Source organism: Zingiber officinale, chromosome 1B, assembly GCF_018446385.1.
Source record: "Zingiber officinale cultivar Zhangliang chromosome 1B, Zo_v1.1, whole genome shotgun sequence".
Taxonomy (NCBI): Eukaryota; Viridiplantae; Streptophyta; class Magnoliopsida; order Zingiberales; family Zingiberaceae; genus Zingiber; species Zingiber officinale.
In genome coordinates this window covers 62,534,780-62,606,868 of record NC_055986.1, presented here as the reverse complement: position 1 = coordinate 62,606,868, position 72,089 = coordinate 62,534,780, and the positions used below count along the sequence as shown (strand labels likewise).

Here is a 72,089-nt window from a genome sequence, read left to right as displayed (position 1 = left end):
ATTATCAGAGGAGGCACCTATCGCTCCTAAGGCTACATTGTCCCTTCTCCCAGCTCTACCTTCCTCTTCCACTAGGCCCCATGCTAAGAGAATTCCTTGTAGGAGATCAACTACTTTTAGATCTACTACAACACCCATTGAGCAGGATCCTCCATTAGCTAGCATCCCATCTCCTAACCCTTCTTCACCAGCTTTTGTACCTCGCCCCTCTTCTTCCTCACCATTTACAAGTTCTCCTCGTCCTTCTATTTTGTTTCAACAAGGTCATAGTTTACCATCTCTACTAGGTCAAGCTCCTGTCTCTGCCCCGTGTGGCTTATTACAACTAAAAGGGGCATTAGCTGTGTCTTGGTTGCCATCTCAGTAGCTCCTGAGAAGAAGTACCTACATTGAGCGCGCCGATGACCATAATCGTCAAGCCATTGCAGTAAGTTTTAAAATTTAACTTCCTTGTTTGATACTTACAAAATGTAATCTTACTACCATTTCCCCAAGCTATATGCTTTGAGTCTACACTTGGGCAAGGTGGTTGTGGATCTGGAGAGAACTAATCAAGTCTCAAAGGACAAGGTAGAAGAATTACAAGTTGCATCCAACCTCCTCAATAATGAACTTCTCGAGCTACGAGATAGGGTGAAATTACAAGCTGAGTTCACTGCAAATTTAGAGAAGACTTTACAAGACACCCGCCAGATGTTACAATCTAAAGAGGAGGAAAGAAGAAACTTGGAACTACAGCTAGAGGGGCTTAATTCGACACTTAGTATGGAAAGGGATTTAAAAGATAAAGCCTTCTCAGAGGTTACTCACAAAACCTCTTTACTGGACTAGTTGGAACAGTCATATGGTTCGGGCTCTTATGATTTAGCTCCAGAGTTGGCTTCCAAGGACTTTGCCTTGCTCCAGCAACAAGAAAAATTACGAGCACAAGATCTACAAATGAGCTCGCTCCTGAAAGAACTAGAGGATGTTAAGGTGGAGAAGACTACTCTATAAGAGGAAAGAGATAACCTGCAATCTAAATTGCAAGCATTCAAAGTAGGTGAGGAAGAGCGATGGCACACCAGGCACAAGGCTTATTTAAAGTCCCCTAAATTTGGTGAGGAGTATGCTAGAAAAATTGTAGGAACTCTCAATCACTCAGTTAACGGGGTGATACAACAGTTGAGAGAAGGGAATTGCCTATCTAAAGTTCCTCATCCCTCATTCATAGATTGTCGGAGACTCACCGAGAACTCCTCGAAGACCTTTTGAAAGAGTTCGAGTAAACTTGGGGATTTGTGTTAGCATTCAATAACAATTTATAACTAATGTGTGTCATTTACTATTTTGAAAATGTTACTGAGAGTTCATACTTACTTGTCCTTCCTTGCATGATTTATTTTTCCTCAGAACCAACCAAGCGTTTATGTGAACGACCTTTTCCCATATGTTGACCATGTGAAAGAATTATAATCAAAGGAAGTAAATCCTCCATTCATCTTCTGAACAAGTCGTAATGATAAATAAACTTGTTTCCTGATGCTCTTCAGCTTCATATGATAGAATAAGCATCTCACCCAAGCATGAGCTATTCCTGGCATCGATCAGATTGATATGCATGGGCAAAATTAGCTATCTGTGATATCCTTTGGATTTTCCTAGTTGTATAGAAGATTGATTGGGTTTACATGCTCGAGCAAAATTGGATGTACTTTCGGACTTTCCCGACTGTATAGAAAATCGATCGGATAAACTCGCTTGAGCGAAATTGAATATATGCTATATAGACATTCCTTTGGGCTTTCCCGACTACATAGAAAATCGATCAGACTCACTCACCTGAGCAAAATTGAATATGTGCTGTATAGATGTTCCTTCGGGCTTTCCCGATGACATAGAAGATCGGTCAGATTCGCTCACCCGAGTGAAATTGAATATGTGTTGTATAGATGATCCTTCGGGCTTTCCCAACGACATAGAAGACCAGTCAGATTTGCTTACCTGAGCAAGATTAAATATATGCTGTATAGATGTTCCTTTGGGCTTTCTCGACTGTATAGAAAATCTGTCGGACTCTCTCGCCTGAGCAAAATTGAATATGTGCTGTATAGATGTTCCTTCGGGATTTCTCAATGACATAGAAGACCGGTCGGATTTGCTCGCCCGAGCGAAATTGAATATGTGCTGTATAGATGATCCTCCGGGCTTTCCTGATGACATAGAAGACCGGTCAGATTTTCTCACTCGAGTAAGATTAAATATATGTTGTATAGACGTTCCTTCGAGCTTTTCCAACTGTATAGAAAACTAGTCAGACTCGCTTGCCTGAGCGAAATTGAATATATGTTGTATAGATGATCCTTCGGGCTTTCTCGATGACATAGATGTTAGAGTGTATACTAAAAGTCTAGCTTTTTGTATAAATAATCTTTTTGAAATAAGAATCACATTGGTCAAATGTCTACATTTATTTTAAGTGTAGTTGTCCATTTAATTTATATTGTAGATAACATGGTATGAGGAGACACATAGTAGTTCATGTTATCAGTTCCTTATAAATTATAAATAGTTGCTCACAACCAAAATGGAATGAGACAAACCATTGGAGTGGTTGTAGTGTAATTAGGTAATAGTTTATCTTGACTAATAAATTACACTATTACACTATGAGTGTATTGAGCAGGACCATTTTAGGTAGTTTCTTTTTATACTAACTATATTAAAGAAAAAAACCTCTATTATTATGGAAGTGTGTACTCTTAATCATGATATAATAACAAGCACGTATATTTAATATTTATTTCTTTAGTTTATCAAAGGGTGCGATTTAGCTAGTTAAATCAATGGCCCAATAAGTTAGGAAATGATATTATTTATATGGTGGGTTGTTGATTATAGAGTGAAACTGTGTCCTAGTAATCTAGGTTGATGATGCCTCCTTGAGGAGCTCATAAGGATTGTCATGTAAACCCTACAGGTGAACTTAGTCCAACATGACAATAAGGTTGAGTGATACTACTCTTGGAACTATATATTAATTAAGTGAGTTGTTAGTAACTCATTTAATTAGTGGTCATTCAATATCTTAAACACAGGGAGACTAACATACTCATAATAAGAAGGAGCCCATATTGTAATATGGGATTGGTGTGGTAGTGCAATAATAACTCTTTAGTGGAATGAGATATTATTGATGAACTTGAGTTGGGTATTCGGGGCGAACACGGGAAGTTCAAGCTCATCGGGAGACCAAAACCAATTCCTCCTCTCGACCCCTATTGTAGCCTCTTATTTATAAAGTCTTATATCCACCAAAAACCCAACTTCTTACCCACCTCTTGGTGGCCAGCCAAAGCCTATCTTGGAGCCCAAGCTAGGGCCAACCAAACCAAACCAAGATGGGAGCCAAGTTGTGGTCGGCCCTAGCTTGGAGCCCAAGCAAGGGTGGCCGACCACATTAAGGTTAAAAGGAGTTTTAAATTTTGAAATCTTTCCTATTGTGGGAGCCATGGTTTTAAAAGAAAGTTTTAAAATTTTAAATCTTTCTACAAAGGATTAAGAGAAAGATTTGATATCTTTCCTTATTTATAGTTGTTGCTTAGTCCTAGGAAGATCGTACCGGTTCCACTGTACAAAAATTTTGTACAAGTGTCGAACCTTTCCTAAATAACCTATTGTGTTCTTTAGAAGTTAAATTAGGAATCGTAGACGAAACTTAACATCATTGATTCCAAATTTAACTTATCTGTTCTTAATGGTTTGGATTTGAATCGCAAGCGGAACTTAACACTATTGATTCAAATCCACCTACGTTATAAATTCCATTAAATATTAATTTCTAAAATATGCTTCCAAGTTAAACATGGTGAGGCACAAGGCCTTCTTGGATATGGGAGCAACCACCACTTCCTAGACAAAGCCTTTTAAGGAAAGCTAATATTTAATTTCCTTATATAACTCTAGGTTTAACCAAAAGGAACAATGGAATCACAAATTCAAAAAATAAAGAAAAACACAAACACGAATTACTAATTCGAAAAACTAGATCTAATGCCTCTTGTGTTTGGAATTCTAACAAAGAAAAATAACTAGCATGATGTGGAAGAAAATTACTAGTTATACCTTTTCTTTATAAGCTAATGACCTCAAGATCTTCTGCCGTATTCCTCGCCTCACCTTGGACGTCGTGTGGGCGACGATCCTCCAAGATGAACACCACCCAAAAGAGCTTCTCCTCCTTCTAGTATTTAGCCACCACCACCAAGGAACAAAAGAGAGCAAAGGGAGAAGAGAAGGAGAGAGGGTCGGCCACCAAAGAGATCACCAACAAGAGAATAAGAATTGTCTCTCATGAGGCCTCCTCACCCCTTCTTTTATATTACTTGCCCAAGGCAAATAAGGGAAGAATTTTTATAAAAATTAAAATCTTCCTCTAGTTTTTCCTTTTCCCTTTTTATTTTTCCTTTTCTTTCCTCTTGATTGAATCAATCACCAAATCAATGATTGACTTGATTTAATCTTGGTCGGCCCCTTGCTTGGGCACCAAGCAAGGGTGGCCGACCACTTATAGGAAGGAATAATAATTTTTTTTATAAAATTTTACAAGTAGAAATCCTCTTATAAAATTTTACAAGCTCTCTTTCCTAAAGTGGAGGTTAAAAAGGAAAGTTTTAAAATTTAAAACTTCTCTTAAAAAATTTCCTTTTTTAACATGAATGGAAAATTTTAATTTTTAAAACTTCTCTTCCTTTTTTTCTAAAACCATGACGATGGTGAAAAAAGGAAAGTTTTAAAACTTTTAAAACTCTCTATTAAACCATGTGGCCTAATTCAAATAAGGAAAGCTTTTAAAATTAAAATCTCCATTTTAAAACTTATAGTTTTCTACAAAGAGAAGATTTTAAAAATTCAAAACTCCCCTCCTATTTGAATTTATTATGGCTGGCCCCTACTTGCTTACTTGCTTGGTCACCAAGCCAGAGGGCCGACCCTCTTAAGGAGATGGTGGCCGACCATTGCTTGGTCACCAAGCATGCGCCGGCCTCCTTTCTTGGACACCAAGAAAGGATTTTATTTGGATGAACTTGAGACTTTAATGAGACTACGACAGGGACCTAGACAAGAAATTGGTTTTGACCTTCCGATGAGCTTGAGTATCCCGTGTTCGCCCCGAACACACAACTCAAGTTCATCAACAATAACTCATTCCACTAGAGAGTTATTGTTGCACTACCGTACCAATCCCAAATTACATTTATGGACTCCTTCTTATCATGAGTGTGTTAGTCTCCCTGTGTTTAAGATAACGAATGCCCACTAATTAAGTAAGTTACTAACAACTCACTTAATTAATATCTAGCTCCAAGAGTAGTACCACTCAACTTCATTGTCATGTCAAACTAAGTCAACCTACAGGGTTTAACATGGCAATCCTTATGAGCTTCTCTTGGGGACATTCTCAACCCAGATAACTAGGACATAGTTTCCTTCTATAATCAACAACACACACTATAAGTAATATCATTTCCCAACTTATCGTTCCTCTTGATTTATCAAATTAAATCTCACCCTTTGATAAGTTAAAGAAATGGATACTAAATATATATGCTTGTTATTATATTAGGATTAAGAGTACACACTTCCATAATAACTAAGGTCTAGTTCTTTTATTAAGTCAGTATAAAAAGAACTTACCTAAAATGGTCTTACTCAATACACTTAGAGTGTACTAGTTTAATTTATTAGTCAAGATAAACTAATACTTAATTACACTACGACTATACCAATGGTTTGTTCCTTTCCATCTTAGTCGTGAGCAATTGTTTATAATTTATAAAGAGCTGATAACATGATCTTCTGTGTGTGACACCACACACCATGTTATCTACTTTATAAATTAATTGAGCAACTATATTCAACAAATAAATATAGACATTTGACCAATGCGATTCTTTTATTTCAAAATTAAATGTTTACAAAAGCTAGACTTTTAGTATACACTCCAACAATCTCCCACTTATACTAAAAGACTAAGCTGTCATATCTGTTGCCATACATTTGATTCCCATCCCTCCCACATGCCGATCAAAAGCTTTCGCCTGAATGGCCTTAGTGAAAGGATCTGCCAGGTTATCTGCTGATGTAATCTTGGCGATGACAACTTCTCGTTTGACGATGTCTCGTATCAGGTGGTACTTGCGTTATATATGTTTACTTGCCTTATGGGCTCATGGTTCCTTCGAGTTTGTAACTGCACTGCTATTATCACAATAAATTGTGATGATTTTCAACAAACCAGGAATCACATCTAAGTCCATTAGGAAATTCCTGAGCCATACTGCTTCTTTGGCTGCCTCAGAGGCTGTCACATACTCAGCTTCAATGGTTGAGTCTGAAACACATTTCTGCTTAACACTCCTCCATGTAATGGCTCCACCTCCTAAAGTAAACACATAGCCTGATGTAGACTTACTGTTGTCCCTATCTGATTGAAAATCCGAATTCGTGTAACCCAAAGGGAGCAAATCGTCTGCATGGTAAACTAACATATAATCTCTAGTCCTTCTCAGGTACTTCAATATATGCTTTACAACAGTCCAATGTTCTTGTCCAGGGTTACTTTGATATCTGCTAACCATGCCCATGGCAAAACAGATATAGGTCTCATACACAACATTGCATACATTAGGCTTCCCACTGCTGAAGCATAAGGAACTGCCTTCATTTCCTCTATCTCCTTTGATGTCTTCGAAGACATTTCTTTAGATAAGGCTACTCCATGCCTAAAAGGTAAGAAACCTTTCTTGGAGTTCTGCATGCTAAAACGAGCAAGCATTGTATCTATATATGAAGCTTGAGATAGGCACAACATTCTTTTCTTACGATTCCTTATAACTTTGATCCCAAGAATGTGTGCACATTCTCCTAGGTCCTTCATATCAAATTATTTGGACAACCATACCCTTACGTCTGATAATACTTTGACATTGTTGCCAATTAATAAAATATCATCTACGTATAGTACAAGAAATACCACCACGTTTCTGTTACACTTCTTGTATACACAAGACTCATCCGGATATTGAATAAATTCATATGACTGGATTACTTTATTAAACCGGATGTTCCAAGATCTTGAAGCTTGCTTCAGTCCATAAATGGTCCGATTGAGCTTGAGCACTAGATGCTCTTTACCTTTTTCAATGAACCCTTCTGGTTGCTTCATATGGATGTTTTTTCAAAACTTCCGTTAAGGAATGTTGTCTTGATATCCATTTGCCAAATCTCATAATCCATATGGGTAGCAATGCATAAAAGTATCCGGATAGACTTTAGCATTGTAAAATATCGAACCAGATAATAATTAAATAATAAAATTAATGGGTGAATAATCTTTTTGGATTTTTTAGGAATTTTTAGAAATATTTTGGGATTTAATCGGAGCTCGTATGACATATTTAGAGGAGATGCGTTAATTGGGCTGCGAGAAAGTCTCGTTGGAATACCCAAAAGTAGGAGTTGATTAAGGAGAAACTTAGAGTTTGTTTAAGCTAACTCTAATTTTATATTATATATAATTACCCTAATCCTTCTCTTCTTTTATTTCTTCGCCCGAACCTGCCTCTTCTTCGACACCTTCTTCCCCTCTTCGTCCGCCGCACACCTCCGCCCTCCTCTGCGCGCCGTCCCACGACAAAGCCAGTGTCAGTCCTCACTTCTCCGTCGGGCCACATCCGTTGAGCCACGGCCATCGGCTTCTCCTCCTCCCTCGCATGAGCATCGCAGACCCTCCTCTCCCATCTTCCGGTCTCGCCGCAGTGCCACACGCCTCCGCCGCCTGACGCCGTGCCACCGGCCGCCGATCGCGGGAGAGTCGACCATTATCATCTCTACCTCTGATTTCCTTCAACCATGAGCACCCATGCCCTAGCCATTCCTCGTTGGTTGATTTATTTTCTTCCTCCCGTTTCCACCAATCGCCCAACCCTAAGGAGTCGCGGGTTGCACCCTAGCTTCCATGCCGGCGCCACGAACGTTGGCCATCCGCACTTGACCGCCGGCAACACATCAACCAGCTCCGGTGTGGGAGGAGACGTTGTTAGCTTGATGATGTTGCCTCATCTTTCGATTGCACCCCTCCTCCCTTTGTCGATCTGGATTTTCTATAGAGAGGAAGCCACAAATCTGAATTAAGGTAAGACCTATTAGTCTCATTTTGGTAGCAATCTGAATTCTTGTATGGGTAGGTTTTGATTTATTGCAAGTATCCATCTTCACATGTTGATCTAGGCTCCTTGCTAATTGACAACATTGATGAGAAGGTCTGCCGACAGTCCAGGGACCAGAACTAAGACTAGGGCCACCAATCTCAGCGTCAAACTTTTCGATTTCAGGACGTTGATTCGGAACGAATGTATCGACGTAGGATTTTTGATATGATCGACAAGTACAGGCGGGTACTTCTTGCTTTGTTTCTTTTAGTATTTTGACCTTGGTGCATGAACTATTTTGGATAATAAACTGTTTTTACCATGACTCCACTCTTATTTTCCTGTGCTTGATACTTCCACGCAATCTTTGAGAAATTCATTTCCATATCTATACAGACTCTTGTTGTTGTCCATGATTAGTAGCAAATACTAGATACCATGTTGGTATGCTTTGACTGTTGTTTATTTATGTATTATATTGAGCATGCTGGCTTCATGTAGCATACCTAATTTCTACTTATGTTTGTATGATGATTGTTGCATTTGGCGCATCATGTCATGACATGCATGTCAACGACCAATTCTCCCTTACGGTCGAGAGAGTCGTTGACCAGGGCCGCGTCCTCGGCCACTCGAGAGAGTGGTAGCTGGTGTTGATGCTGCTTGTCCTGTCGTGCAGCACTCGGCCACTCATGCGCAGTGGTAGCTGGAGTACGAGCAGCAGGGACCCTAGTCGCAGATGTAGCTAGTTAGCTTCTATGCAACTGCCCCCTCGGCCACTCGTGAGGGTGGTAGCTGGAGTGTTGTACAGTCTGTCACTGACCCAGCCTCTCGACCATACAGGGGTAATGGTGAATAGAGGTGGGCGGGAGTGACCATCCGTGCATACGCTGTTATTATACTTGCTTTGATTACTGCTATTTATATAGGCTGTTATTGCTTACTAATGTTGTTCACTTGTGCTGATATGCTTACTTATGTTAAGATATACTCTCATTGTAGATGTTTAGATATTGGTTTATTCATTGGAAAGTTGTATATACCTTGCTTATTACCTCTGTAGTTATGAATAGTACTGTTGCATATTAGTGCCCTTTCTGACCTTCTATACCTAACCCAGGATATGGTTTTAGGTATGAGCATTTATTATGGTTCTATTTTTAGTATCTTCTATTTCTCTTATGAGACTGTATTCCTTTTGGCGTCCTCTATTGGTTTATTTTGTTCATGCACTATCTTATCTTTACCCATTGATTTCCAATACTCACCACCTCGCAAATTGGTTTTCTTTCGCCAGGTAATAGATAGATGAGTCATGGATGCTTGGAGAGTCTCAGCTGCCGGTCCCACATCACACTCGAGGATAGTTTTCTTTTTGGGTTTTGTTACTGTTTGGGTGGTATATTAATTTTACGTATTTTGCTTTTGAACAAGTCACTGTGGATTTTTTGAGTCTAGTCTGATGGTTGCAGGTATTTTGGTTAGTGCCGTTGTTGGTCTTATGTTTGTATTGTTTTGTATTTTCTACTTTGTTTACGCTATTGTGTGTTTCCTTTCAGCCGTGTAGGCTTATTAAACTGCTTGGTTGTGGTTATTTCATTCCAGCTGAGTGGGCTGATGATGTAAACTGTGTCATTGTGTATATATTCCAGCCGAATGTGGCCGATGTATATTTTGTATGTAGAAATGTTTCAGATTGTCACCGATACAGGGAGATGCTGTCGGATTTTTATCTGGCAGAGACTCCTCTAGGAAGTGATAATTTAGTGGTATCAGAGCCAAATTGCGAAGCCTATTTTTATGTTTCAAATTTTGTGATTTGTTTTTCGTGTTCAAGATTTTCAAGTTAATCTGATACCAATTTAGTGGTATCAGAGCCGGTCTGCGATGTCGATTTTTTTGTGTTCTAGAATTTCAAGTTAATCTGATACCAATTTTTGGTATCAGAGCCACAGGTTTACGAGGCCTGTTATCGGGTGTTGTATTTCATGATTTGGTTTCTCGACGTTACCTTTCCGATTTTGGGGCCAGGCATTGGCAGGATTTCTTCAAACTATAGGATGTAAGTTGTTTACTGCTAAATTATTTTCTTAATGGTACTTATATACTTATGAATCATTAGTATGTGTAAATTTGATGTTCAACACAATAATTATTAGGTTGGAAGTCCATGATTTGACCTTTAGTTTCTTCTTTTTTCATACACGCGTCTCTTCATGCATCTGACAAGGATGCACAAACCTTCATGTTTAGTGACCTTGTAAAATGTTATTGGCAGATGCTTGACAACTCTAGTATTTCTAGTTCCCACAGGGTATGAGAATCATCCATGATCTCCTACATTTGCATGACAGAGATACCTTGCAAATGGCTATGATGTTGGACCCTAGCTTGATGTGTCAGCATCCTTAGTTTCATAATTCGATCAGTCTTCGAACTGTTATATTCCTTGCTGAAATTGAAGTTGCAAAAATAGCTCAGTGTTTGGCGCAATGCTATTAGATTAGGATGCTTATTATTTGGCCTTTATTTTCTCCTTGCCTTCATAGACCACATAGCTGACTTGAAACCTCTTTAACTCAATTGGACCTATTACTGAGCTGCGCTCACTTCGGGCAAGCTAACTCTTACTTTGACAATACTAGAAGACTTAATACTCTTGGCACCAAACTTGCATGTAAGCATGTATACATTGAGTACACAGACTCTATATTTAGAGAGATTGTCATCACCACATATGATTGTCGTGTTTGCCTAAATTAGCATTCGAACAAGATAGTACAGGTTGACTAGTATTGATGAATTAAATGAAAGTAGGAGCAAGCTGTACATTAAATTATTCAAGCGAAAGTGGAGCTCTAATTCAGTATTCTCTGATCAAATGTAGCTAGTTGTAGGTGGCATTTCATGTAGCTTTCACTTTTGACCTTTGAGCTATGGGCGGGTTCACAGTTGGACTTTCTTGAGCTCAGGGCCAAGGAGAAATCTTGGAATTAAGCATGGTTTGATAATTTGAGCGGTGCCAGACATCATGACCAAAATAATCATGATATGCGGGATCCTAGTCAAGATTAATTCCAATGGACGTTCATTGCTCTCTTAACCTTATTATAGTTCTGATGCATTATAAGGTTTTGTTGCATTATAAGGTGATTTATTGTGTTAGAGCTCAAGGATATGTATGGATTGGTATTGTTCACCTATGCTGGTGGTGATAATTGAAACCACTTCCTTGATCCCACCCTTTTCCCATGTGTTTCCACTGTTAAATGTCGATCCTCCCATCTTGATGTGTATCCACTTCTACAGCTATATCAGTTTATTGTTAGGCAATAAACAAATCCATGTAGAAGCTTATTCAGGATGAGTATGTGTGTTTGCTTCTTGAGGAGATTAGATACGAGCAGAAGGATGGCATTGTTATTAGGATCTGTTGATAGCATATGCTATGGATCATGGAGATGGTTGATCTTACCCACAGTCGGTTAGGTAGCAATATGAAAATAGCGGAAGCAGGGTGAGCTCATAACCCATAGAGTCATCCCTTGCTGTTGGAGATTTGTTCTTATATTTAGAGGGTTGGTATATGAGTATGTTGCTTGGTTGTTACCCTTAGATGAGGATCCTTGGGTTGAGTAGTAAATTTGAGGACCAAATTTTTATTAGTAGGGGAGAATGTGAAATATTAAACCAGATAATAATTAAATAATAAAGTTAATGGGCGAATAATCTTATTGGATTTTTAGGAATTTTTAGAAATTTTCTGGGATTTAATCGGAGCTCGTATGACGTATTTAGAGGGGATACATTAATTGGGTTGTAAGAAAGTCTCGTTGGAATACCCAAAAGTAGGAGTTGATTAAGTAGAAACTTAGAGTTTGATTAAGCTAATCCTAAGTTTATATTATATATAATTACCCTAATCCTTCTCTTCTTTTATTTCTTCGCCCAAACCTGCCTCTTCCTCGACACCTTCTTCCCCTCTTCGTCCGCCGCACACCTCCGCCCTCCTCTGCGCGCCGTCGCCCGACCAAGCCAGTGCCGGTCCTCTCTTCTCCGTCGGGCCACATTCGTCGAGCCACGGCCACCGGCTTCTCCTCCTCCCTTGCACGAGCATCGCCGACCCTCCTCTCCCATCTCCCGGTCTCGCCGCAGTGCCACACACCGCCGCCGCCTGACGCCGCGCCACCGGCCGCCGATCGCCGGAGAGTCGGCCATTATCATTTCTACCTCTGATTTCCTTTAACCATAAGCACCCATGCCCTAGCCATTCCCCGTCGGTTGATTTCTTTTCTTCCTCCCGTTTCCACCAATCGCCCAGCCCTAAGGAGTCGCGGGTTGCGCCCTAGCTTCCAAACCGGGGCCACGATCGTCAGCCATCCACACGAGACTGCCGGCAACACAGCAACCAGCTCCGGTGTGGGAGGCGACGTTGTTAGCTTGATGATGTTGACTCATCTTTCGATTGCGCCCCTCCTCCTTGTGTCGATCTGGATTTTCTATAGAGAGGAAGCCACAAATCTGAATTAAGGTAAGACCTATTAGTCTCATTTTGGTAGCAATCTGAATTCTTGTATGGGTAGGTTTTGATTTATTGCATGTAGCCATCTTCACATGTTGATCCAGGCTTCTTGCTAATTGACCACATTGATGAGAAGGTATGCCGATAGTCCAGGGACCGAACTAAGACCAGGGCCACCAATCTCCAGCATCAAACTTTCTGATTTCAGGACGTTGATTCGGAACGAGCATATCGACGTAGGATTTTTGATACGATCGATAAGTAAAGGCGGGTACTTCTTGCTTTGTTTCTTTTAGTATTTTGACCTTGGTGCATGAACTATTTTGGATAATAAACTATTTTTACCTTGACTCCACTCTTATTTTCCTGCGCTTGATACTTCCACGTAATCTTTGAGAAATTCGTTTCCATATCTATACAGTCTCTTGTTATTGTCCATGATCAGTAGCAGATAGTAGATACCATGTTGGTATGCTTTGTCTATTGTTTATTTATGTATTATATTGAGCATGCTGGCTTCATGTAGCATACCTAATTTCTGCTTATGTTTGTATGATGATTGTTGCATTTGGCGCATCATGTCATGACATGCATGTCAACGACCAATTCTCTCTTGCAGTCGAGAGAGTTGTTGACCAGGGTTGCATCCTCGGCCATTCGAGAGAGTGGTAGCTGGAGTTAATGTCGCTTGTCCTGTCGTGCCGCACTCGGCCACTTATGGGTAGTGGTAGCTGGAGTACGAGCAGCAGGGACCCCAGTCGCAAATGTTGTTAGCTAGAGCCCTAGAGCCAATCATTTGATGATTGTATTTTGGACTTGTTGTATCATATTCTATATAAATAAAGGCATTTAGTTTTTGTTTATTATACTTACTTGTATTGGTGCCAAATAAACTAAGTATAATAACGTCCTTGAGTAGAAGGTTCTTACCTATATCAATCGGTTAGCTGAACCGATAGTGAGATGATACAGGGAACACTACTCATAATCATTCTTAGTCGAGTATTAACATTCAGGGACAATGTTAATGCAATAAGACTAGCATGTAGGTCAACTTGATGACTTGATATCACAAGTCATGGATATAGAGATATCAAGTTGACACATGGGTATGCATTAGAGAATGTATACTGAATGACCCGCCATGAGAAAGTATCATGGATTGTTATATGAGGGTCATATACTTTCTCATGTGGCTATTAGTATGACTACTAGTCCTTAGACTTGAAGTCACCATGGATCCCTACATAAGGAGTTATGTACTTTGGTTTCGTCAAACGTCACCCGTAACTGGGTGGACTATAAAGGCGATTACTGGGTATGTAACAAATTATGCGGAGGGATGTGAGTGATGTAGATGGAATCTATCCCTCCTATATGACGGGAGAGACATCGGTATTCTTGATAGAGTGAGATCACGAAGTGCATGGCCATGCCCAAATGAGTTAACATGAGATGTTGAGCTCATTTGATCGAGTGAGTCTACTTGGAGTTCAAGATTTAGATTGATTAGAGGATGACACGGTCTATGCCTCATATTGATCAATCTAGATGTCTAGGATAGAAGGACATTGTCACATATTGTGAGAAGTCATAATTAGTATTCACAAGGTGATGTTGGATCTCAACATTTCTTGTAACTTGGGTAACAATGATATACTGCTAGATGCCGCTCATTGTTTATATTTCTAAAGGAGTTTAGAAACATTGCCAACGTTACAAGAACCTATTGGGTCACACACAAAAAACAAGTGGATGGAGATTAGGTTCATATGATGAACCAATTGGATTAGGTTCATATGATTTACCAAGGATTGGATTCGGATTAATTCAAATTAGACTTATTGAGTTAGACTCAATTAGATTCAATTGTTGAATGAGTCTAATTTAAATTTGATTCATTGAGTCAATTTATATTAATGAATTGAGATTCATTAAATTAAAATTTACTTGAACCAAATGTTGGTTTTAACTCACAAAGGAAGAGAATTGGTCAATTTTGACTTGACCAAATGGAAGTTGAAATATCAAGTTTGACTTGATGTATTGCCACATCATGAAGGTTGACTCATCCTACATGGCATGACTAACCTTGCCACATCATCTCCACATCATCAAGGGAGATCAAGAGGTTACACTCCTCCATTTAATGTGGCTGGCCACATTAAATGAGGAGTTACTCATGTGTGGCCGGCCACATAATGAAAATGAGTTTCATTTTTTGGTGGCATTGATTTGGTGTTGAATGCATCTTCTTCCTTGGGTTCTTCCTTCTCTTTGCTACTGTTACCGTGGGTTTTCAAGCAAGAGGAAGGTGAGTGAGTTGAGTTCCAAGTGAAAAGGGTGAAGTGAAGGTCACAAAGGAGGGTACCTAGAGGAGTATGTGAGATTCCTTTTACTTTCTCTCCTTTTCTCCTTTTTAAATCCTACCTGAGAGCCCTAGAAAGTGCTAGCACACTTGGGGTGCTCTCTTCTGCATCCTTGAGTGTTAGAGAACACATCTTGTTCGTGTGGATATCACTAGAGAGTTGTCTACGTTGACAACTTCGAGATCCGGCGTACCTTGGACTTGCGGGATTGCGATGGGCACGCATCGAAGGTATAAAATGTTTTTCCTTTATAGATCTACTGTAGATCGAAGTTTAAAACTTGTACTCGTATTTCCGAAATTTTTCTTCGCACGGATCCAATGGCTAGGGGGTTTCGGGGTTTCCGCGACGCGGAAAAACGGTTTTCGTGGCCCGAAAAATCCAACAGTGGTATCAGAGCCACGTGCGAAGCGAGTACGAGTTTAGATTCGTATTTTTATGAAAAATATAGATCTGTAAACTTTCTGTAAATTCATGTTTTTATAGTTTTAATGGGTATTTTTCTCGTAGAAGCGAAGCACAAGTGTTTAGACACTTGTAGGCTTCGACTACTGAGAAGAATTCTCCGAAACGGCAATGTTTCGCCCCAAAATTTTTTGGGGCAGCGGGCTTAGGCGCTGTTAGATCGCAAAGGAACCCTCGTGATGGTTAGATCGCGGGTAGGTGCGCTGTTTCTGGCCCCGCAAGGGAATTCGTTCCGCGATTGCGCCCGAAAACACTAAACGGGACCACCGGGAAAAATTTACTCATAAAATTATAAAAATTATGAAAAATTACAGAAAATTATGAATAATATATAATTTAGAATTATATATTAATTTTGTGATAGTCATGACCCAAAAGACCCAATTGGATTGGAATAAATGTGTTGTAATTCATAATACGGCCTGCGTGCCGTTATGTGATGTGTGTGCTGTATTTATTTTTATTTTATTTTATTTTCATGACTTGCGCATCATGCCTTTCTCTTATATTCTGGTTGTAAATTAGATTTACACTCGAATGTAACTCGAGTTTCAAAATTGTAATGTAATTTTGAAGCGGTGGAAGGTCCACACGAGACGGAGTTATGAGTAGGGCGCGAGTAACACGAGGTGGTCAAAGGAAGGAGCTTGAGAAGCTGTTGACCTTAGGTTGACCATCCGATCTTCTCATTGGCTTGAGAAGATCGTAGTAGGGCCATGACACAATCACAAAATAATTTAATTAATTGCTTATATGTATGTGATGCATGTTTAATTAAGTAGTTAATTAGTGCCTAGCGATTAGATTAGATCTAAATCGTGCACATGATGCACCCCACAATTAGATTAGATCTAAATCAAGTATTTGATATGCATCATCATTTAGATTAGATCTATATCATGTCAACTCGTAATGCCTACCATGCCGTGATACCTACCATTACCTCGATCGCATGTTGTTGTTGAATCTTCCAAAGCAGAGCAACACATACTATCTTGGTAGGGTACGGAGGGACAATCTTGGTCCCGCCTATCAACGCATGGGTGAGTACTACTCAATTAGATTGAGTAACTAGTTAACTCAATTGGATCGAGTTTAACTATAGGCATTATCCAAAGGTTGGTAGATAGGTGAAAATCACGTTTATATTAACTCTTGGGCGTATTAGCCAAAGCTAACTCGAGTTTTAATATAAATACGGATTTTTATCCTATAAACAAGAGTTGCATAGAGATGTAATTGGTAATCGTTACCTACCGATCATACTAAGTCTTGGGCGTATTAGCCAAAGCTAACTCAAGGGTTAGTATGATGTGGATCTTGTCCCACATGAATTATAGAATTCAGTGGGAGCATCATTTAGTTAAAGGCCTAATTAAATGATTAAAAATATGATACTTATTTCTGTATTTATTTCTGTTGTAGAATTGCCATGACGTCGAACACGAACATCTTCTCTCTGCGTTCTGTCCTTAAGAAGGACAAGCTCAACGGAGCAAATTTCTTGGACTGGACAGGAATCTGAGAATAGTTCTCACCCAAGAACGTAAATTGTACGTTCTGGAGCAGCCCATTCCGGAGGCTCCTCCTGCCACTGCCACGCGAGCAGACCGAGATGCTTACAAGAAGCATCAAGATGACGCATTAGATGTGTCCTGTCTTATGCTCGCGACCATGAACTCTGAGCTTCAGAAGCAACATGAGTTGATAGACGCTTACGATATGGTTGAACATCTGTCACGCTCCGCAAGTGTACGGAAATGTCGATAGTAATATAAAAGATTATCGTATCCACAGGGACTGGAATAAGCACTAGAAATGTCTCAATGCGAATTAGCTAAACAACTATCCAATCGTTTCAAATGCAAAGTGAAGGTAAACAAATCTAATATTATAGATCTACAAACAAGAGTTTAGTGTTTTGGGTTATGATAAGGGAGATTCTAGGAGTTTCGATTTCTTTGTAAGATTTCTTGAATGTAAATGGTTCACCAATTCTTATCCCTCAATTGCCAAGCACTTGTAGAAAGTTGCCGGTTCTCTCTTGCAATAGACAACCGGCTAAGGACTGAAAAATGTATCTAAATATGATCAATTAGACGTGAACATACGTTGTCCTTACACAGAAGCGCACCTATTACTATGCCTTCCTCGGATATCAACATAGAAGCCCACAACTTATTAATCTATCAAGATACAAGAAACTAATCACAAAATCCATCCTACTCTCTTGAATGTTCCTATTTCCTCTTCAAGATTATCTCTCAAACGTCCTTACACGGGCTTGCACCTGTCACGTGGATCCCTCGGATGATCGAGTGAGAGTTTATCTTTACAAAGTCCACAAGAAATCCAAACAATCAATTAAGAATGAGAATTAAGCACAAACCACCATTAATCATTCAAGATCTAATTGATACAAGCAAGACAATGTCATTGAAACAAGAAAATGGCAAATCCATAAGAGATTACATCAATCCATCATACAAATACTCCTTAATCCTAGAATACAAGATCTACTCCATGAATCGAGGAAGAATATCCGAAGAAATGAAGATTACAAGCATTTCTTAAATCCCCAATCCAAGAAACCAAGAAAAGGGGGAAAGAGAAAACTTATCTACGAAGAAGCCTCGTCTTCGGATCCAATCCTCTCTCCAGAGTCGAAATCGTCAAGAACTCCCTTAGAATCGCCCAGAAATCCTCCCAAGAATGGGAGGAAACCATCAAATCTTGCCTTCTCCCAAAGGGGGAGAGATCTCCTTTCAATTCATGAAGGAGGGTTTAAATAGAGGAGGGAATCGGGCGCCACACGGCCCCGTGACACGGCCGTGTGTGATTCACACGGCCATGTCCAGTTCCTTCTCTACTAAAGCTGCACGGCCGTGTGACTCACACGGCCAGGACCCTTCTGCTCTCTGAAAATGCTACACGGCCGTGTGGTGCACACGGCCACAGCCTGCTTGGTTTCTGGAAACCTCACACGGCCGTGTAGATCCACACGGCCATGTAAGGCTTCTGCTCTGGTTGACTTCAAATCTTGACACGACCGTGTGAGGTTCACACGGCCATGTCATCTTCCTCTTCTGTTGGTGCCAAACTCCACACGGCCCGAGCTCTATACCTGTGCAGGGCCGTGTGAGATACACAGCCTGGTGCTTTCTCCCTTTGTTTCCTCCAAGGCTTGCCCAAAGATGTAGATTCTTCACCAAATCAACTCTTGTGTATAGAAAATGCACAAAAAGTAGATCTCCGAACCAAAAGAGTAAATATGCTAAAAGGAAAGCTGGAAGTATAAAAATACATAGATCAAGCATGCTCAAAGTATGTAAATGTGCGTAAAAACATGCATAAAAGAGTATATAATCTACGCACATCACACCCCCAGAATTAAACCTTTGCTTGTCCTCAAGCAAAATGCCGCAGTCTAAATTCATATGTTCTACAACACATTCATGAAACCTAGTGCACTTTCCTAACTCTATCAAAAAGTTTCATTAACAAGCATGATCATGGAAACAAGTAAAGTATGGTTCAAGCATAAGAATCTTGTGCACAGTGGAAAAGTAACTCAACACCCTTCAAGTTTCAATCCATGTCCTAGTCAAGTCATCATCAAATTTGAATTCCTAGTGTTTCCAGTGAAAGACAAGTAACTAGTGATAGGCACTTACTCACCATTCACTTGGTTCATATTTCTCAACTAACCCAAGGTCTCAAAGGTGTGCTCAATCTCAAGGGAAGCTAAGCAATCATTTCCCCAGTAACCTAACTCGGTCTCAAAGGGGTGACTTGCTAGATTCCACTCATGACAACTGTTTTTTATATCCCTTATTTTTTTTTATTTTTATTTTTAAGTGTTTGCATTGTGCAAAACTTATTCACAAATGTACTTTTAGCACACATGTTGGGATATTTTGATTTTTCCAAATGAGCTTTAATGATTTGAGCCTCATCCAATAACCAAAATGAAAGTTGAGAAATCACCATGGAAACCATGTACTAAGCAAACAAGATGAATCATGACTATTTCAATGACATCAACTATTCAAGCATCAAGCACAAGTGTAGTGAAGATAAAATCCTTAAGGTTGAACCAAAACTAAAACTCATCACCATAAGATTCTCAGCTTATTAATGCTTCCCAAGATAGAAAAAAGAACTACACAAAGTTTACTACTAGCATCATTCGAACACCATGAATCAAGACAATAATCGTGCTAACATTTCAGTTGAATCCAAGAAAGCATATAAGTGAAGATTTGATGTTCTCAAAATTTTTTTTGCCATGATTATTTCAAAAGCAAGAAAAATAAAGCAACAAGAACCAACATGAAAAACTAACAAAAACTAAAAACTGAAAATGAAAACCAAACTAAACAGTACATGACACCCCCCCAGACTTAAACTTTTCATCGTCCCGATGAAATCAATATGGTGGAGGAGGTGGAGGTGGACGAGGGAAAGGAGGTCTACGACGTGGTTGGCCAATAGGAAAACTAGGAAAACCTGGAATCTCACCCAATGATCTATGATACTCATATAAAGCATCTACTTGTTGGCTAGTAAGCATCATGCTTTGCATAAAATCTCTCATCCTAGCCTGATCAGTATCATAATCCTACACAAACTCAACCACTTGACCTTGAAAATTCCTCGTAAACTGAAAATGATTTTGTACGTCCCTAAACTGATCATCAGATAAAGAGAAGCGCCCCTCCAACATTTTTCGTTGGGAATCTTGCTTCTCATGAAGTGATTCTAGAGACGTACGAAAATCTGAAAAATCAAACCTAGAAGATCCCGTGCCATATGAAAAAGAATGCCTAGCGGGCTCCATAAAACTAGAAGGCTGTGGGTGTCCATATGACGAGAGCTCATGATGTGGCTCAGTGTCTCCAGGTATAGAAGGGTTATCCTCAAAATCTAACTCAGAAATTACCCAATTAGTCGGGTTACGAATAGTAGTTCTTTCAGGAAAAGGAAGGGGTAAAGGAGAACCACTCCTCCTAGGAAACGCGAAACCATTCTGATCCCGAACGATCATTTTCATTGAAAGACATGCATCAATGTCAATCATGTCATTACCATGAATTATTTCCAACCCATCAACATCAAGATTTAAATTATAAGCTATTCGGGTAATCAAACCACCAAAAACAATTGATCCCGATGATGCCCTAGCAGATCTTAATAAGGCTTGAACAAAATGAAAACCAGAATCAAATTCAACCTTATAAAGCATAGCCCATAAAGCATAAAGCTCTATCTTTTTAACCACCCCATCACTCTCTCCCCTACCAAAAATAGTTTTACCCATGACTCTATGTAGATACCTAAAGATGAGGTTTTGCATATGGGAGGCCTTAGCTCTTGAAGGCTCATAAGGTTGATCTAACCCAGTTATTGCATTCCAAAAATGATTCCAATTAAACCTTGGATCAAACCTACGAGGGCTACCGGTGGTTAATCCAAAACAAGTATTAAAGTCACTAAATGCCCATAGAAATTCTTGATTCATTAGTCTAAAAGAGATTTTTCCAAAATAATTATCTTCATTAGTAAAATGGACATCCAATGAACTTAAAAATTCCAAAACAAGACGAGGATATGTAGGCAAATGTGTGTACATAATATCACTCTAATCCAAAAGCCCAATCATCAAATCTACATCTTTCCTAATTCCAAGCATATCAAGAACAGTTGGGTCCATATATCTAGTACACACTATCTTTCTATTGACAAGAATTGCAAATCTAGTTACTTGATCATCATTTCTAAACACAATATTGAATTCATTGTCATTACCTTCGTTGCGTGAAGTCCTTTTGCCTTTGCCCTTCACTGGTTGTTTTCCTTTGTCCCTTGACGGCTCCCTCTCTTTGTCTCCACTGGATCCACCACCTCCTTTGTGAAGTTTCTTCAAAATATTGGACATCTTGATGAGTTTAGATAGGGGAAGAATTATCTAGAGTTGGAAAAATGGAACTCAAAGAACAAAGATCTTAGGTTAGGAGAACAAAAAGTCCAAGTCTTAGAAAGGAGGAGAATCGGATCTAAGAGATCTTGAGAGATTAGAGAGGAGTTTTTAAGAGATCGGGAGAGAAAGATATGTTTTGGAGAGTTGGGGGTGTGCGGAACACGGCCAAGATTTGGTCGTGTAAGGTAGAAAGAAGACTTTAATAACTCTCCTACACGGGCCGTGCAGATCCACACGGCCCCCCCCTCTTCCCTCTCTGGATTCTTCGCACGACCGTGTCTGGGACACGGCCTCTCCATCCTTCTTCTCGGGATTCTTTACACGGCCGTGTCTGGGACACGACCTCTCCATCCTTCTTCTCGGGATTCTTTACACGGCCGTGTCTGGGACACGGCCTATACCTTTTTCTCCTCGGGAGATCCCACACGGTCGTGTCTGGATGACACGACCCTAACACTTCCCTTCTCTGCAACCTTTACCTGGCCGTGTATAGTACACGGTCTGGCTCTGTTTTGCACCTAACCTGAAAACAAAATCAAAAGAATGCATCAAACTAAAAGAAATTAAAATACAAATCAAAACTAACTAAAAGAACCCTTGGGTTGCCTCCCAAGAAACGCTTGTTTAAGGTTTTTAGCTCGACCAAACTTGATCATTCACTTCTTTTCCTCGCCCTTGGAGGACAGATATACTTTTCGTTTTTGTTGGGAGATCTTCTCCCAACATCTTCCACCACATTGTCTCCTTCGTTTGGTGGCCTTCCATGAGGATGGAAATTCCATTCCTCAAGTTTATAAATGCTTGTCCTGCTACAAGCATTTAAAAGAGACGAGACATGGTTAGAGATATTAGATAGATCATATTCCAACCTTTCCTTACCAATTACCAAAGAAAGCTTATGATTTTTGACATCAATTATAGCTCCAGCTGTAGCAAGGAAAGGTCTTCCTAATATGATAGGAATCCTGGGGTCCTCTTCTATGTCCAACACGACAAAATCTGTGGGAATAACATTCCCATCCACCTCTACTGGCACATCTTCTAAAATACCAAAAGGATACCTGCAGGAATGATCGACAAGTTGAAGTGCCATAGTAGTAAGTTTAATGTTTTTGAGACCTAATTTATTACAAATTGAATAGGGAATGAGGCTAACACTTGCCCTCAAATCACAAAAAGCTTTTTCAAAAAATTCTTTTCTTATGTTGCAAGGAATATAAAAGCTCCCTGGGTCCTTTAGTTTTGGGGAAGTGTTCTTCTCCAAAATAGCACTACATTCCTCACTAAGCGCAATTGTCTCAACCTCTCCCCTTCTTCTCTTGTTTGACATGAGATCCTTCAGGAATTTGGCAAATCTAGGCATTTGAAGAATAGCATCAATAAGAGGTACCTCTACACAAATTTCCTTAACTTTTTCTAAAAACTTGCCAAATTCTTCATCTTTCTTGAGCATTGTAAGTCTCTGAGGAAAAGGGACAGCTTTGCTCTGATGGTTCAGTGGAAGAGTCTCTTCAACCTCAATGGTACTCTCCTCATTAGCTTGAATCTGATTTGGTATAAGAGGAGAGAGCTCTTCTTCTTTTTGTATCCCTTTTGAAGCGGTCACTTGGGAGTCTCCCAAGATCCGTCCTCTCCTAAGCTCAATTCTATTGCAATGCTCCATAGGATTCACATCAGGTTTTCCTGGAAGTTGTCCTGGTGCTCTGGATGATGAGGAAGCTAGTTGGGCAATTTGACTATCCTGGATCTTTTGATGCTTATCAGAATTATCCATTCTCTGAATGAGCTTTGCTAAATCTTGCTTCATTTCATTCTGACTTGAGATAATTTCTTCAAGCATCTTTTCAATATTTGACTTTGGTAAGCCTTGAGAAGATAGATGTTGAAAATTTTGTTGCCCAGCTTGAAAATTTGGTCTTACCCCCATAGATGGTCCTTGATCTTGATTATTTCTGTAAGAAAAATTGGGATGGCTCTTCCATCCAGGGTTATAAGTATTTGAGTATGGGTTATTCTGCCTTTGATTGTAACTCACGATTGCATCACATTGTTCCAGTTGATTGATTTGTGCAGTGATAGCTCCCAATGGACATGAGTCATTTGAGTGCTCTGAACTCCCACATACTTCACAAGATGTACTAATAGCATTGACCATATTAGCACTAGTCCCCATATTTTCAAATTTCTTTGTAAGAGCGTCCAATTTTGCAGACAAAAGAGTGACTGCATCTACATCAAACTTCCCTGATGCTTTAATTGTTGGGTTTATAGAAGAATAGCCACCACTTCTTTCATTTGCCCATTGATGATGATTTTGTGCTACACTGTCAATAATTTCTTCAGCTTCATCTAAACTTTTATTCATAAGTGCCCCTCCAGCAGCTGAATCGAGGGACACTTTGGTATGATAGTTGATACCATTGTAAAAAGTGTGCAACACTAACCATCTTTCCAACCCATGATGTGGGCATTGTCTGAGCATACTATTATATCTATCCCATGCTTCAAAAAGAGATTCTGAGTCAGTTTGCTTGAAGCTTGCAATTAAATTCCTCATATGAGCTGTTTTGCTTGGTGGATAGAATTTATCAAGAAACTGTTGCTCACACTGCTCCCAAGTGGTGATGCTATTAGTGGCCAAAGAATTCAGCCATTGCTTTGCCCTATCTCTTAAGGAAAACCCAAATAATAACAATCTAACTGCTTCTGAAGGAACTCCATTCATTTTCATGGTACCAAATATTTCATAAAAGACCTCTAAGTGTTGATTGGGGTCTTCATGAGGTCCTCCACCAAATTGGTTCTGCTGCACCATAGATATAATTGTGGCTTTGATCTCAAAGTTATTAGCTTCCACTGGAGGTCTTGAAATACTAGATCGAAAACCTCTTGCATAAGGTGCTGCATAATCCTTGAGTGGTCTATTCGCCATGTTCAAATGTTCCTGTTCTTCAATTTGCCTTTGCAGAATTCTTCTTTTATGGAAAGTTCTGTCAATCTCAGGGTCAAAAGGAAAGAATTCCCCTGCAAAGTTAGATCTTCGCATACACAAGAACAAGATAGCAAATGACAATTCAACAGAAAAAGAAAAATAAAAGAATCAAAAATGCAGAATTGAATTTGTACAAAAAGAATTAACAAGAAGTAAAAGTTATACAAGAAAATAAAAACAGAAATCTAATGATTAGTTACAACTATGCAATATGAAAGGAAAACAAATGTTATGTTTAGTCTAACTCAATTGATAATTCCTAATGTTATAGCGCAGTCCCCGGCAACGGCGCCGCTCCGCAAGTGTACGGAAATGTCGCAAGTAATATAAAAGATTATCGTATCCACAGGGACTGGAATAAGCACTAGAAATGTCTCAATGCGAATTAGCTAAACAACTATCCAATCGTTTCAAATGCAAAGTGAAGGTAAACAAATCTAATATTATAGATCTACAAACAAGAGTTTAGTGTTTTGGGTTATGATAAGGGAGATTCTAGGAGTTTTGATTTCTTTGTAAGATTTCTTGAATGTAAATGGTTCACCAATTCTTATCCCTCAATTGCCAAGCACTTGTAGAAAGTTGCCGGTTCTCTCTTCCAATAGACAACCGGCTAAGGACTGAGAAATGTATCTAAATATGATCAATTAGACGTGAACCTACGTTGTCCTCACACAGAAGCGCACCTATTACTATGCCTTCCTCGGATATCAACATAGAAGCCCACAACTTATTAATCTATCAAGATACAAGAAACTAATCACAAAATCCATCCTACTCTCTTGAATGTTCCTATTTCCTCTTCAAGATTATCTCTCAAACGTCCTTACACGGGCTTGCACCTGTCACGTGGATCCCTCGGATGATCGAGTGAGAGTTTATCTTTACAAAGTCCACAATAAATCCAAACAATCAATCAAGAATGAGAATTAAGCACAAACCACCATTAATCATTCAAGATCTAATTGATACAAGCAAGACAATGTCATTGAAACAAGAAAATGGCAAATCCATAAGAGATTACATCGATCCATCATACAAATACTCCCTTAATCCTAGAATACAAGATCTACTCCATGAATCGAGGAAGAATATCCGAAGAAATGAAGATTACAAGCATTTCTTAAATCCCCAATCCAAGAAACCAAGAAAAGGGGGAAAGAGAAAACTTATCTACGAAGAAGCCTCGTCTTCGGATCCAATCCTCGCTCCGGAGTCGAAATCGTCAAGAACTCCCTTAGAATCGCCCAGAAATCCTCCCAATAATGGGAGGAAACCACCAAATCTTGCCATCTCCCAAAGGGGGAGAGATCCCCTTTCAATTCATGAAGGAGGGTTTAAATAGAGGAAGGAATCGGGCGCCACACGGCCCCATGACACGGCCGTGTGAGATTCACACGGCCATGTCCAGTTCCTTCTCTGCCAAAGCTGCACGGCCGTGAGCCTTCTACTCTCTGGAAATGCTACACGGTCGTGTGGTGCACACGGCCACAGCCTGCTTGGTTTCTGGAAACCTCACGCGGCCGTGTAGATCCACATGGCCATGTAAGGCTTCTGCTCTGGTTGGCTTCAAATCTTGACACGGCCGTGTGAGGTTCACACGGCCATGTCATCTTCCTCTTCTGTTGGTGCCAAACTCCACACGACCCGAGCTCCATACTTGTTCAAGGTCGTGTGAGATACACGGCCTGGTGCTTTCTCCCTTTGTTTCCTCCAAGGCTTGCCCAAAGATGTAGATTCTTCACCAAATCGACTCCTGTGTACAGAAAATGCACAAAAAGTAGATCTCCGAACCAAAAGAGTAAATATGCTAAAAGGAAAGCTGGAAGTATAAAAATGCATAGATCAAGCATGCTCAAAGTATGTAAATGTGCGTAAAAACATGCATAAAAGAGTATATAATCTACACACATCAACATCTTTGTCACCTATATCAAGGATAAGCAAGGAACTGGAAGAGGAACTCCAAAGAATACTTGGAAGATCTTAAGAAGAAGAGAAATAAGATTTCTACTTCAGGTATACGTGTTATAGAAGTCAACCTCTCTATTTCTTCATCATGGGTATTAGATACCGGATGTGCTTCACACATTTGTACTAATGTACAAGCGCTGAGAAATAGCAGGGCATTGACGAAGGGTGAGGTAGACCTACGAGTAGGCAATGGAGCACGGGTTGCTGCTATTGCTGTAGGAACTTACTATCTATCTCTACCCTCTGGGCGTGTACTAGAATTAGATGATTATTTTTATGTGCCTGCCTTGACTAAGAACATAATTTCAGTTTCTTATTTGGAAAAGAAAGGATTTTCGTTTACAATAAAGAATAAATGTTGTTCCATCTATTTAAACGATATGTTCTATTGTAGTGCACCTCTGATAAACGGACTCTATATTCTAGACCTTGAAAGCCCTATCTATAACATAAATACCAAGAGGTTCAAGTCAAACGACCTGAACCAAACCTATCTCTGGCACTGTCGCTTAGGTCATATAAATGACAAGCGCTTATCCCAGCTCCGTAAGGATGGTTTGTTGGACTCATTTGATTTTGAATCATATGAGATATGCGAGTCATGCCTACGAGGCAAGATGACCAAGACTCCCTTTAGTGGACACAGCGAGAGAGCGACTGATTTGTTAGGACTCATACATAGTGATGTATGTGGCCTTTCAATGTCGCTGCTAGAGGCGGTTATAGGTACTTCATCACATTTACTAATGACTTCAGTAGATATGGTTATATGTACTTGATGACACATAAGTCTGAATCCTTTGAAAAGTTCAAAGAATTCAAGAATGAAGTACAGAACCAGCTTGGCAAGAGTATTAAGATACTTCAATCAGATCGAGGTGGAGAATACCTTAGCCATGAGTTCCGTGACAATCTAGCTGAGTGTGGGATCCTATCCCAACTCACTCCTCCTGGAACACCACAGTAGAAAGGTGTATCCAAAAGGAGGAATTGTACCTTATTAGATATGGTACGATCTATGATGAGTCATACAGATCTTCCGACAAACCTTTGGGGCTATGCTCTAGACACGGCAGCTTTTATACTCAACCGAGTTCCATCCAAGCCGTGATAAAGACACCATATAGGATATGGACTGGGAAAGAATCCCAGGTCTCTTTCATGAGGACTTGGGGTTGTGAGGCTTACGTTAGACGTCAAGTCTCAGATAAATTAGGATCCAAATCCGACAAGTGCTATTTCATTGCATATCCCAAGGAAACTAAGGGATATTACTTCTACATTCCCAGTCAGCACAAGGTAGTTGTGGCAAAGACTGGGGTCTTTCTAGAAAGGGACTTTGTTTCTAGAAAGTGACTTTGTTTCTAGAAAGACTAGTGGGAGCGCGTTCGATCTTGAAGAAGTTCAAGATGCGAACAATAGCACTAAAGCCTCGATGGAAATTGAACTGGAACCACAAAGTGTTGTGGATGATGTTGTTCCACAAGGAGTTGAGGAACAACAACCAGTTCAAGTAGACATACCTCTTCGCAGGTCTGATAGGATACGTCGTTAGCCTGAGAGATATTCATTTCTTTTGTCTGACCATGATGACATTGTGCTCATAGATGATGAGCCTACCACCTATCAGGAAGCTGTGATGAGACCAGATTCCGAGAAATGGCTAGAAGCCATGAGATCCGAGATGGAATCCATGTACACCAATCAAGTATGGACTTTGGTTGATCCACTTGAAGGGGTAAATCTCATTGGGTGTAAGTGGGTCTTTAAGCGAAAGACTGACATGGATAGACTTATCTATAAGGGTCGCTTGGTAACTAAAGGTTTCAAGCAGATTCATGGTATTGACTATGATGAAACCTTTTCTCCAGTAGCGATGTTTAAGTCCATACGTATCATGCTTGCTATTGCAGCCTACCATGACTATGAGATATGGAAGATGGATGTCGAAACCATATTTCTGAATGGAAACTTGCTCGAGGATGTGTACATGACACAACCTGAGGATTTTGTAGATCCAAAGTATACTAGCAGAGTATGCAAGCTGCATACGTCCATTTATGGACTAAAGCAAGCTTCTCGGAGCTGGAATCTTTGATTCGATGATGCAATCAAACAGTTTGGTTTCATCAAGAACGAAGATGAGCCTTGTGTCTACAAGAAGGTTGTAGGGGATATAGTTATCTTCCTCATATTGTATGTGGATGACATACTACTTATTGGGAAGGACATCCCTATGCTTCAGTCTGTCAAGACCAGGCTAGGGAGTTGCTTCTCAATGAAGGACTTAGGTGAGGCATCCCGCATTCTAGGGATACAGATATATAGAGATAGAACTAAGAGAATGCTTGGCCTAAGTCAGAGTACATACATTGACAAGGTATTCCTATGGTTTGCCATGCAGAACTCCAAGAAGGGATTTCTGCCGATGTCACATGGCGTGAGTCTTTCGAAGACTCAAGGTCCCTCTTCTAGAGAGGAGAGAGACCACATGGATCAGATCCCTTATGCCTCAGCCATAGGATCGATCATGTACGCCATGCTATGTACTCGACCTGATGTCTCGTATGCTTTGACCATGACGAGCAGATACCAGTCACATCCAGGTGAAAGTCACTGGATAGTGGTCAAGAATATTTTTTAAGTACTTAAGAAGGACTAAAGAATATTTCTTGATATATGGCGGCGATGATGAGCTAGCTGTAAAAGGTTACAGTGATGCTAGCTTCCAGACCGACCAGGATGACTATAGATCGCAGTCGGGGTTCGTATTTTGCATTAATGGTGGTGCTGTCAGCTGGAAGAGTTCGAAGCAGGATACAGTAGCTGATTCTACAACAGAAGCCGAATACATTGCTGCATCAGAGGCAGCAAAGGAGGTAGTTTGGATCCGCAAGTTCATCACTGAACTTGGGGTGGTTCCTAGCATTGCTGACCCCATTGAGCTCTATTGTGACAACAATGGTGCTATAGCACAGGCGAAGGAACCTCGCTCACACCAGCGGACCAAACACATATTACGGTGCTTCCATCTCATTCGAGAGATCATCGAGAGAGGAGATGTGAAGATTTACAGAGTACCTACAGAGGCTAACAACGCAGATCCCTTCACCAAGGCTTTGGCATAGAGGAAGCATGATGGTCACACAAGGTCATTGGGGCTTAGAGCCTACACTAATTGGCACTAGTGCTAGTGGGAGATTGTTAGCTAGAGCCCTAGAGCCAATCATTTGATGATTGTATTTTTGGACTTGTTGTATCATATTCTATATAAATAAAGGCATTTGGTTTTTGGTTATTATACTTACTAGTATTGGTGCCAAATAAACTAAGTATAATAACGTCCTTGAGTAGAAGGTTCTTACCTATATCAATCGGTTAGCTGAACGGATAGTGAGATGATATAGGGAACACTACTCTTAATCATTCCTAGTCGAGTATTAATATTAAGGGACAATGTTAATGCAATAAGACTAGCATGTAGGTCAACTCGTTGACTTGATCTCACAAGTCATGGATATAGAGATATCAAGTTGACACATGGGTATGCATTAGAGAATGTATACTGAATGACCCGCCATGAGAAAGTATCATGGATCGTTATATGAGTGTCATATACTTTCTCATGTGGCTATTAGTATGATTACTAGTCCTTAGACCTGAAGTCACCATGGATCCCTACATAAGGAGTTATGTACTTTGGTTTGGTCAAACGTCACCTGTAACTGGGTGGACTATAAAGGCGATTACTGGGTATGTAACAAATTATGCGGAGGGATATGAGTGATATAGATGGGATCAATCCCTCCTATATGACGGGAGAGACATCGGTATTCTTGATAGAGTGAGATCACGAAGTGCATGGCCATGCCCAAATGAGTCAACCTGAGATGTTGAGCTCATTTGATCGAGTAAGTCTTCTTGGAGTTCAAGATTTAGATTGATTAGAGGATGACACGGTCTATGCCTCACATTGATCAATCTAGATGTCTAGGATAGAAGGACATTGTCACATATTGTGAGAAGTCACAATTAGTAGTCACAAGGTGATGTTGGATCTCAACATTGCTTGTAACTTGGGTAGCAATGATGTATTGCTAGATGCCGCTCATTGTTTATGTTTCTATAGGAGTTTAGAAACATTGCCAACGTTACAAGAACCTATTGGGTCACACACAAAGAACAAGTGGATGGAGATTAGGTTCATATGATGAACCAATTGGATTAGGTTCATATGATGCACCAAGGATTGGATTCGGATTAATTCAAATTAGACTTATTGAGTTAGACTCAATTAGATTCAATTGTTGAATGAGTCTAATTTAAATTTGATTCATTGAGTCAATTTATATTAATGAATTGAGATTCATTAAATTAAAATTGACTTGAACCAAATGTTGGTTTTAACTCACAAAGGAAGAGAATTGGTCAATTTTGACTTGACCAAATGGAAGTTGAAACATCAAGTTTGACTTGATGTATTGCCACATCATGAAGGTTGACTCATCCTACATGGCATGACTAACCTTGCCACATCATCTCCATATCATCAAGGGAGATCAAGAGGTTACACTCCTCCATTTAATGTGGCCGGCCACATTAAATGAGGAGTTACTCATGTGTGGCCGGCCACATAATGAAAATGGGTTTCATTTTTTGGTGGCATTGATTTGGTGTTGAATGCATCTTCTTCCTTGGGTTCTTCCTTCTCTTTGCTACTGTTGCCGTGGGGTTTCAAGCAAGAGGAAGGTGAGTGAGTTGAGTTCCAAGTGAAAAGGGTGAAGTGAAGGTCATAAAGGAGGGTACCTAGAGGAGTATGTGAGATTCCTTTTACTTTCTCTCCTTTTCTCCTTTTTAAATCCAACCCGAGAGCCCTAGAAAGTGCTAGCACACTTGGGGTGCTCTCTTCTCCATCCTTGAGTGTTAGAGAACACATCTTGTTTGTGTGGATATCACTAGAGAGTTGTCTACGTTGACAACTTCGAGATCCGGCATACCTTGGACTTGCGGGATTGCAACGGGCACGCATCGAAGGTATAAAATGTTTTTCCTTTGTAGATCTACTGTAGATCGAAGTTTAAAACTCATACTCGTATTTCCGAAATTTTTCTTCGCACGGATCCAATGGCTAGGGGGTTTCGGGGTTTCCGCGACGCGGAAAAGCGATTTTCGCGACTCGAAAAACCCAACAATAGTATCAGAGCCACGTGCTAAGCGAGTACGAGTTTAGATTCATATTTTTATGAAAAATATAGATCTGTAAACTTTCTATAAATTCATGTTTTTATAGTTTTAATGGGTATTTTTCTCGTAGAAGCGAAGCACAAGTGTTTAGACACTTGTAGGCTTCTACTACCGAGAAGAATTTTCCGAAACGGCAATGTTTCGCCCCAAAATATTTTGGGGGCAGAGGGCTTAGGCGCTGTTAGATCGCAAAGGAACCTTCGCGATGGTTAGATCGCGGGTAGGGGCGCTGCCCCTGGCCCCGCAAGGGGATTCGTTCCGCGATTACGCCCGAAAACGCTAAACGGGACCGCCGGGAAAAAATTACTCATAAAATTGTAAAAATTATGAAAAATTATAGAAAATTATGAAAAATATATAATTTAGAATTATATATTAATTTTGTGATAGTCATGGCCCAAAAGACCCAATTGGATTGGAATAAATGTGTTGTAATTCATAATACGGACTGCGTGCCGTTATGTGATGTGTGTGCTGTATTTATTTTTATTTTATTTTATTTTCACGACCTGCGCGTCGTGCCTTTCTCTTATATTCTGGTTGTAAATTAGATTTAGACTCGAATGTAACTCGAGTTTCAAAATTGTAATGTAATTTTGAAGCGGTGGAAGGTCCACACGAGACGGAGTTACGAGGAGGGTGCGAGCAACACGAGGTGGTCAAAGGAAGGAGCTTGAGAAGCTGTTGACCTTAGGTTGACCATCTGATCTTCTCATTGGCTTGAGAAGATCGTAGTAGGGCCATGACACAATCACAAAATAATTTAATTAATTGCTTATATGTATGTGATGCATGTTTAATTAAGTAGTTAATTAGTGGCTAGCGATTAGATTAGATCTAAATCGTGCACATGATGCACCCCACAATTAGATTAGATCTAAATCAAGTATTTGATACGCATCATCATTTAGATTAGATCTAAATTACGTCAACTCGTAATGCCTACCATGCCGTGATACCTACCATTACCTCGATCGCATGTTGTTGTTGAATCTGCCAAAGCAGAGCAACACATACTATCTTGGTAGGGTACGGAGGGACAATCTTGGTCCCGCCTATCAACGCATGGGTGAGTACTACTCAATTAGATTAAGTAACTAGTTAACTCAATTGGATCGAGTTTAACTATAGACATTATCCAATGGTTGGTAGATAGGTCAAAATCACGTTTATATTAACTCTTGGGCGTATTAGCCAAAGCTATCTCAAGTTTTAATATAAATGCGGATTTTGATCCTATAAACAAGAGTTGTATAGGTAATCGTTACCTACCGATCATACTAAGTCTTGGGTGTATTAGCCAAAGCTAACTCAAGGGTTAGTATGATGTGGATCTTGTCCCACATGAATTATAGAATTCAGTGGGAGCATCATTTAGTTAAAGGCCTAATTAAATGATTAAGAATATGATACTTACTTCTGCATTTATTTCTATTGTAGAATTGTCATGACATTGAACACGAACATCTTCTCTCTACGTTCTGTCCTTAAGAAGGACAAGCTCAACGGAGCAAATTTCCTGGACTGGTATAGGAATCTGAGAATAGTTCTCACCCAAGAACGTAAACTGTACGTTCTGGAGCAGCCCATTCCGGAGGCTCCTCCTGCCACTGCCACGCGAGCAGACCGAGATGCTTACAAGAAGCATCAAGATGACGCATTAGATGTGTCCTGTCTTATGCTCGCGACCATGAACTCTGAGCTTCAGAAGCAACATGAGTTATGGACGCTTACGATATGGTTGAACATCTTTGTCACCTATATCAAGGACAAGCAAGGCACTGGAAGAGGAACTCCAAAGAATACCTGGAAGATCTTAAGAAGAAGAGAAATAAGATTTCTACTTCAGGTTTCGGGGTTTACGAGACGCGGAAAAGCGGTTTTCGCGGCCCGAAAAACCCAACAAATGTAGCTAGTTAGCTACTATTCAACTATTCCCTCGGCCACTCGTGAGGGTGGTAGCTGGAGTGGTGTACAGTCTATCACTGACCTTGCCTCTCGACCATACAAGGGTCATGGTGCAGAGAGGTGGGCGGGAATGACCATCCGTGCATACATTGTTATTATACTTGCTTTGATTACTGCTATTTATATAGGCTATTATTGCTTACTGATGTTGTTCACTTGTGCTGATATGCTTACTTATGTTGAGATATACTCTCATTGTAGATGTTTAGATATTGGTTTAATTATTGGAAAGTTGTATATACCTTACTTATTACCTCTGTAGTTATGAGCAGTACTGTAGCAGATTAGTGCCCTTTCTGACCTTCTATACCTAGCCTAGGATATGGTTTCAGGTATGAGCATTTATTATGGTTATATTTTTAGTATATGCTATTCTCTTATGAGATTGTATTCCTTTTGGCATCCTCTATTGATTTATTTTGTTCATGCACTATATTATGTTTACCCACTGTGTTCCAATACTCACCACCTCGCAAATTGGTTTTCTTTCGCTAGGTAACAGATATATGAGTCATGGATTCTTGGAGAGTCTCGGCTGTCGGTCCCACGTCACACTCGAGGATAGTTTTCTTTTTGGATTTTGTTACTTTTTGGGTGGTATATTAATTTTGCGTATTTTGCTTTTGAACAAGTCACTGTGGATTTTTGGAGTCTAGTCTAGTGGTTGCAGGAATTTTTGTTAGTGCCGCTGTTGGTCTTTTGTTCATATTGTTTTGTGTTTTCCGCTGCGTTTACGCTATTGTGTGTTTCCTTTCAGCCGTGTAGGCTTATTAAACTGCGTGGTTGTGGTTATTTCGTTCCAGCCGAGTGGGCTGATGATGTAAACTGCGTGGTTGTGTATATATTTCAGCCGAATGTGGCTGATGTATATTTTGTATGTTGAAATATTTCAGATTGTCACCGGTACAGGGGAGATGCTGCCGGATTTTTGTGTGGCAGAGACTCCTCTGGGGCGTGACAAGCATAGCTACATGCGAAAAAGTCTCCTCATAATCGATTTTCTCTTTCTAAGTATACCCTTTCGCAACAAGCCTTGCTTTGAAGGTTTCTACCTTCCCATTTGTCCCTCTTTTTCTTTTGTAGATCCATTTACATCCAACGACTTTTACATCATCTAGTGGTTCTACAAGCTCCCAGACCTTATTAGAATACATAGACTCTATTTCAGAATTCATTGCCTTTTCCCAAGATACTGCATCTATATCTTGGAGTGCTTCGTCATATGTACGCGGATCAGGTTCATGTTTACTCGGGATCAAGTCCAAAGACTCTCACAAAAACATGAATCTCTCAGGTTGCTTTACAACCCTCCCACTACGACGAGGCACTGTCTCTGGTTGTGTATCATGTGTGACACGTGTTGTAGTTTCTTGTGGTACTTCATCTTGTACTGTTGTTACTAAACTAGACGTGTCCTCTCTTATTTCTTCTAGAACTATTTCACTCATGGGCTTATGGTTCATTACATAATCTTCTTCTAAAAATAGAGCATTGGTGCTAACAATGATCTTCTGATTTTTAGGATTATAAAACAAACCACCTTTCATTCCCTTAAGATATCCCTCAAACAGATAAACTTCTATACGTGATTCCAACTTGTCAGTATTTCCCTTCAGCACATGTGCTGGACTACCCCATATCCGGATATGATTCAGATTAGGCTTATGCCCATTCCATAATTCCATGGGAGTAGAAGGAACTGTTTTAGAAGGTACCATATTCAGAATGTACACTACTATTTTCGGAGCATATCCCCAAAATGAGTTTGGTAATTATGAATAATTCATCGTCGATCTAACCATTTCCAAAAGAGTCCTATTCCTTCGTTCTGCCACATTATTCTGTTGGGGTGTACCAGGTGCAGACAATTGGGATTGAATCCCGACTTCTGATAAGTAATTCCTAAACTCTCCAAAGAGGTATTTGCCACCACGGTCAGACCGTAGTGTCTTGATACTTTTACCAAGACGTTTCTCCACATCAGCCCTATATTCTTTGAACTTATCAAAGCATTCAGACTTGCTATACATTAAGTAAATGTATCCATATCTTGAATAATCGTCTATAAAGGAGACGAAATATTCATAACCATCTCTTGCCTGGATAGACATAGGACCACACAAATCAGAATGAACCAATTCTAACACTTATTTGGCTCTATATCCCTTGGCCTTAAAAGGTCTCTTGGTCATTTTACCTTCTAAGCAAGATTCACAGGTTGGAAAGTTTTCCAATTCTAATCAACCCAAAGTCCATCGGCTATGAGCCTTTGAATCCTACTTAAGTTAATATGACCAAGCCTTAGATGCCAAAGATACGTTTGGTTCATTTCCGAAGATTCTTTTATCTTTCTAGAGTTAGAAGATGTGTTATTAATTTTCATATTTTATATTATGGAAGAAATTAGATTTAAACTATATAAATTGCCAACCAATGCACCAGAACAGATAATCACTTTATTTCTCTTTATAACCACATTATTACTAAAGAAAACTGAATATCCATCCAAATACAGTTTAGAAACTGAAATTAAATTCTTTCTAAAACTGGGTACATAAAGACAATTTCTTAAAATCAATTTCCTATTCCTATCAAATGATAAGTAGACGTCTCCCACTGCAACATCCACCACCTTAGTAGCATTGCCCATATAGACAGTTATCTCTCCATCAAATAGTCGCCGGGTTTCCTGGAACCCCTGCAAAGAATTGCAGACATGATCAGTGGCTCCCGTATCTACACACCAGGTGTTGGAAGATAACACCGCTAAACATGTTTCAACTACTAGAGTATGAGATATACCTTTATTGTTCTAGTTCCTATGAGGATAGTCTGCTTTCCAATGTCCAGACTGCTTGCAGATAAAGCACTTGCCCTTCGGCTTCTTCATTCCAGCTTTTTGTCCTGTACCCTGAGGTTTATTCACTCTCTTTACTGAAAAGACCTGTTTCTTCTTCTTCTTGCCTTTCGACTTAGAAGTAGAACCATTTTCAGCATAGTGAATCTGAGAACTGTGACGAAATATACCTTCTGCTGCCTATAGTTCTGTTAGAAGTTCCGCCAATGTATACTCTCTTTTGTTCATGTTATAGTTCAGGAGGAACTGCTCAAAACTTCTGGGTAGCATTTGGAGAATTATATCGACCTGGGTTTCCCCATCGATTTCTCCTCCAAAAACTTATATTTCATTCAGATAAGCCATCATTTTGAGGATATGATCCCTTACGGGTATCCCCTCAGACATGGTGGCTGTCATTAACTTTCTCATTGCCTCTTGCCTAGCAGTCCGACTCTGATGCCCAAAGAGTTCTTTGAGATTATTCATTATATCATAAGCAGTTGGTAAATCTTGATGCTGATGTTGCAATACATTTGACATTGAAGCCAAAATGCAACACCGCACTATCTCATATGCTTTTACCCATTTCTTATGATACTCATTCTCCTCTGGGGTAGAATCACCATTAGGTGTATCTGGGCATACCTCTGACAGTACAAACTTATAGCTTTTAGTAGTTAAGACAATATCCAGGTTTCTTTTCCAATCTATATAGTTGGGACCACTAAGTCTATTCTCTTTTAGAATAATGGCCAGTGGATTGAAAGTCATCCTAAGAATCACAAAATAAATTTTGGTCAGGACTCTAAATTTAGAATAATATTGATTCCTCAAACAATACTATTTAAATTTACCAACACCTCAAAACACCGTGAATATTGCATGCCATGTTAGTGTGGACGTATACAAATTCAACATTTGTAAGAGGAGGGTGTAACCCATAAATTTTATTATCTTGTCATCATAACTTTATGACAAATAAAATTAATAGTTGGTTTTTCTTTGGTCACACAAAACAATAGCAGTGACTTCGTTGGGGAGGATACTATTGAATGAGTCTAAGTGTATACCATTACTTGATACTTAATCCATTAAATAAGATTGTGCCCCTTTAGTTGTAGAAGATCACACGCTCCTAAATAATTTTCTATAACCATCCATAAAGGAAGTTTGATCTAGTGATCCGCAACAAACTCATCTGTTGTGGAGGGAGGCACTCAGAGCCAACACGCAAGCTTGTTGTATCACTTACAAACCAGTAATGGAGATCGTGGAATTTATTAAAATCCCTCTCCCACTTAGTTTTTTAAAATTGAGGATTTTAACCTATGCTAGCATACATCACATGCACATAGACATCATAATAAATAAAAGCAATAAATTTGGAAATTAATTTTGCAACTATTATGGCATTTTCCATCACTGTCTTTAGTATGCTCCCACCCTAGCTGCTGCCTACTTTAGCCACCACCATCGGGTCAAGTTGTCGCATCTATTTTGCTTCTTATTCCGCTACGTCTCTGGTCCTCCAAAAGCACCACGCCTCGCTAAGATACGATCCGCGACAAATATAGAATTTTACATATATCGATCCTATATTCCATAAAGGAATGTACATGTATTCTAGATTGAACAAAAATAAAATTCTAAAAATAATACAGCTCCTGCTGTATTTGATACATACAATCATGCACACAAAATAATGACCTTAACATGTCCAAGGGTCCAATAACACATAATATCTATATGCCATAATATTTGGAGTCTGCAACCACAAAGTTAGCACATCCTACTATTATCCTGCCTAAATTATGTATGACATGTGCATAATTAATTTGAAAACCAAATGTAAAATACCAAAATGGGCAGATAATAATAAAGGAATTTTTCGGAATTTTTAGAAATTTTCCGAGAATTTTTCGGAGCTCGTACGAATGGGTTAACGGGGATGAAAACGGGGTCGGGAAAAGCATATTTAGGCTACCCCGTTTTAACGAGGTAATGTTGATTTTCTTTATTTCCTTTTTTCTTTTCTTTTTCTTTTTTATTTTTCTTTTATTTTCTTTCCTCGTCGTTTCCCTCTTCCCCTGTCGAAGCTCTTGCGCGCCGACGAAGCCCTAACTGCCCCGGCGGTTACTTTCCTCCTCCTCCCTCCCTCGCGTATAAGCCTCGGCCAAGTTCTCTTCCTCCTCTCCTTTGCCCGACTCCACTTCATCTTCTTCTCCTTCTCCACATCAGCGACGTCGACACCGCGAGCCTTAGCCATCTTCACGGCTGTCTTCTCCTCTTCATCGCACGACACCACCCTGAATCTGCTGAGTCTAGCTGTCGCTGGAGGGGGGAAATCCTTATCATGTCGATCGCTGCCGTCTCTCGACCCGAACCAGCGCCGCTGTCGCCTGTGCCCTAGCGCCGGCAGCAGCCTTTCACTTTGCCCTAGATCGCCATAATCTGGAAGCTTGAGTAGGTCTTCGGTTAGGAACAACAACCCAAGCCTTGGTGTCCCTTTCCGTGCCCTAATTCCACTGTGGGGTCTTCATTTGGTTCTGGCAGCACTCCAGTGAGCAGCTCCCCTTGTTCCAGCATCAAGAGGGGCTGTGAATTGAGGTAAGGTTCGGGTATCAGAAGTTTTCTTGCTGTAATTCAGTTGTTTGGACTGATTCTAAGAGGAATGTATGTTTTGTTGTTCTTTAGGTAGTTGTCGACAGAAGCTTTAGGGCAGTGAGGTGGATTTCCAGCAGCCACCTTGTTTATAGCTGTGAGTTTGAGGTATGTTGTAGGAATTTGGCAACGTGTTGTAGTGGATAATGGATTGATTTAGGAATGATTTAATTACATGATTATGTGTAGGTTTGAATTGGAGGTTGAAATTAGTTGTCGAATGTTGAGTAGGTTTATGTGTTTTTGAAATTAGGGTTTTGCCCTAATTTAGGGTTAAAGAATTTATTTATCTATTTATAGGAATTTAGCTAAATAATCGTATATCTATTGGATACAGGACTTTGACGCGAGACGAGTATCTCGATGTCGGATTTAGACATTCCTATTGGAGGCGGGTACTTCTGACTTTATGTCGTTTGATATGCATAGTAGTGAATTTAACAAATTGTAATAATTATGTTTCTTATCTATTTCGGTTAGTCACTACCCGATACTTGTTTCATGCTTGGTTGTTACTTGTTTTGCATCTCATGTTATTCCTTACCTGCTTATATATGCTTATAGGGGGTAGTGATATACCATGCTTCACCATGTTCAGGACCTAGGTTTTATACCTTATCTTATCTATGTACCTTTGATTTGATTCATTGACCTAAGGTGCACCTTCTATATATATATGGATTAGCTCAGGATATTTCCATGGTTAGTGTCATGCACCATTCGCATGATTGCATGCTGTGCGATGTTCCGCTCCATTATTGTTGAGCATATCGCCAGTTACATGGATCTGCACACACCACCACTCATGGGTTAGTGGTCGATTCAGGCAGAGTGTGTTGCAGCAGGGACTTTGTTTGGCTTCGTTGGTCCGCTCATGGGTAGTGTGACGCAGCATGGTAGCCGGCAGAGATTCCTCTCCGTCATCGTGTACTGGGAGATGAGAGCATTGCGCTCCCCCATTATGTTTTGGGGTAGGAGGATAGGTGTACTCCGACAGCATCTCGTCCACTCAGTCACTCATCAGGAGCAGTGACGACAGAGTGCACCATTGTCACAGCCCTACCCACTCGGTCTCACCATTGTGTGTGAGATGGTTGACTGGCGTCAGGGGTGACCAGGACGCATCATTGGCATCATACGCATTGATGCATTTATTTCTTGTGATTGTGTTTGCTGCATTTATTTGCTGCATTTTGGTTGGATGGCCATGCCTGACATGCATATAGTATTTCTATACCTCTCGGACTGTTTATCCTTGTACCAGGTCCTGGTTAGTATAATTTTCTCCTGTTTACTACAGTTGCATTTTATCCTTCTTATATCAGGAGACTGTACGCATGATTAGTGCTAGATGTTATTTGTCTACTATGTATATCAGTTGTTACTCGCTGAGGAATTGACTCACTCCGTGGATATTTATTATTTTCAGGTTGATGTTGTCAGGAGTGTTCCAGTCGCTAGTTCCCTGCAGTCTACGAGGACGTCGTGTTGAACTTTTAGTCTTTCTTGTTTTAGACTATGTTTGGATTTGTTTGTGTTGATACAATTGGATCTTGTATGGATTTCTTATTGCCTATGAGTTTTATTGGATTTGTTTTACTACACGTCTGCCTAGACGGCAGAAGAGGTAAGTGGATTTTATCGTCGGATTTGAGCTTTATAAGTGTAGTTGAGTAGGGTTGTTTTTGAGTCATATCATCATTGTTCAGTTTGTTTACAAATAAACTGCGTGGATGTCTGTGTTATTGTTTGTTTATTATTGTTATTATTCCAGCCGCATGTGGCTGAGGTATATGTTGATGTAGAAAGTTTTAGATTGTCCACCGTACAGGTGAGATGCTGCCGAAATTTCTTCGGACAGATACTCCTCCGGGGCGTGACAATTTAGTGGTATCAGAGCCAAGTTTTACGATCTTTGCTTTCGTATTTTGGATATTTGGAATAACCTGATACCAATTTATTTGGTATCAGAGCGCCAGGTTGGCGATACTTGTTTGATTTTCGTGTTACGGATTTTCGAGATTTAGCTGATACCAATTTATTGGTATTTAGCTGCTTTTGGTGTTCTGGATTTTTGGGTTAGCCCGGGTTTGCGAGTCAAACCGGGTATTTATTTCGGATTAGCACGGATTCCCATTATGTGATGCTTCGGTTTATATGGATTTCTAGTGATTTTCTTGTGTAGAATTCCGAGGTCAATTTGGGGACTGGATAGCGACGGAACATCTCCAAATGGCAAATAGGTATAAGGTAATTTTTATAATTATAATACTTGTAGTAATACCTGAGTAATAATTACTATATGAGTATTGGTCTTTTTCTCGGTACTCCAAACCATCCTAATGTTGGTCAAGGTGGGAATGACAGTAAGTTGTTGCTAAGAATCACCCAAGCCTCAACCTCACGTGTTAAGCTGGTAGATAATCTATGAGCCTTTACAATGTTGTACTTGAACCTCTTTTATAGGTCTCTAAATAAATGCTCATACAATGGCAAGGTTTCATATGATTAATGTTCTTTGGACTTTGACGGTTGATTCATCGAGTCTAATGAATTCATAATAACTCTTTAGATCTCAATTTTAAGTGCATCCTGCACTTTACTTTTGAAGTTTCTCAAAATAACAAGTGATTGATCTCCATTGTGATTTCCTTCATACCTGTCCTTTAAGCAGGATCCAATATATCTCATATATAGTTTTATGTTGTATGTCCGACTAATTTACCTTGTTACTGGCTGCTCCTACTCAATGTGAGATCCAGCAGATTTAATCTGGAAGATTGTATATTCCATCAATTCAACAACCTAAGGAATCAACCTTCAATGCCAAAGTGTCATTTTTCAACCGTATTGTTGCTTGTACGGCTTGTTCAGTCTATTCCTTCCTTAAATCCTTCATCCCCTGACTATTACCATGGAGTTGCTTAACTGAAAGAATTATGCTTCGTGGGATTTAGTGGTTGGGACTTTAGATTGTTGTGATTCTTTGGTCCACAACAGCCTCATGCCAGTGGATTAATGACTACTTATCCTTCTCAGCATGCTAAGGTTATGTAAGAGCACTTTAACCAGCTTCTTAGTATGATAATAATTTACACTATTCATCATTAATTTCAACCAATGAACACTTAACTCTTTATAAGCTCTTCCATTCCATTCGAATTGGACATCGATAGATGTTGCAGGCGTCTACCATAGTCTCAATATCCCTTAATCTTACGGTAGATCTTTTAGTATTGGAAATGGTCGATTTTGATATTATACTTGGCATGGACTGTTTGTTAGCATATCATGCCACTGTTGATTGCCAGACGAGGGTGGTCACATTCCGGCCTCCGAACCAACCCTTGTGGGATTTCACTGGCATCAGAGACGACGTCATATCGATCATTTCGGCGATTCAGGCTCAGAAGCTGCTTTCACATGGCTGTCAGAGTTTTCTGTTATCTTTGATTAGTACTGAGGACAGCAGTAGTTCGCAGCTCTCCGACATTCCGGTGGTCCAAGAGTACCCAGATGTATTCCCAGAGGAGCTACTAGGTCTGCCTCCTAGAAGGCAAGTGGAGTTCGCTATTGAGCTGATTCCGGGGACCGTACCGGCATCGAAAGCTCCTTATCGTATGGCACCAAAAGAGTTGAATGAGCTGAAGGTTCAACTCTAGGAGCTTTTAGACAGGGGATTTATTCGTCCTAGTGTTTCTCCATGGGGTTCTCCGGTATTATTTGTCAAGAAAAAAGACCGCACTATGAGGCTATGTATTGACTATAGATAGCTAAATGCAGTGACCGTCAGAAATAAATATCCTTTACCATGGATCGAGGATTTGTTTGATCAGCTCAGAGGTACATCAGTGTATTCTAAGATTGATCTGCGGTCCGGGTATCATCAGCTGAGAGTCAGAGACTCAGATATTCAGAAGACAGCTTTCCGTACCAGATACGGTCATTATGAGTTTTTGGTAATGCCATTTGGGCTTACAAATGCTCCAGCGGTGTTTATGGACTTGATGAACCACATCTTTCTGGAGTATTTGGATCAGTTTGTTATCATTTTCATTGATGACATATTGGTCTACTCGCATTCCTAGGAGGAGCATGCACAACATCTTCGCATAGTCTTGGAGACTCTTAGACGACATCAGCTGTACGTGAAGTTCAGCAAGTGTGAATTCTGGCTATCCTCAGTCGGTTTTCTAGGACATGCTATCTCAAGTAGAGGTATTTCAATAGACCCTCAGAAGATCGAGGCTGTCACCAGCTGGGAGCAGCCGAAGTCAGTACAGGAGATCCGCAGTTTTCTGGGACTAGCCGGTTATTATTGACGTTTTGTCGAGGGTTTCTCGCGTATTGTAATGCTGCTGACACGTCTTACCAGGAAAGGCGTGAAGTTCATGTGGTCCGAGGATTGTAAAACCAGCTTTCAGGAGCTGAAGCGGAGATTAGTGTCGGCTCCAGTTTTAGTTTTACCTTCTGGAGAGGATGGATTTGTACTCTACACCGACGCATCTCTTCAGGGTTTGGGCGCTATTCTGATGCAGCATGGCAGAGTAGTCTCTTATGGTTCTCGATAGTTGAAGGAGCATGAGAAGAACTACCTAGTTCATGATCTGGAGTTAGCTGCCATCATCTTTGCGCTGAAGCTTTGGCGGCATCATCTATACGATATTACATTTGAGATTCTCACTGTTCATAAGAGTCTCAAATATATTTTTACTCAGAAGGAGCTTAATCTCTGACAGAGGAGATGGATGGAGTTCCTGAAGGATTACGATTGTACCATTAGCTACCACCCGGGGAAAGCTAATATGGTTGTCGACGCACTCAGAAGGAAGTCCAGAGAGACTTTGGCTTGCCACCGAGTTTCAGTTACAGACTTGGTTCAGGGTTTCTCCGAGTTAGACCTTGAGGAGCAGGGACATACAGAGCAGGGCATTCTTGTTACCATGGTTGATCAGTCGTCGATCAGGATGAGGATCCGAGAGGCCCAGGCTGGTGATCAGCATTTGCAGTTCATTGGCAGTCAGATAGCTTCCGGGCAGTAGACCGAGTTCAGACGAGACGAGAAGGGTGTTATATATTTCCGAGGCATATTATGCGTACCTGAGTCTCATCAGGTCTTACAGGAGCTACTTCAGGAGGCTCACCGCTCTCGATTTGCGATCCACCCAGGCGGGACCTGTTAGCTAGAGCCCTAGAGCCAATCATTTGATGATTGTATTTTTGGACTTGTTGTATCATATTTTATATAAATAAAGGCTTTTGGCTTTTGGTTATTATACTTGCTTGTATTGGTGCCAAATAAACTAAGTATAATAACGTCCTTGAGTAGAAGGTTCTTACCTATATTAATCGATTGGTTGAATCGATAGTGAGATGATATAGGGAACACTGCTCTTAATCATTCCTAGTCGAGTATTAAAATTCAGGGACAATGTTGATGCAATAAGACTAGCATGTAGGTCAACTCGATGACTTGATCTCACAAGTCATGGATATAGAGATATCAAGTTGACACATGGGTATGCATTGGAGAATGTATACTGAATGACCTGCCATGAGAAAGTATCATGGATCGTTATATGAGTGTCATATACTTTCTCTTGTGGCTATTAGTATGACTACTAGTCCTTAGACCTGAAGTCACCATGGTTCCCTACATAAGGAGTTATGTACTTTGGTTTCGTCAAACGTCACCCGTATCTGGGTGGACTATCAAGGCGATTACTAGGTATGTAACAAATTATGCGGAGGGATGTGAGTGATGTAGATGGGATCTATCCCTCCTATATGACGGGAGAGACATCGATATTCTTGATAGAGTGAGACCACGAAGTGCATGGCCATGCCCAAATGTGTCAATATGAGATATTGAACTCATTTGATTTAGTGAGTCTACTTGGAGTTCAAGATTTAGATTGATCAGAGGATGACATGGTCTATGCCTCATATTGATCAATCTAGATGTCTAGGATAGAAGGACACTTGTCATATTTTGTGAGGAGTCACAATTAGTAGTCACAAGGTGATGTTGGATCTCAACATTCTTGTAACTTGGGTAGTAATGATGTGTTGCTAGATACCGCTCATTACTTATGCTCCTAAATGGATTTAGGGGCATTGCCAACATTACAATAACCTATAGGGTCACACACTAAGGACAATTAGATGGAGATTAGGTTCATATGATGAACCAAGAGGATTAGATTCATTTGATGAATCAAATTAGATTAAGAGTAATCCTAATTGGGCTAATTGAGTTGGACTCAAGTTGATTCATGTGTTCAATGAGTCTAATTTAGATTATGACTCATTGAATCAATTTAATTAAATGAATTAGATTCATTATATTAAATTCGCTTGAATCAAATGGTTGGATTAGATCAACCATGGGAGAGATGTGGTCAAGTTTGATTTGACTTGAGAGGAAGATGGAGAGTCAAGTTTTACTTGACTATTTGCCACATCACAAGTGAGTTGGCAAAATGTGGACCAATGATGATGCTTCACATCATCATGGTTGCCACCTCATGGAAGTTACTAGTGAGTGCCACCTCATGGTGGTTACATTCCTTTCTTTAATGTGGCCGGCCACATTAATGTGTGGAGTTACACAAAGTGGCCGGCCACACTAATGTGATGGAGGTTTTCATTTTGTGTTTTTACTCTCATTCACTTCATCTCCTTCCTCTAGCCATTTTTGCTCTCCCTCTCCTCTCCTTGGCAGAATCCCATAAGGTGCTAGCACACCTTGTTTTGGTCATCTCCACTTAGTCTGTTCGTGTGGATACGTATAGAGAGTTGTCTACGTTGACAACTTCGAGATTCGGCGAATCTTGGACGAGTGGGATACGAAAAGGGCACGCATCGAAGGTATAACCTTTTCTTTTGTAGATCTAAGTGTATATCTAGGTAGAAACTCGTATTCGTATGTTTTTTAAAATTTTTCTTTGCATGGATTCGTTGGCTAGCGGCTTTCGGGGTTTCCGCGATGCGAAAAAGCGATTTTCGCGGCCCGAAAAATCCAACAGTGGTATCAGAGCCACGTACGAAGACGAATACGAGTTTATTTTTTTGTTTTATGAAAACTTTTCAGTTCTGTAATATTCTGTAAATTTATGATTTTTATAGTTTTAAGGGTATTTTTCTCGTAGAAGCGAAGCACAAGTGTTTCGGCACTTGTAGGCTTCGACTACCGAGAAGTTTTTCCCAAAATGGCTAAGTTTCGCGCCAAATTTTTTTGGGACAGCGGGCTAAGGCGCTGTTAGATCGCAAAGGAACCCTCGCAATGGTTAGATCGCGGGTAGGGGCGCTGCCCCTGGCCCCGCAAGGGGATTCTGTTGGTGCGGGAAGCATCCACGATCGAACCTAAGTTTTGATAATGGCAAAGGGTTCAAAGTTAGGTCTTGTTGTTATCTAACATGTTGAATGAGTGTTTCAGGAAAGTCCTAACTGCGGTTTGGCAGGTGAAAACCCTAGGGGGTGGTAACCCTAGGTCCTAGGGGGCGGTAACCCTATGTGGAGAAAAGTCCAAGCTGCGGTTAGGCAAAGGGAAAACCCTAGGGGGTGGTAACCCTAGGTCATAGGGGGTGGTAACCCTATGCGGAAAGTCTTGGCAGGTCGATGGCTTCAGGCAAAAGTCCTAGGGGGTGGTAACCCTAGGTGGAAAGTCCTGGTGTCGCGAACCAGGTGAAAGACTGGACTAGCCGGGAAGCGGATGTCCAATAGAAAGTCCGGAAGCGTCGAGTGCTGAGCAAAAGTCCAGTCGATCTGAAGGATCACACTGGCAACAGGTAAATCTCCTGAGTGGAGTAGGTGAGGACGCGTTCCCCGTAGAGGGAACAGTAGGCGTCGGGTCGACCTAGGATTTCCGGTTGGAAATCCGAAGTCAGACCCGGACAGTCCGGAGACTGTCATTACTTCATATTCATACTATTATTGTGTATTAACTTTGTGGTGCAGGTATTTTTGGATTGACATACTTGCAGGTACCAAAAACACAAAGAAGAACTCGGATGAACAGTGTCGGAGGTGCCTCCATGAGGCTTGGAGGCGCCTCGGGTGCAAAACCTAAGCTGGCGTGAGAAGCAGGCTTAAGGCGCCTTGGACAGCTTGGAGGCGCCTTGAAGGGTTTGAAGGCGCCTTCAGGTCGCGGTAGTCAAAGGGTTATCGCATCGAGCAGATCGGGATAGAATTCAAGCTTCAAGGAGCCTTGGAGCTTGTTTAAGGCGCCTTGAACACTGTTTAAAAGCAGTAGTCGACCAGTAGCTCTAGATAACACCTTCTCAAGCAATCTTCTGCAACGTGCTGTGAATTCGACCATCCCTAAGTGCTGCAAGAACACCCCGACGACCCGAAGCTTCAGATTTAGTCTTTTGTTGTCGGTATATTCTTATTACTGCTTTACATTGTACTTAGTTTGTAATAGTCTTTACGAACTATAGTTGTTGCCCACCGAAAGCGGTCAGTGACCGCGGGCCTTCGAGTAGGAGCCGAGATAGACTCCGAACGAAGTAAATAGTTTGTCTTTCTATGTGTTTGTTTACTTTCCGCTTCGTTACTTCTCCGATAGTTTTTACGATTCCAATAATCGAACGAAATAGCCGAAAGCGCTATTCACGCCCCCCCTCTAGTGCGTCTCGATCCTACAGATTCGTTCCGCGATTGCGCACGAAAACCGCTAAACGGAACCGCCGGGAAATTATACTCGTAAAAATTGTAAAAATTATAGGAAAAATTACAGAAAATTATAGAAATATATAATTTCGAATTATATATTATTTTTGTGATAGTCATGGCCCAAAGACCCAATTCGATTGGATAATTTGTGTTGTAATTCATAATACGGCCTGCGTGTCGTGATGTGATGTGCGTGTTGTATTTTTTATTTTTCGCGACCTGCGCGTCGTGCCTTTCTCTTTTATTCTCGTTATAAATTAGATTAGACTCGAATGTAACTCGAGTTTAAAAATGTAATGTACAAAATTTGAAGCGTTGGAAGGTCCACTCAAGACGAAGTTACGAGGAAGGCGCGAGCAACACAAGGTGGTCAAAAGGAAGGCGTTTGAGAAGCTATTGACCTTAGGTTGACCATCCGATCTTCTCATTGGCTTGAGAAGATCGTAGTAGGGCCATGACATAATCACAAAATTTAGTTAATTACTTGTGTATGTGATGCATGTTTAATTAAGTAATTAATTAGTACCTAACGATTAAGATTAGATCTAAATCGTGCACAAGATGCACCCTTACGATTAGATTAGATCTACATCGTGTACAAGATGCACCCTATTGATTAGATTAGATCTATATCGTGTATAGATACAACATCGACGTTTAGATTAGATCTAAATCACGTCAACTCTAATGCCTATCGTGCCGTGATACCTACCACTACCTCGATCGCATGCTGTTGTTGAATCTGCCAAAGCAGAGCAACACATACTATCTTGGTAGGGTACGGAGGGACAATCTTGGTCTCGCCTATCAACTGATGGGTGAGTACAACTCAATTAGATTGAGTAACTAGTTAACTCAATTGGATCGAGTTTAACTATAGACATTCTTCCAACGGTTGGAAAGGTAGGACAAAATCACGTTTATATTAATTCTCGGGTGTATTAGCCAAAGCTAACTCGAGTTTTAATATCAATGCGGATCTTGATCCTATAAACAAGAGTTGCATAGAGATGTAATTGGTAATCGTTACCTACCGATCATACTAAGTCTTGGGCGTATTAGCCAAAGCTAACTCAAGGGTTAGTATGATGTGGATCTTGTCCCACATGAATTATAGAATTCAGTGGGAGCATCATTTAGTTAAAGGCCTAATTAAATGATTAAGAATATGATATTTATTTCTGCATTTATTTTTTATTTCTATTGTAGATTACCATGACGTCGAATACAAACACCTTCTCCCTGCGATCTGTCCTCGAGAAGGACAAGCTCAATGGAGCAAACTTCCTGGACTGGTACAGGAACTTGAGAATAGTTCTCACCCAAGAACGTAAACTGTACGTTCTGGAGCAGCCCATTCTGGTGGCTCCTCCTGCCAATGCCCCACGAGCTGTCAAAGATGCTTACAAGAAGCATCAAGATGACGCATTAGATGTGTCCTGTCTAATGCTCGCGACCATGAACTCTGAGCTTCAGAAGCAACACGAGTTAATGGGCGTTTACGATATAGTTGAACATCTTCGTCAACTGTATCAAGGACAAGCGAGGTATGAGAGATTTGAGATCTCAAGGGCACTTTTTTAGAGCAAGATGTCAGACGGGGCTCCTGTAGGCCCATATGTACTCAAAATGATTGGGTACATAGAGAACCTACAAAGACTGGGGTTCTCACTTGGCCAAGAGCTGGCCACTGACCTGATCTTGCAATCCTTGCTAGATAGCTACAGTCAATTCATTCTAAACTACAATATGAACGAAATTGACAAGCCACTGCCCGAGTTGCTTAGCACGTTAAGAACTGCTGAGCTGAACCTTAAGAAGGCTAAGCCCAACACTATTCTGATGGTTCAGAAACATAAGGGCAAGGGCAAGCCCAAAGGCAAGGGAAAGTCCCAAGGCAAGGGCAAAGGCAAGGCACTAAAGCCTAAAGGAGGGGTCGCCAAGGATGCTACCTGCTTCTACTATGGTCAGACAGGGCACTGGAAGAGGAACTGCAAGGTATACTTGGAGGATCTTAAGAAGAAGCGAAGTGAGACTTCCACTTTAGGTATTTATGTTATAGAAGTCAATCTATCTATTTCTACATCATGGGTATTAGATACTGGATGTGCTTCTCACATTTGTACTGATGTGCAGGCGCTGAGAAATAGCAGGGCATTGACAAAGGGCGAGGTGGACCTACGAGTAGGCAATGGAGCACGGGTTGTTGCTGTTGCTGCAGGGACTTACTTTCTATCTCTTCCCTCTGGGCTTGTACTAGAGTTAGTCGATTGTTGTTATGTGCCTGCATTAACTAAGAACATTATATCTGTTTCTTGTTTGGACAAGAATGGTTTCTCGTTTACAATAAAGAACAAATGTTGTTCCGTCTATTTAAACGATATGTTCTATTGTAGTGCACCACTGATAAACGGACTCTATATTCTAGATCTTGAAAGCCATATTTATAACATAAATACCAAGAGGTTCAAGTCAAATGACCTGAACCAAACCTATCTCTGGCACTGTCGCTTAGGTCATATAAATGACAGGCGCTTATCCCAGCTCCATAAGGATGGTTTGCTGGACTCATTTGATTTTAAATCATATGAGATATGTGAGTCATGCCTACGAGGAAAGATGACCAACACTCCTTTAGTGGGCACAGCGAGAGAGCGACTGATTTGTTAGGACTTATACATAGTGATGTATGTGGCCCTTTCAATGTCGCTGCTAGAGGCGGTTATAGATACTTCATCACATTTACTGATGACTTCAGTATATATGGTTATGTGTACTTGATGACACATAAGTCTGAATCCTTTGAAAAGTTCAAAGAATTCAAGAATGAAGTACAGAATCAGCTTGGCAAGAGTATTAAGATACTTCGATCAGATCGTGGTGGAGAATACCTTAGCCATGAGTTTCGTGACTATCTAGCTGAGTGTGGGATCCTATCTCAACTCACTCCTCCTGGAACACCACAGTGGAATGGTGTATCCGAAAGTAGGAATCATACCTTATTAGATATGGTACAATCTATGATGAGTCACACAGATCTTCTGACATACCTTTGGGGTTATGCTCTAGACACGGCAACTTTTATACTCAACTGAGTTCCATCCAAGGCGGTGATAAAGACACCATATAGGATATGGAATGGGAGAGATGCCTAGGTGTCTTTCATGAGGATTTGGGGTTGTGAGACTTACGTTAGACGTCAAGTCTCAGACAAATTAGGACCCAAATCTGACAAGTGCTACTTTATTGGATATCCCAAGGAAACTAAGGGATATTACTTCTAAATTCCCAGTCAGCACAAGGTAGTTGTGGCAAAGACTAGGGTCTTTCTAGAAAGGGACTTTGTTTCTAGAAAGACTAGTGGAAGCACGTTTGATCTTGAAGAAGTTCAAGATGCGAACAATAGCACTGATGCCTCGATGGAAGTTGAACTGGAACCACAAAGTGTTGTGGATGATGTTGATCCACAAGGAGTTGAGGAACAACAAACAGTTCAAGTAGACATACCTCTTCGTAGGTCTGATAGGGTACGTCGTCAGCCTGAGAGATACTCATTTCTCTTGTCTGACCATGATGACGTTGTGCTCATAGAGGATGAGCCTACCACCTATCAGGAAGCTGTGATGAGACCAGATTCTGAGAAATGGCTAGAAGCCATGAGATCCGAAATGGAATCCATGTACACCAACCAAGTATGGACTTTGGTTGATCCACCTGAAGGGGTAAAACCCATAGGGTGTTAGTGGGTCTTTAAGAGAAAGACTGACATGGATGGACTTATCTATAAGGGTCTCTTGGTATCTAAAGGTTTCAAGCAGATTCATGGTATTGACTATGATGAAACCTTTTCTATAGTAGCGATGTTTAAGTCCATTCTGATCATGTTTGCTATTGCAGCCTACCATGACTATGAGATTTGGCAGATGAATGTCAAAACCACGTTTCTGAATGGAAACCTACTCGAGGATGTGTACATGACACAACCTGAGGGTTTTGTAGATCCAAAGCATACTAGCAGAGTATGCAAGCTGCATAGGTCTATTTATGGACTAAAGCAAGCTTCTCGGAGCTGGAATCTTCGATTCAATGATGCAATCAAATAGTTTGGTTTCATCAAGAACGAAGATGAGCCTTGTGTCTACAAGAAGGTTGTAGGGGACATAGTTGTCTTCCTCATGTTGTATGTGGATGACATACTACTCATTGGGAAGGACATCCCTATGCTTCAGTCTGTCAAGACCTGGCTAGGGAGTTGCTTCTCAATGAAGGACTTAGGTGAGGCATCCCGCATTCTAGGGATACAGATCTATAGAGATAGATCTAAGAGATTGCTTGGCCTTAGTCAGAGTACATATATTGACAAGGTACTCCTTCGGTTTTCCATGCAGAACTCCAAGAAGGGATTTCTGCCGATGTCACATGGCGTGAGTCTTTCGAAGACTCAAGGTCCCTCTTCTAGAGAGGAGAGAGACTGCATGGATCAGATCCCTTATGCTTCAGCCATAGGATCTATCATGTACGTCATGATATGTACTTGACCTGATGTCTCGTATGCTTTGAGCATGACGAGCAGATACCAGTCAGATCCAGGTGAAAGTCACTGGATAGCAGTCAAGAATATTCTTAAATACTTATAAAGGACTAAAGAATATTTCTTGATATATGGAGGCAATGATGAGCTAGCTGTAAAGGGTTACAGTGATGCTAGCTTCCAGACCGACCAGGATGATTATCGATCACAGTCGGGGTTCGTATTTTGCATTAATGGTGGTGTTGTAAGCTGGAAGAGTTCGAAGCAGGACACAGTAGCTGATTCTACAACAGAGGCCGAGTACATTGCTGCATCAGAGGCAGAAAAGGAGGTAATTTGGATTCGCAAGTTCATCACTGAACTTGGGGTGGTTCCTAGCATTGCTGACCCGATTGAACTCTATTGTGACAACAATGGAGCTATAGCATAGGCGAAGGAACCTCGCTCACACCAGCGGACCAAACACATACTACGGCGCTTCCATCTCATTCGAGAGATCATCGAGAGAGGAGATGTGAAGATTTACAGAGTACCTACAGAGGCTAACATCGCAGATCCCTTGACTAAGGCTTTGACACAGAGGAAGCATGATGGTCACACTAGGTCATTGGGGCTTAGAGCCTACACTGATTGGCACTAGTGCTAGTGGGAGATTGTTAGCTAGAGCCCTAGAGGCAATCATTTGATGATTGTATTTTTGGACTTGTTGTATCATATTATATATAAATAAAGGCATTTGATTTTTGGTTATTATACTTGCTTGTATTGGTGCCAAATAAACTAAGTATAATAACGTCCTTGAGTAGAAGGTTCTTACCTATATCAATCGATTGGTTGAATCGATAGTGAGATGATATAGGGAACACTACTCTTAATCATTCCTAGTCGAGTATTACCATTCAGGGACAATGTTGATGCAATAAGACTAGCATGTTGGTCAACTCGATGACTTGATCTCACAAGTCATGGATATAGAGATATCAAGTTGACACATGGGTATGCATTGGAGAATGTATACTGAATGACTCGCCATGAAAAAGTATCATGGATTGTTATATGAGTGTCATATACTTTCTTATGTGGCTATTAGTATGACTACTAGTCCTTAGACCGGAAGTCACCATGGTTCCCTACTTAAGGAGTTATGTACTTTGGTTTCGTCAAACGTCACCCGTAACTTGGTGGACTATAAAGGCGATTACTGGGTATGTAACAAATTATGCGGAGGGATGTGAGTGATGTAGATGAGATCTATCCCTCCTATATGACGGGAGAGACATTGATATTCTTGATAGAGTGGGACCACGAAGTGCATGGCCATGCCCAAATGAGTCAATATGAGATATTGAGCTCATTTGATTTAGTGAGTCTACTTGGAGTTCAAGATTTATATTGATCAGAGGATGACACGGTATATGCCTCACATTGATCAATCTAGATGTCTAGGATAGAAGGACACATGTCATATTTTGTGAGGAGTCACAATTAGTAGTCACAAGGTGATGTTGGATCTCAACATTCTTGTAACTTGGGTAGTAATGATGTGTTGCTAGATACCGTTCATTACTTATGCTCCTAAATGGGTTTAGGGGCATTGCCAACATTACAAGAACCTATAGGGTCACACACTAAGGACAATTAGATGGAGATTAGCTTCATATGATGAACCAAGAGGATTAGATTCATTTGATGAATCAAATTAGATTAAGAGTAATCCTAATTGGGCTAATTGAGTTGGACTCAAGTTGATTCATGTGTTCAATGAGTCTAGTTTAGATTATGACTCATTGAATCAATTTAATTAAATGAATTAGATTCATTATATTAAATTGGCTTGAATCAAATGGTTGGATTAGATCAACCATGGGAGAGATGTGGTCAAGTTTGACTTGACTTGAGAGGAAGATGGAGAGTCAAGTTTGACTTGACTATTTGCCACATCACAAGTGAGTTGGCAAAATGTGGACCAATGATGATGCTTCACATCATCATGGTTGCCACCTAATGGAAGTTACTAGTGAGTGCCACCTCATGGAGGTTACATTCCTTTCTTTAATGTGGACGGCCACATTAATGTGAGGAGTTACACAAGGTGGCCGGCCACACTAATGTGATGGAGGTTTTCATTTTGTGTTTTTACTCTCATTCACTTCATCTCCTTCCTCTAGCCATTTTTGCTCTCCCTCTCCTCTCCTTGGCCGAATCCCATTAGGTGCTAGCACACCTTGTTTTGGTCATCTCCACCTAGTGTGTTCGTGTGGATACGTATAGAGAGTTGTCTACGTTGACAACTTCGAGATCCGGCGAATCTTGGACGAGTGGGATACGAAAAGGGCACGCATCGAAGGTATAACCTTTTCTTTTGTAGATCTAAGTGTAGATCTAGGGAGAAACTCATATTGATATGTTTTTTAAAATTTTTCTTTGCACGAATCCGTTGGCTAGGGGCTTTCGGGGTTTCCGCGACGCGAAAAAGCGATTTTCGTGGCCCAAAAAATCCAACAGGACCCGTATGTATCGAGACTTGAGGCGTTCCTACTGGTGGAACGACATCGAGAAAGACATCGCGGATTTCGTAGCTAGATGTCTTGTTTGTCAGCAGGTGAAGGCTGAGCACCAGAGACCTGCAGGATTACTTTAGCGGATTCCTATTCCTGAGTGGAAGTGGGATCACATTACCATAGACTTTGTGGTGGGATTGCCGAGGACACGACGAGGCCATGACATGATTTGGGTAATCGTTGATCGTTTAACCAAATCCGCGCACTTTTTAGCGATCCGGAGGACTGATTCCCTGGATCGATTAGCAGATCTATATTGCCGATAGATCATCAGACTACATGGTGTTCCGCTGAGTATTATTTCGGATAGAGATCCATGGTTCACGTCTCGTTTCTGGTAGAGGATGCAGCAGGCCTTGGGCACACAGCTCCGTTTCAGTACAGCTTTCCATCCGTAGACAGATGGACAGTCAGAGCGGACCATTCAGGCTTTAGAGGATTTGCTGAGGTCATGTGTTATGGATTTCGGAGGCAGTTGGGAGGACCATTTGCCATTGGTAGAGTTCGCCTACAACAACAGCTTTCATTCGGTTATCCTGATGGCACCGTTTGAGGCGTTGTATGGTAGGCCTTGTCGGACACCCACCCTCTGGGATGAGGTTGGGGAGGCCCAGTTGTTGGGACTTGTCAGAGGCGCAGGACCGGCAGAAGAGTTATGCTGATCAGAGACGCAGACCTTTGGAGTTCTCTGTTGGTGATCATGTTTTTCTACGAGTTTCACCCACGAAGGGGGTGAAGAGATTTGGCCTCAGAGGTAAGCTAGCTCCGCGATACATTGGCCCTTTCGAGATCTTGGAGAGGATCGAAGCAGTAGCTTACCGACTGGCACTACCACCGTCCCTATCAGGCGTTCACGATGTATTCCATGTATCGATGCTGAGGAGATATGTACATGACCCGACACATGTGCTGACAGATGTCTTAGTTCCAGTTCAGCCTGACGTCACTTATGAGGAGATTTCGGTACGGATTCTGGACCGGAAAGAGTGTCAGTTGTGAAACAAGACTATTCGGCTGGTTAAAGTCGGATGGCAGCATCATTCGGACGAGGAGGCTACTTGGGAGATCGAGGATACGATCCGAGCTCGATATCCCCATCTTTTCACTTGAGGTATGTGATTTAATTTACTGTTCAGCATTTATACTCTTTACTTGTTGTTAGTACTTGCTGATGGTAGATAACGAAATTTGGGGACCAAATTTTTATTAGTGGGGGAAAATAAAAAATACCAAAAGGGATAGATAATAATAAATGAATTTTCCAGAATTTTTGAAAATTTTCTGAGAATTTTTCGGAACTCGTACGAACGGGTTAACGGGGATAAAAACGGGGTTGGGAAAAGCCTATTTAGGCTACCCCGTTTTAACGAGGTAATGTTGATTTTCTTTATTTCCTTTTTTCTTTTCTTTTTCTTTTTTATTTTTTTTTTATTTGCTTCCCTCGCCGTTTCCCTCTTCCCCTACCGAAGCTCTTGCGCGCCGACGAAGCCCTAACCGCCCCGGCGGTTACTTTCCTCCTCCTCCCTCCCTCGCGTATAAGCCTCGGCCAAGTTCTCTTCCTCCTCTCCTCTGCCCGACGCCACTTCATCTTCTTCTCCTTATCCACATCAATGATGTTGACACCGCGAGCCCAAGCCATCTTCACGGCTGTCTTCTCCTCTTCATCGCACGACACCACCCTGATTCTACTGAGTCCAGCCGTCGCTGGAAGGGGGGAAATCCTTATCGTGTCGATCGCTGCCGTCTCTCGACCCGAACCAGAGAAGCTGTCGCCTGTGCCCTAGCGCCGGCAGCAGCCTTTCACTTTTCCCTAGATCGCCGGAATCTAGAAGCTTGAGTAGATCTTCGGTTAGGAGCAGCAACCCAAGCCTTGGTGTCCCTTTCCGTGCCCTAATTCCACCACGGGGTCTTCGTTTGGTTCTGGCAACACTCCGGTGAGCAGCTCCCCTTGTTCCAACATTAAGAGGGGTTGTGAATTGAGGTAAGGTTCGGGTATCAGAAGTTTTCTTGCTGTAATTCAGTTGTTTGGACTGATTCTAAGAGGAATGTATGTTTTGTTGTTCTTTAGGTAGTTGTCAACAGAAGCTTTAGGGCAGTGAGGTGGATTTTCAGCAGCCACCTTGTTTATAGCTGTGAGTTTGAGGTATGTTGTAGGAATTTGGCTGCGTGTTGTAGTGGATAATGGATTGATTTAGGAATGATTTAATTACATGATTATGTGTAGGTTTGAATTGGAGGTTGTAATTAGTTGTCGAATGTTGAGTAGGTTTATGTGTTTTTGAAATTAGGGTTTTGCCCTAATTTAGGGTTAAAGAATTTATTTAGCTATTTATAGGAATTTAGCTAAATAATCGTATATCTATTGGATACAGGACTTTGACGCGAGACGAGTATCTCAATGTCGGATTTGGACATTCCTATTGGAGGCGGGTACTTCTGACTTTATGTCGTTTGATATGCATAGTAGTTAATTTAACAAATTGCAATAATTATGTTTCTTATCTGTTTCGGTTAGTCACTACCCGATACTTGGTTCATGCTTGGTTGTTACTTATTTTGCATCTCATGTTATTCCTTACCTGCTTATACATGCTTATAGGGGGTAGTGATATACCATGCTTCACCATGTTCAGGACCTAGGTTTTATACCTTATCTTATCTGTGTACCTTTGATTTGATTCATTGACCTAAGGTGCACCTTCTATATATATATGGATTAGCTCAGGATATTTCCATGGTTAGTGCCATGCACCATTCGCATGATTGCATCCTGTGCGATGTTCCGCTCAATTATTGTTGAGCATATCGCCAGTTACATGGATCTGCAAACACCACCACTCATGGGTTAGTGGTCGATTCAGGCAGAGTGTGTTGCAGCAGGGACTTTGTTTGGCTTCGTTGGTCCGCTCATGGGTAGTGTGACGCAGCGTGGTAGCCGGCAGAGATTCCTCCCCGTCATCGTGTACCGGGAGATGAGAGCATTGCGCTCCCCCATTATGTTTTGGGGCAGGAGGATAGGTGTACTCCGACAGCATCCCGTCCATTCGGTCACTCATCAGGAGCAGTGATGACAGAGTGCACCGTTTTCACAGCCCTACCCACTCGGTCTCACCATTGTGTGTGAGATGGTTGACTGACGTCAGGGGTGACCAGGATGCATCATTGACATCATACGCATTGATACATTTATTTCTTGTGATTGTGTTTGCTGCATTTATTTGCTGCATTTTGGTCGGATGGCCATGCTTGACATGCATACAGGATTTCTATACCTCTCGGACTGTTTATCCTTGTACCAGGTCCTAGTTAGTACAGTTTTCTCCTATTTACTACAGTTGCATTTTATCCTTCTTATATCAGGAGACTGTACGCATGATTAGTGCTAGATGTTATTTCTCTACTATGTATATCAGTTGTTACCCGCTAAGAAGTTAACTCTCCCCGTGGATATTTACTATTTTTAGGTTGATGCTGTCAGGAGAGTTCCAGTCGCTAGTCCCTTGCAGTCCACGAGGACGTCGTGTTGAACTTTTAGTCTTTCTTGTACAAAAATTTTGTAGAAGTGTTGAACCTTTCCTAAATAACCTATTGTGTTCTTTAGAAGTTAAATTAGGAATCGCGGACGGAACTTAACATCATTGATTCCAAATTTAACTTATCTGTTCTTAATGGTTTAGATTTGAATTTCAAGCGGAACTTAACACTATTGATTCAAATTCACCTATGTTATAAATTCCATTAAATATTAATTTCCAAAATTGGCTTCCAGTTTAAACATGGTGAGGCACAAGGCCTTCTTGGATATGGGAGCAACCACCACTTCCTAGACAAAGCCTTTTAAGGAAAGATAATATTTAATTTCCTTATATAACTCTAGGTTTAACCAAAAGAAATAATGGAATCATAAATTCAAAAAATAAAGAAAAACACAAACATGAATTACTAATTCAAAAAACTAGATCTAATGTCTCTTGTGTTTGGAATTCTAACAAAGAAAAATAACTAGCATGATGCGGAAGAAAATTACTAGTTATACCTTTTCTTTGTAAGCTAATGACCTCAAGATCTTCTACCGTATTCCTTGCCTCGCCTTGGACGTTGTGTGGGCGACGATCCTCCAAGATGAACACCACCCAAAAGAGCTTCTCCTTCTTCTAGTATTCGATCACCACCACCAAGGAGCAAAAGAGAGCAAAGGGAGAAGAGAAGGAGAGAGGGCCGACCACCAAAGAGATCACCAACAAGAGAATAAGAATTGTCTCTCATGAGGCATCCTCACCCCTTCTTTTATATTACTTGCCGAAGGCAAATAAGGGAAGAATTTTTACAAAAATTAAAATCTTCCTCTAGTTTTTTCCTTTCCCCTTTTTATTTTTCCTTTTTTTTCCTCTTGATTGATTCAATCACCAAATCAATGATTGGTTTGATTTAATCTTGGCCAGCCCCTTGCTTGGGCACCAAGCAAGAGTGGTCGACCACTTATAGGAAGGAATAATAATTTTTTTTAGAAAATTTTACAAGAAGAAATCTTCTTATAAAATTTTACAAGCTCTCTTTCCTAAAGTGGATGTTAAAAAGGAAAGTTTTAAAAATTAAAATCATGTTTTAAAATTTAAAACTTCTGTTAAAAAATTTCCTTTTTAAACATGAATAGAAAATTTTAATTTTTAAAACATCTCTTCCTTTTTTTCTAAAACCATGAGAATCGTTAAAAAAGGAAAGTTTCAAAACTTTTAAAACTCTCTATTAAACCATGTGGGCTAATTCAAATAAGGAAACTTTTTAAAATTAAAATCTCTCTTTTAAAACTTATAGTTTTCTACAAAGAGAAGATTTTAAAAATTCAAAACACCCCTCCTATTTGAATTTATTATGGCCGACCCCTACTTGCTTGGTCACCAAGCAAGAGGGTCGGCCCTCTTAAGGAGATGGTGGCCGGCCATTGCTTGGTCACCAAGCAATGGGCTGACCTCTTTTCTTGGACACCAAGAAGGACTTTTATTTGGATGGACTTGAGACTTTAATGAGGTTATGACAGGGACCTAAAGGAGAAATTGATTTTGGCCTTCCGATGAGCTTGAGTATCTCGTGTTCGCCCCGAACACACAACTCAAGTTTCATCAACAATAACTCATTCCACTAGAGAGTTATTGTTGCACTACCGCACCAATCCCAAATTACATTTATGGGCTTCTTCTTATCATGAGTGTGTTAGTCTCCCTGTATTTAAGATAACGAATGCCCACTAATTAAGTAAGTTACTGGCAACTCACTTAATTAATATCTAGCTCCAAGAGTAGTACCACTCAACTTTATTATCATGTCGGACTATGTCCATATGTAGGGTTTAACATGACAATCCTTATGAGCTCTTCTTGGGGACATTCTCAACCTAGATAATTAGGACACAGTTTCCTTTTATAATCAACAACACACACTATAAGTAATATCATTTCCCAACTTATCGGGCCTATTGATTTATCAAACTAAATCTCATCCTTTGATAAGTTAAAGAAATAGACACTAAATATATATGCTTGTTATTATATTAGGATTAAGAGTACACACTTCCATAATAACTAATGTCTAGTTCTTTTATTAAGTCAGTATAAAAAGAACTTACCTAAAATGGTCCTACTCAATACTCTTAAAGTGTACTAGTGTAATTTATTAGTCAAGATAAACTAATACTTAATTACACTACGACTATACCAATGGTTTGTTCCTTTCCATCTTAGTCGTGAGCAACTGTTTATAATTTATAAAGAGCTGATAATATGATCTTCTGTGTGTGACACCACACACCATGTTATGTATTTTATAAAATAATTGAACAACTATATTCAACAAATAAATATAGACATTTGACCAATGTGATTCTTTTATTTCAAAAATAAATGTTTACAAAATCTAGGCTTTTAGTATACACTCCAACAGTAGTTAAGAGAAAGATTTTAATTTTTGATTAAACTTTCCTTTTTTGTGACCATCCACATGTTTTAAAAGAGAGATTTTAATTTTTCCTTTTATAACCAACATGGGATTTAAAAGAGAAATTTTTATTTAAAATTTTTCATTATGGAAACAAATAAGGAAGTTTTAATTTCAAGTTTAAAACTTTCCTTATTTGGAGCAATAGGGGTGGCCGGCCATGACAAGAAAAAGGAAGTTTTAATTTTTGTTTTAAAACTTTCCTTTTTAGTCATTGGCAAGGAATATAAGGAAGTTTTAATTATGTTTAAAACTTTCCTTATTTGCCAAGACCAAGGAATATAAAAGAGAAGGAGGGGGTGCCTGTTGGGTTTTTTTCAGGCCGCAAAACCCGCTTTTTGCATTACGGAAACCCCGAATCCCATGCCACCGGATCCGTTCAAAGTTATAAAACAAAAATTTTCTCCGTGTATGAGTTTCTCTAACCCAGATATACACTAGATCTACAAAGAAAAAGAGATTACCCTTGATGCAAAGCCCTTCGCAAATCCCGCTCGTCCAAGGTTCGCCGGATCTCAAGGTTGTCAAGTGTACAACCCTCTATGTATATCCACACGAACAAATCGATGGAGAGAACCTCTAAAGATGTGCTAGCAACCTTAGAGGATCAGCAATGGTGGAGGAGAGGGAGAGAAGAAAGGTAGAGAGGAAGAAGAAGGAGGTTACCAAAACCAAATGAAACTCACACTTGTGAAATTAAAGTGGCCGACCACCTTTTTGAGGCTTATAAACCTCCATGGGATTTCAAGAGTCACAACTCTTGATCTCCCTTATGAGGTGGCACACACATGTGCTAGCCTTGATGATCTGGCACATCATCATTAGTCCACTTAATGCCAACTCACAAATGAGGTGGCAATGGTCAAGTCAAACTTGACCTTTCATCTTCCTCTCAAGTCAAGTCAAACTTGACCACTTATCTCCCATGGTTGATCAAATCTAACCATTGGTTCAAGTCAATTTTAATTTAATGAATCTCTATTCATTGAATTAAATTGGCTCAATGAGTCTAAGTCCAAATTAGACTCATTTAACACATGAACCAAATTGAGTCCAACTCAATTAGTTTACTTTGGATTACTCTTAATCCAATTTGGTTCATCACATGAACCTAATCCTCTTGGTTCATCAAATGAACCTAATCTCCATCTAATTTCCCTTTGTGTGTAACCCTATAGGTTCTTATAACATTGGCAATGCTCCTAAACCCATTTAGAAGCATAAGTATTGAGCGGTATCTAGCAACACATCATTACTACCCAAGTTACAAGAATGTTGAGATCCAATATCACCTTGTGACTACTAATTGTGACCCTCACAATATATGATAATGTCCTTCTATCCTTGACATCTACATTGATTAAATTGAGGCATAGACCGTGTCATCCTCAAATCAATCTATATCTTGAACTCCAAGTAGACTCACTCTAAACAAATGAGCTCAATATCTCATATTGACTCATTTGGGCATGACCATGCACTTAGTGGTCTCACTCTATCAAGAATGATGATGTCACTCCCATCATATAGGAGGGATAGATCTCATCTACATCACTCCATCCCTCCGCATAATTTGTTACATACCCAGTAATCGCCTTTATAGTCCACCCAGTTACGGGTGACGTTTGACGAAGCCAAAGTATGTAACTCCTTATGTAGGGAACCATGGTGACTTCATATAATGATCCATGATAATAGCCACATGAGAAAGTATATGACACTCATATAACGATCCATGATACTTTCTCATGGCGGGTCATTCAGTATACATTCTCCAATGTATACCCATGTGTCAACTTGATATCTCTATATCCATGACTTATGAGATCAAGTCATTGAGTTGACCTACATGCTAGTCTCTTCGCATTAACATTGTCCCTGAATGTTAATACTTGGGTAGGAATGATTAAGAGTAGCATTACCTATATCATCTCTCAATCGATTCAACCAATCGACTGATATAGGTAAGAACCTTCTACTCAAGGACGCTATTATACTTAGTTATTTGGAATCAATACAAGTAAGTATAATAACCATAAACAAATGCCTTTATATACATAAGAATATGATACAACGAGTCCATACAACAATCATCAAATGATTGGCTCTAGGGATCTAACTAATAGTGCCTCACCTAATAACACATCTTCTAATTCTCCTCTCTTTTTCCTTGTGGCCGACACTTCCTCTTCCCCTTTTCTTCTTCTTTGGTGGCCGACGACATCAACCCTTGTGGAGATATTGGTGGTCGGCTTATGCTTGAAGGAGGAGTAGAGAAAGGAGGCATTGTTTCCTAGCATCCCTTGGAGATTGGTAGGTGGCCGGAACTGAACATCCTTGAAGGTTGTTGGTGGCTGAAACTTGGAAGCAAGAAGAGAAGGCTTGGGTGGATTATGGTAAATCATCGCACACACGACGTTCAAGAGACGGAGAGGAATACAATCGAATATCAAGAGATCTATAAGCTACATAAGGTATAACTAGTTATTAGTTTCCGCATCATAACTAGTTCATCTTTTGTATAGATCTTGAAAAACCAAATACAAGAGGTTATCGATTTTAGTTATCATTTTTGTTATCTATTTTCGTTTCGATTTCATGTTTCGATATTGTGCCTCTATTGAGGTCTCTATAGTTAAACCTAGTTTACTATAAGAAGTTAAATATCCAATTTCTTTGTGAAGCTTTGTCTAGGAAGTGGTGGATGATCCCATACCCAAGAAGGCCTAGTGCCTCGCCATGTTTAACCTGGAAGCCGATCTTTGAAATAGATATTTGATAACTTCTGTAATATGGTTTAACTTAGGAAGATCTCATCGGTCGAACTTGGAGTAAGAATGTTAAGTTTCGTTCCCAATCCAAGTTTAACTTCTAAAGGAGAAATTTGGATTAATAATATTAAGCATCGTTTGCAATCCAAATTTAACTTTAGTAGAGTACATGGGTAGCTAGGATAGTTCTATACTTGTACAAATTTTTATACTGGGGAACTAGGACGGTATTATGAGTAGCAACCAACAATTGGTATCAGAGCTAGGTTTAACCTCTGTGTGTTTGGTTTTAGTTTAATTATGCACATGTCATACATATTTTAGGCAGGATAATAGTAGAATTTGCAAATAGATTAACTCTGTGGTTGCAGACTCCAACTATTATGGCCTATTGTGATTGTGTGTGATTGGACCCTCGGACATGTCGAGGGCATTTTATGTGTGTGTGCATAATTGTATTTATTAAATACAGCAAGAGCTATATTAGTTTTAGTATTTTACTTTTTGTTCGATCTAGATTACATGTACATTCCTTCGTGGAATATAGGATCGATAAATGTTAAATACTATTTTTGTCACGGATCTTATCCTTGCGAGGCATTGTACTATTTGAGGACCAGAGGTGCAGCGGAATAAGAAGCAAGATAGATGTGACGACTAGACCCGATTACGGTGGCTAAAGATGGCAACTGTTAGGGTTGTCAGCACACAGAGGACAGTGATGGAAGAGACTATAATAGTTGGAAAATTATTTTTCCATATTTATTATTTTTATTTACTGTGATGTGTGTGTGTGTATGTTAAAATCCTCATCTTAAATAACTAAGTGGGAGAGGGATTTATAAATAAATTTTACAGTCTCCATTACTTGTTTGTAAGTGATCCAAACAAACTTGCGCGTTGGCTCTGAGTGCCTCCCTCCACATCGGATGTGTAACACCCATGAAATTATAAGATAAGTATATGGGTGTTATTTTTCTTTAGAGCATAGAAATAATAAGAATAAGAGAAAAGGGAAAATAAAAACCAAAATAGAATAAGAAGAGGTGAGGTCAAGGATTGAACCTTGAACCTCCCACAAATAATAGAGATAAATTGATGTATGATAACCACTATAATAATGAATAATATATGGATAGAAAGGAATGAAAATTCAGTTAAAGGTGAGAAGAAAATAAAAGAAAACTAAACAAAAGAGCAAGAGAAAACCAAGTTGCTTACCTTCTCTTCCTCTTGGTTAAGAGAAGAAGCAAGCAAAAGATAAATTGCCTACTTCCCTCCCTCTCTCTATTTTCGTGGGATTAAAGGAGTGAGGGAAAAGAGGAGTTGAGGGAATGAATGAAGACATGCTTCATTTACATAGGAATAAATATGATTGGGAGAAGAAAAGCAAGGGATTTAATTCTTCTTCCTCTTTCCTTTTCCTTCTTCACTCTCCACCGAAACCAAGAGCCCCTCCCTCTCCTTATTCCAAAACCTAAGTTAAGTCTCCTCTCCAAGAAAACTAATTTACGAGAAGAAGCCTTCAAGATCTACCACTTCCAAGCAAGAGAAACAAAAGGAGGTGCAAGAAGAAGAAACTCTCTCCTTCCTTGGCACCTAGGGTACCTTTTTCCTTGAGAAAAAAACCACAAGCGAAAGGATGTAAGTATCCCCTCACCTGTGGTACAAGTAGTTCATAGGTGCTTTCATTTATGAAAATAGATTTCAAAAAAAAAAAAAAAAAAAAAACCTAAGGAGTGATCCATGGTAAGTTCGGCCAACAAGAAGAGGGACCCTAGAAAAGATTAGGCCCTAAATATGCTCACCATGTTTTCTTATGATATGAACCCTTGATAAGAGCTTTACTTAGTATTCTTCTACTTGTATGTTGCTTATAATTTAAATTTTCTCTCTTAAAATTTTCGGCCAAGACAAGATTAAGGGCCTCGGAGAACTTAAAACCTAAACCAAGCATGCTATGATTTTTCCTTATGATAGAATATGAAGTAACATGATTTTTCCTCATGCTTGTATGTTGAGTGGAACCTTATTTCATGCTTCATGAACTTTCGGCCACAACAAGTTTAAGGGCCTAGGAAACTTAGAACCTAACCTAATTATGCTCATGTTGTTCCTTGTAATAATTGCTATGAAATTGGTTTAGGGTTCTCATGCTTTTATGACACTTGAAACCTAGTTCCAAGCCTTACAAGTTTCGGCCACAACAAGTTTAAGGGCCTAGGAAACTAAGAACCTAACCTAATTATGCTCATGTTGTTCTTTGTAATAATTGCTATGAAATTGGTTTAGGGTTCTCATGCTTTTATGACACTTGAAACCTAGTTCCAAGCCTTACAAGTTTCGGCCACAACAAGCTTATGGGCCTAGGAAACTTAGAACCTAACCTAATTATGCTCATGTTGTTCCTTGCAATAATTGCTATGAAATTGGTTTAGGGTTCTCATGCTTTTATGACACTTGAAACCTAGTTCCAAGCCTTACAAGTTTCGGCCACAACATGTTTAAGGGCCTAGGAAACTTAATTATGCTCATGTTGTTCCTTGTAATAATTGCTATGAAATTGGTTTAGGGTTCTCATGCTTTTATGACACTTGAAACCTAGTTCCAAGCCTTACAAGTTTCGGCCACAACAAGCTTAAGGGCCTAGGAAACTTAGAACCTAACCTAATTATGCTCATGTTGTTCCTTGTAATAATTGCTATGAAATTGGTTTAGGGTTCTCATACTTTTATGATACTTGAAACCTAGATTCAAGCCTTACAAGTTTCGGCCACAACAAGCTTAATGGCCTAGGAAACTTAGAACCTAACCTAATTATGCTCATGTTGTTCCTTGTAATAATTGCTATGAAATTGGTTTAGGGTTCTCATGCTTTTTTGACACTTGAAACCTAGTTCCAAGCTTTACAAGTTTCGGTCACAACAAGTTTAAAGGCCTAGGAAACTTAGAACCCAACCTAATTATGCTCATGATGTTCCTTGTAATATTTGCTATGAAATTGGTCTAGAGTTCACATGCTTGTATGTTGCTTTTTACCCAATGTAATGCTTGATGAGATTCAGCCATGACAAGATTTCTATCTTAGGAAACCTAGAACCTAAACTAAGCATGCTCATGATGGTTATTGTGATACATGATACAATATTGGTTTAGGGTTCACATGCTTGTATGTTAATTTTTAACCTAAGTCACCACTATATGTTTCGGCCATTATATGATATTAGGGTTAGAGACCTAAATATGATTCTCATGTATCTCACATGCAATGTTTTATGATGTGGTAAGAGCTTGCTATGTTTCTATGTTTTTGTATACTTATGATCTATGCATGTGGATAATCCCTTAAGATGTGTTGTGTGCCCAAGTTATGCATGCTATTTATGATTGGCTGTGTGCCCAAATAATGCATGCTTTTATGATGAGTTGTGTGCCTAAACTATGCATGTATTTATAATGTGCTGTGTTCCCAAATTATACATGCTATTATGATGAGCTGTGTGCCCAAATTTTGTACGGTATGATATGATAAGAAATATGATGTGCATGAAATAATAAGAACCATGATATGTATGACATGCTACTTTACTTTATATGGCTTGTACCAAGGGTGGGCTCTAGAAGCGCCCCGGGGTCGATGGACTAAGAAACGGGCCTCGTTAGGGATGTGCTCCTAAGTGCCCCTAGGTCGATGGACTAAGAAACGGGCCTAGTATGTATGCCTTGTAGGGTTCAAGACTTGCTACCTTGGACCAACATAGGACGCGCGCATTTATGTATGTGGTACAAGTCGGGGCCATAATCATGTTACGATTATGTTTAAGTATGTATGTAATAGTTTTCAAAAGACATGCTGCATATATTTTCATGATACATGTTTTGAAAGTCATCTTGCATAACACTTTATGATTATGTTATGATATGTCATGATACTTATGATTATGTTATGGTATGCTAAGATGTACTTTATGATTATACCATGATACTTATGATTATGTTATGTTATGCTAGGATGTACTTTATGATTATACCATGATATGCCATGATGCTTATGTTTATATTATGTTAAGCTAGGATGCACTTTATGATATGCCATGATACCTTACGATTATGTTACGATATGATGCTTCTATACATGATATGATGAGTTGTCCTTATGCTTTATGCCTTGGTAATTATGCTATGCTATACGGTTTTTGTGAGTAGGAAAGGATCTTACTGAGCCTTGTGTGCTCATAGCTTATTTTCCTTGTACCACAGATAAGGGCAAAGAATGGATGTATTAAGGGAGCAGCAGGAGGGGGCAAGAAGGACGTGTGTAGTAGTGACTCGGCTAAAGAGAAAGACCTGCTTCTAGTTAATAAGAATTATGTTTATGTCATTCTTTTATGACTCCATGACATTTCATCATGCTTATTAGTATTATGGCTTAAATTTATGTTAAGCATGTTATGTGACTTTATATGATAGGTAGTTAGTGATGATGATTTGAAAAGTAAAGGAAAAGTTTTAAAAAGAAATCAAAAAGAAAAAAAATATACTATAGACAAGACTTCCGCTGTTTTAAGAAGAAAAGATAAGTAACCCCCGTCAGCTTGAGCAGGAAGGGGCGGGGCGTTACAGGATGAGTTTGTTTGCGGATCACTAGATCAAACTTCCTTTATGGATGATTATAGGAAATTATTTAGGAGCGTGTGATCTTCTCCAACTGAAGGGGCACAATCCTATTTAATGGACTAAGTATCAAGTAATGGTATACACTTAGGCGCATTTAATAGTATCCTCCCCATCGGAGGCACTGCTATTATTTGTGTGACCAAAGGAATACCAACTATTAATTTTATTTGTCATAAAGTTAGGATGACAAGAATAAAATTAATGGGTAAAACCTCCTCTTACAAATGTTTGAATTTGTATATGTCCACACTAACGTGACATACAAAATTCACGATATTTTGAGGTGTTGGTGAATTTAAATAATATTGTTTAAGGACTCAATATTATTCTAAATTCTAAAGTATTGACCAAAACCTATTTTGTGATTCTTAGGATGACTTTCGACCCACTGCCTATTATACTGAAAGAGAACAAACTTACTGATCCCAATTACATAGATTGGAAAAGAAACCTGGGCATTGTCCTAACTGGTGAAGGCTATAAGTTTGTACTGTTAGAGGTCTTCCCTAATGAGCCTAATAATGATTCTAGTGAAGAGGAGATTGAGTATCATAAGAAATGGGTTAAGGCAGATAAGATGGCGCGGTGTTACATTTTGGCTTTCATGTCAAATGTGCTGCAACATCAGCATCAGGATATGCCTACTGCCTATAACATGATGTACAATCTCAAGGAACTCTTCGGACACCAAAATCAGGCCGCAAAGCCAGAAGCTATGAGAAACTTAATGATAGCCGCCATGTCAGAGGGGGCACCCGTAAGGGATCATATCCTCAAAATGATGGCTTACTTGAACGAGATACAAATCCTTGGAACTGAAATCGATGGGGAAACCTAGGTCAATATTATTCTCCAATCGCTACCCAAAAGTTTTGAGCAGTTTCGCCTGAACTACAATATGAATAAAACGATTTATTCATTGGCAGAACTACTGACAGAACTTCAGGCAGCAGAAGGCCTATTTCGTCATAATTCTCAAATTTACTTTGCTGAAAATGTTTCTACTTCTAAGTCGAAAGGTAAGAAGAAGAATAAGAAACAAGCTGGTTTGGCAAAGAAAGTGAATCGATCTCTAGGTACTGGACTTAAAGCAGGAGAAAAGAAGCCGAAGGGCAAGTGCTTTATTTGCAAGTAGTCTGGACATTGGAAGGCGGGCTGTCCTCGTAGGAAAGAGAACAATAAAGGTATATCTTATTCTCTAGTAGTTGAAACATGTTTAGTAATGTTATCTACTAGTACCTGGTGTGTAGATATAGGAGCCACTGATCATGTCTGTAATTCATTGCAGGGGTTCCAAGAAACCCGTCGACTATATGAAGGAGAGATAACTGTCTACATGGGCAATGCTACGAAAGTGGCAGCTGTTGCAGTGGGAGATGTCTACTTATCATTTGATAGGAATAGAACCTTGATTTTGAGAAATTGTCTTTATGTACCAAGTTTTAGAAAGAATTTAATTTTAGTTTCTAAACTATTTTTGGATGGATATACTGTTTCTTTTGATGACAAAGTGGTTGTCAAGAAAAATAGGATAATTATCAATTCTAGTACATTAGTTGGCAATTTGTATACTCTAAATCCAATAATTCCCACAAAGCAACAAATGGATATTAATAAAACATCCTCTAATTCTAATAAGTGAAAGGAACCTTCAAAAATGAACCAAACATATCATTGACATCTAAGACTTGGAACTATTAACTTGAGTAGGATTCAAAGGCTAATTGTCACGCCCCGGGGGAGTCCCTGTCCGAAGAAATTTTGGCAGCACCTCCCCTGTACAGCTGACAATCTGAAACTTCTATAATGCCCTCCAGGGCCACATATACATCGGCCAACAAGGCCGGAACAATAATAATAATAAACATAACACACATCCCAAACATCCACACAGTTTAATAGTGGACAACTAAAGCAATGATAAGAATACTCAAAAACAACCCTACTCAACTACACCCATAAAGATCAAAACATATTTCTTAATCCACTACACCCATAAAGCACAAATCCGACGATAAAATCAACTCACCTCTTCTGCCATCTAGGCAGGCATGTAGTAAAACAAATCCAAATAAAACTCATCGACAATATCCATAAAGTAAACTAATATAAGTCCAAATTCTCAAAACAGAACAAGTCCAAACATAGTCTAAACAAGAAGAACTAAAAGATCAACACACATCCTCATGGACTGCAGGGGACTAGCGACTGGAACTGAGGAGGAGGGTGTGAGTCCAACACTCAGCGGGTAACAACTGATATGCATAATAAAGAAATAACAACTAGCACTAATCATGTGTACAGTCTCCTGGTACAAGAAGGATAAATGCAACTGAAACAAGCAGGAGAAAATTGTACTAACCAGGACCAGGGTATAAGTACAACAGGGTCGTTAGACCGAGAGTATCATAAATCCTGTATGCATATCAATTATATGCATCCATATAAATGCAGCAAGCAAATGCAGCAAACACAAGCAATAAATGCATCATGCATATGATGCCTATGTCATGGTCACCCCTTACGCCAGTAGGCCATCTCACACATAATGGTGAGACTGAGTGGGTAGGGCTGTGACAACCGTGCACTCTGCCATCACTGCTCCTGATGAGTGACCGAGTGGACAGGATGCTGTCGGAGTACACCTATCCTCCTACCGTAAATCATAAATGGGGGAGCTCAATGCTCTCATCTCCCGGTACATGATGACGGGGAGGGATCCCGGCGTGCTACCACGATGCAGTACACTACCCATGAGCGTCCCAGCGGTGCACCATCGAGCAAACTGACTTGCTACCACACTGCGTCACGCTACCCATGAGCGGACCAACGGAGCACCGACAGAGATGAAACTGGTGATGTGCTCAACAATAATGGAGCAGACTATCGAGCAGCATGCAATCATGCGAATGGTGCATGACACTAAGAATGGAAAAAATCCTGAACAAAATAAATAACATGAATGTGTCACTACCCCTATGAGCATGTATAATCAGATAGGAACCAACATGATGTGCATAACAAATAAACAAACAAGAATGTAATAGATCAGGTAGTGACCAACCGAAACAGATAAGAAACACAATCATTGCTATTTGTTAAAAACATTACTATGCATATCAAATGACATAATGTTAAAGTACCCACCTCCAAAAGAAAGGATCCAATCCCGTCCAAAGCTGACGTCGAGATACTCATCTCGCGTCAAAGTCCTATATCACCAACATAAATATATTTTATTTAGCTACATTCCTATAAAATAGCTAAATAAAATCTCTTACACTAAATTAGGGCAAAAAACCATAATCCATAAACCTTGACCTTCCTAAATTAAATCCAACGATTAACTAGGGTTAATTGCCTTAACCCTAATCATAACATTAGATTAAAAATCTAAAGCTAATCAAATCTACATAATCCTACTAACCATGTAATCCATATTTACACTAATAACAATGCCCTTACCTCTATCCACCGCCTTGACTATTGATCCACACAAGGTTTGTTGCTGCCAGCAAAGGTTAATTGCTGTTGGAAACCCTCCTTACTGCTCGGATCACAAAACTCCCAAATCAACACCACTCCTAGATCAAGTCCAGCATCCACAACTAGGTATAGTACTTACCTCCAAAAATCGTCGACAGAATTGAAGAGGAGAAGAGGAAATGTGATATGT

The 72,089-nt window shown here is 40.0% G+C and overlaps 1 non-coding gene across 1 annotated transcript; it reads left to right on the top strand.

Moving 5' to 3' along the window:
• The first annotated feature begins 23,981 nt into the window (after positions 1–23,981).
• Positions 23,982–24,087, top strand: LOC121994542. The gene has a single exon (XR_006115770.1). It is a non-coding gene; the product is annotated as a small nucleolar RNA R71 (small nucleolar RNA).
• The last annotated feature ends 48,002 nt before the right edge of the window (positions 24,088–72,089 follow it).